Raw genomic sequence first — 72,089 nt, 5'->3', positions numbered from 1 at the left:
AATGCAGTCGTCAATGTAGCGAAGGAAAAGTGGGGGACGGATATTAGTATAGGCTTGGAACATGGATTGTTCCACAAAGCCAACAAAAAGGCAGGCATAGTTGGGACCCATACGGGTGCCCATGGCTACACCTTTAGTTTGGAGGAAGTGGGATGAGCCAAAGGAGAAATTATTAAGAGTAAGGACTAATTCCGCTAGACGGAGCAGAGTGGTGGTAGAGGGGAACTGGTTAGGTCTGAAATCCAAAAAAAAGTGGAGAGCGTTGAGACCTTCCTGGTGGGGGATGGAGGTATATAGGGACTGGACATCCATGGTGAAAATAAGGCGGTGGGGGCCAGGGAACTTAAAATCATTGAAAAAATTCAGAGCGTGAGAAGTGTCACGAACATAGGCGGGAAGTGATTGAACAAGGGGTATAAAACAGTGTCGAGGTATGCAGAATTGAGTTTGGTGGGGCAGGAGCAAGCTGAGACAATGGGTCTACCTGGACAGGCAGGTTTGTGTATCTTGGGTAGGAGATAGAAATGGGAAGTGCAGGGTGTGGGAACTATAAGGTTCGTAGCAGTGAATGGGAGATTTCAAGAGCTGATAAGGTTGGTGATGGTGTGGGAGACAATGGCCTGGTGCTCCTTAGTGGGGTCATGATCGAGGGGTAAATAAGAGGAGGTATCAGCAAATTGTCACTGTGCCTCGGCAAGGTAGAGGTCAGTATGCCAGACTACAACAGCACCCCTCTTATCAGCGGGTTTTATAGTAAGGTTAGGATTGGTGCAGAGGGAGTGGAGAGCAGAGCGTTCGGAAGGAGTGAGGTTGGAATTGGAACAAGGTGTGGTGAAGTGGAGACAGTTGATATCCCATCGGCAGTTAGCAATAAAGAGATCCAGCGCAGGCTGAAGACCAGAGTGGGATGTCCATGAAGAGGAGGAGGGTTGGAGATGGGAAAAGGGAGATGGGAGAACACTGAGATGTCGGTTTTGCCCCTCCTACAACCAGCTCTCACTAATGGCTGCAATATCAACATTTCAGTTGCTGATTCATGCCCTAAGCTCATCTGCTTTTCCTACAATACTCAGAATGTTAGTTCCACCACGCTCATCCTTTCAACTCCTGACTTCTAACAACACCTTTCCACAAAACCACTCCACTATCTGGTCGGGTTCCCATCCCCCTGCAAGTTTAACTTCCCCATGAAGCATGAGCAAACCTTCCCACAAGGATATTAGTCCCCATTCAGTTTGGATGCAAAGTTTATCACCCAATCAGGGCCCACTTTCCCTGGAAGGGAGTCCAATGGTACCAAAATCTGAAGCCTTCCCTCCTGCACCAACTCCTTAGCCCCATGTTAAACTGTATGATCTTCCTATTTCTGGCTTAACTAGTACATCACATGGGAAGCAATCCTGAAATCACAACCCTGGATGTTCTGTTCTTCAACTTAGAACTATCTCCCTGAGCTTGCTTTGCAGGACCTCATCATCCTCCCACACATGTCATTGGTATCGATGGAGCAAGACTTCTGACTGCTCATCTTCCCACTAAAGAACGCTGTGGACACAATACGAGATGTCACCCAAGAGGCAACATGCCATCCAGGCATCTCCTTCTCATCCTCAGAACCTTCTGTCTGTTTTAACCAAAGAATTTCCTATTACTACAGCATGCCTCTTCCTCCCCCTTCCCTTCTGAGTCACAGTGCCAAGGGCTTGACTGCATAGCTTTCCTCTGCTCGGTCATCCCCCCAACATATCCAAAAGCAGTATACCTTTTACTGAGTGGTATAGACACCTGGGTACTCTTTTTCCCACTTCCTCCTCCTGATGTTCACCCAGTTACCTATGTCCTGTAGCTTGGCTGTAACTATCTCCCAGTATTGCCTTTTGACCAACCCCTCAGCCTCCTGAATGATCTGGAGTTCATCCAGTTTCCAGCTGCAGCCGGATGCACTTTTTGCAAGTGAGATTGTCAGGACACTATAAGTCTCCCTGCCTTCCCACATCCTGGAAGAGGAACATTCCATTATCCTGGACATTCCCACTGCTCTAAATGTGCAATAAAAAAGAAAAATTAAATGAAAATCTCTACCTACAGCCTCCGCCTCTCCTCGCCAATTTCTCAATGAGTCAAAGCCTGAACTCCCCACTCTAACACAGACCCACTCACACTATGATTAGCCAGAGAAAGTGGCTCACCTGAGGACTGGGAGAAATTCAGAGTTCAGCAGAGGAGGACAAAGGGCTTAATTAGGAAGGGGAAAAAAGATTATGAGAGAAAATTGGCAGGCAACATAAAAACGGACTGTAAAAGCTTTTATAGATATGTAAAAAGGAAAAGACTGGTAAAAACAAATGTAGGTCCCCTTCAGACAGAAACAGGTGAATTGATTATGGGGAGCAAGGACATGGCAGACCAATTGAATAATTACTTTGGTTCTGTCTTCACTAAGGAGGACATAAATAATCTTCCAGAAATAGTAGGGGACAGAGGGTCCAGTGAGATGGAGGAACTGAGCGAAATACATGATAGTAGGGAAGTGGTGTTAGGTAAATTGAAGGGATTGAAGGCAGATAAATCCCCAGGGCCAGATGATCTGCATCCCAGGGTGCTTAAGGAAGTAGCCCAAGAAATAGTGGATGCATTAGTGATAATTTTTCAAAACTCGTTAGATTCTGGACTAGTTCCTGAGGATTGGAGGGTGGCTAATGTAACTCCACTTTTTAAAAAAGGAGGGAGAGAGAAACCGGGGAATTATAGACCGGTTAGCCTAACGTCGGTGGTGGGGAAACTGCTGGAGTCAGTTATCAAGGATGTGATAACAGCACATTTGGAAAGCGGTGAAATGATCGGACAAAGTCAGCATGGATTTGTGAAAGGAAAATCATGTCTGACGAATCTCATAGAATTTTTTGAGGATGTAACTAGTAGAGTGGATAGGGGAGAACCAGTGGATGTGGTATATTTGGATTTTCAAAAGGCTTTTGACAAGGTCCCACACAGGAGATTAGTGTGCAAACTTAAAGCACACGGTATTGGGGGTAAGGTATTGGTGTGGGTGGAGAGTTGGTTAGCAGACAGGAAGCAAAGAGTGGGAATAAACGGGACCTTTTCAGAATGGCAGGCGGTGACTAGTGGGGTACCGCAAGGCTCAGTGCTGGGACCCCAGTTGTTTACAATATATATTAATGACTTGGATGAGGAAATTAGATGCAGCATCTCCAAGTTTGCGGATGACACGAAGCTGGGTGGCAGTGTTAGCTGTGAGGAGGATGCTAAGAGGATGCAGGGTGACTTGGATAGGTTAGGTGAGTGGGCAAATTCATGGCAGATGCAATTTAATGTGGATAAATGTGAAGTTATCCACTTTGGTGGCAAAAATAGGAAAACAGATTATTGTCTGAATGGTGGCCGATTAGGAAAAGAGGAGGTGCAACGAGACCTGGGTGTCATTATACACCAGTCATTGAAAGTGGGCATGCAGGTACAGCAGGCGGTGAAAAAGGCGAATGGTATGCTGGCATTTATAGCGAGAGGATTTGAGTACAGGAGCAGGGAGGTACTACTGCAGTTGTACAAGGCCTTGGTGAGACCACACCTGGAGTATTGTGTGCAGTTTTGGTCCCCTAATCTGAGGAAAGACATCCTTGCCATAGAGGGAGTACAGAGAAGGTTCACCAGATTGATTCCTGGGATGGCAGGACTTTCATATGAAGAAAGACTGGATGAACTGGGCTTGTACTCGTTGGAATTTAGAAGATTGAGGGGGGATCTGATTGAAACGTATAAGATCCTAAAGGGATTGGACAGGCTAGATGCAGGAAGATTGTTCCTGATGTTGGGGAAGTCCAGAATGAGGGGTCACAGTTTGAGGATAAAGGGGAAGCCTTTTAGGACCGAGATTAGGAAAAACTTCTTCACACAGAGAGTGGTGAATCTGTGGAATTCTCTGCCACGGGAAACAGTTGAGGCCAGTTCATTGGGTATATTTAAGAGGGAGTTAGATATGGCCCTTGTGGCTACGGGGGTCAGGGGGTATGGAGGGAAGGCTGGGGCGGTGTTCTGAGTTGGATGATCAGCCATGATCATAATAAATGGCCGTGCAGGCTCGAAGGGCCAAATGGCCTACTCCTGCACCTATTTTCTATGTTTCCTATTTTCTATGACCACTCCACTTCTTTTTATTGGCCTTGCCAAGTGCCTAATAATGCACAATCCAACATCTCTAAGGGAACTGTGGTGCGCAAAATGTCCCGAATATCCCTGCTCATTTCTTTTGAAATCTGTTCTGCTATGCAATTCGATATGCAAGATGGTGCCAGTGACCAACGAGATTAATGGCAACAGCCTGCAGACAATAGCATTGGAGAGGGATAGGAACAGACAAGTTACAAAAGCGTTTAATTGGAGTCAGGGGAATTATGAGGCTATCAGGCAGGAAATTGGAATCTTAAATTGGAAACAGATATTCTCAGGGAAAAGTACGGAAGAAATGTGGCAAATGTTCAGAGGATATTTGTGTGGAGTTCTGCATAGGTACATTCCAATGAGACAGGGAAGTTATGGTAGGGTACAGGAACTGTGGTGTACAAAGGCTGTAATAAATCTAGTCAAGAAGAAAAGAAAAGCTTACAAAAGGTTCAGAGAGCTAGGTAATGTTAGAGATCTAGAAGATTATAAGGTTAATAGGAAGGTGATTAAGAAGGAAATTAGGAGAGCCAGAAGGGCCCATGAGAAGGCCTTAGCGAGCAGGATTAAGGAAAATCCCAAGGCAATCTACAAGTATGTGAAGAGCAAGAGGATAAGACGTAAAAGAATAGGACCTATCAAGTGTGACATTGGGAAAGTGTGTACGGAACCAGAGGAAATAGCAGAGGTATGTAGCGGTGTGCCTCAGGGATCTGTACTGGTTCCAATGTTGTTTGTCATATATATTAATGATCTGGATGATGGGGTGGTAAATTGGATTAGTAAGTATGCAGATGATACTAAGATAGGTGGCATTGTGGATAATGAAGTAGGTTTTCAAAGCCTGCAGAGAGATTTAGGACAGTTTGAAGAGTGGGCTGAAAGATGGCAGATGGAATTTAATGCTGAAAAATGTGAGCTGCTACATTTTGGTAGGACTAATCAAAATAGAACATACATGGTAAATGGTAGGGCATTGAAGAATGCTGTAGAACAGAGAGATCTAGGAATAATGGTGCATAGTTCCCTGAAGGTGGAATCTCATGTGGATAGGGTGGTGAAGAAAGCTTTTGGTATGCTGGCCTTTATTAATCAGAGCATTGAGTATAGGAGTTGGGATGTAATGCTGAAATTGTATAAGGCATTGATAAGGCCAAATTTGGAGTATTGTGTACAGTTCTGGTCACCAAATTATAGGAAAGATGTCAATAAAATTGAGAGAGTACAGAGAAGATTTACTAAAATGTTGCCTGGGTTTCTTCTCCTAAGTTACAGAGAAAGGTTGAACAAGTTAGGTCTTTATCTTTTGGAGCATAAAAGGTTGAGGGGGGACTTGATAGAGGTGTTTAAAATTATGAGGGGGATTGATAGAGTTGACGTGGATAGGCTTTTTCCATTGAGAATGGGGGAGATTCAAACAAGAGGACATGAGTTGAGAGTTAAAGGGCAAAAGTTTAGGGGTAACATGAGAGGGAACTTCTTTACTTAGAGAGTGGTAGCTGTGTGGAATGAGCTTCCAGCAGAAGTGGTTGAGGCTGGTTCAATGTTGTCGTTTAAAGTTAAGTTGGATAGATATATGGACAGGAAAGGAATGGAGGGTTATGAGCTGAGTGCAGGTCGGTGGGACTAGGTGAGAGTAAGAGTTTGGCACGGACTAGAAGGGCTGAGATAGCCTGTTTCCATGCTGTAATTGTTATATAGTTATACAGGTACTTAATGAATACTTTACTTCAGTATTCACTATGGAAAAGGATCTTGGTGATTGTAGTGATGACTTGCAGCAGACTGAAATGCTTGAGCATGTAGATATTAAGAAAGAGGATGTGCTGGAGCTTTTGGAAAGCATCAAGTTGGATAAGCCACTGGGACCAGATGAGATGTACCCCAGGCTACTGTGGGAGGTGAGGGAGGAGATTGCTGGGCCTCTGGGTGATGATCTTTGCATCATCAATGGGGACGGGAGAGGTTCCAGAGGATTGGAGGGTTGCGGATGTTGTCCCTCTATTCAAGAAAGGGAGTAGAGATAGCCCAGGAAATTATAGACCACTGAGTCTTACCTCAGTGGTTGGTAAGCGGATAGAGAAGATCCTGAGAGGCAGGATTTATGAACAGTTGGAGAGGCATAATATGATTAGGAATAATCGGCATGGCTTTGTCAAGAGCAGGTCATGCCTTACGAGCCTGATTGAATTTATTGAGGATGTGACTAAACACATTGATGAAGGAAGAGAAGTAGATGTAGTGTGTATGGATTTCAGCAAGGCATTTGATATGGTACCCCATGCAAGGTTTATTGAGAAAGTAAGGAGGCATGGGATCCAAGGGGACATTGCTTTGTGGACCCAGAACTGGCTTGCCCAGAGAAGGCAAATAGTGGTTGTAGACGGGTTATATTCTGCATGGAGGTCGGTGACCAGTGGAGAGCCTCAGGGATCTGTTCTGGGACCCTTACTTTTTGTGATTTTCATAAATGACCTGGATGAGGAAGTGGAGGGATGGGTTGGTAAGTTTGCTGATGACACAAAGGTCAGAGGTATTGTGGGTAGTGTGGAGAGCTGTCAGAGGTTACAGCGGGACATTGATAGGATGCAAAACTGGGCTGAGAAGTGACAGATGGAGTTCAACCCAGATAAGTGTGAAGTGATTCATTTTGGTAGGTCAAATATGATGGCAGAATATAGTATTAATGGTAAGACTCTTGGCAGTGTGGAGGATCAGAGGGATCTTGGGGTCCGAGTCTATAGGACGCTCAAAGGAGCTGCGCAGGTTGACTCTGTGGTTAAGAAGGCGTATGGTGTATCGGCCTTCATCAATCGTGGAATTGAATTTAGGAGCCAAGAGGTAATGTTGCAGCTATATAGGACCCTGTTCAGATCCCACTTGGAGTACTGTGATCAGTTCTGGTCGTCTCACTACAGGAAGGAAGTGGAAGCCATAGAAAGGGTACAGAGGAGATTTACAAGGATGTTGCTTGGATTGGGGAGCATGCCTTATGAGCATAGGTTGAGTGAACTTGGCCTTTTCTCCTTGGAGCGACGGAGGATGAGAGGTGACCTGATGGAGATGTATAAGATGATGAGATGCATTGATCATGTAGATAGTCAAAGGCTTTTTTCCCAGGGCTGAAATGGTTGCCACAAGAGGACACAGGTTTAAGGTGCTGGGGAGTAGGTAAGAAGATGTTAGGGTTAAGTTTTTTACTCAAGAGAGTGGTGAGTGCGTGGAATGAGCTGATGGCAATGGTGGTGGAGGCGGATGCGATAGGGTCTTTTAAGAGACATTTGGATAAGTACATGGAGCTTAGAAAAATAGAGGGCTATGGGTAAGCCTAGTTATTTCTAAGGTAGGGATGTGTTCGGCACAGCTTTGTGAGCTGAAAGGCCTGTATTGTGCAGTAAGTTTTTCTATGTTTCTATGTTTCTATCTCACATTCTTCATTTACTACAGTTCAACATTCAAAACTATCCTCTTGAAACTAATACACGTGAAGTGCTGGAGGAAACCAACTAGACTGGTAGCATCTGTGGAAAAGAGTAAGCAGTTGAAGTTTCAGGCCGAGACCCTTCGTCAGGACTAGAAAAAAGAGATGAGAAGTCAGAATAACCAGGTTGGGGGAGATGAGGAGTAAATACAAGGTGGTAGGTGATAGGCGAAACCAAGAAGGGTTGAAGTAAAGAGCTGGGCAGTCAATTGGTGAAAGAAATACAGGGCTGGAGAAGGGCGAATCTGATAGGACAGGACAGAAGGCCATGGAAGAAAGAGAACGGGCAGGAGCACCAGAGGGCAGTGATGGGCAGGGAAGAAGACAAGGTTCAAGAGGGAAATGGGAATGGAGAATGGAGTAGGACTGGGATGTGCGATTACCTGAAGGTCAAGAAATCGATGTTCATGCCATCAGGTTGGAGGCTTCCAAGATGGAATGTAATGTGTTGCTCCTCCAACCTGAGTGTGGCCTTATCATGGCAGTAGTGGTTTCATAGTTCCTCTTTCCTCCTCTACCATCCAACTAGCCTCCATGTCCATCACATTCTCCTCCCCCTTATCTTTCTGTCCTCTCCTATCAAATTACTCCTCGTCCAGCCCTTTATCTCTTTCACCAATCAACTATGCAGCTCTTTACTTCACCCCTCCCCTCCCCCACTTTCACCTATCACCTACTACCTTGTACTTCTTCCTCCTGTCCTTCCATCTTTTTACTCTGACTTCTCATCCCTTTTTTCCAGTCTTCATGAAGGGTCTTGGCTTGAAACGTCGACTGTGTTCTTTTCCATAGATGCTGCCTAGCCTGTTGAAGTCCTCCAATATTTTGTGTGTGTTAGTTTGATTTTCTCTTGTTTGTGATTCTCTTGAAACTTATTCATTAGCTCCAAGATCTAGGCCTCAATATCTCCTTATGCAATTGAATCCTCAATCTCCCAGTCATTTCAGATTTGCAACAGAATCTCCACAATTGCCATCAGCACAGTGCACCACAAGGCTGTGTGCTTAGCCCCCTGTTCTCCTTGCTCTAACATGTCTGTGGGACTAAGTACAGCTCCAATTCCTTATTTGCTGATGACACCACTGTTGTTCACCAAATCAAAGATGGTGATGAATCAACATAAAGGAGGGAGATTGAAAATCTGGTTGAATGGTGCCACAACAACAACCTCTCACTCAGTATCAGTAAAGCCAAAGAGTTGATTATTTACTACAGGAAGAAGAAGCTGGAGGTCCACGAGCCAGTCCTCATGAGGGGATCAGAGGTAGATACGGATAGTAACTTTAATTTCTTTGGCATTATCATACCAGAGGGTTCTGGGAGCAGCACATCAGTGCCACTACAAAAAAGGGCACAGCAGTGCTTCTACTTTCTTAGAAGTTTGTGAAGGTTTGGTATGTCATCCAAATCTTTGAAAACTTCTATATGCTAGATACACAGTACCTGAATGGTTGCATCCCATATCTTGTATGGAAACATCTATGCTGAAGAACAGAAAAGTCTATAAAAAGTAGTGACTACAGCATCACTGGAAAAACCTCCACAGCACTGAGCATCATTTACAAGGAGTGCTGCCATAAGAAAGCAGCAACAATCAACAAGGACGCCACCACCCAGACTATTTCATTGAACCCATGAACAATGCCTCACTACTTTCTTTTTATTTCTGTTTTTTTGCACTACTTACTTTAACTTAACTATTTAATAGACACTTATATACTTGCTGTAATTCAGTTTTTTCACTATATTTATTTATTATGTACTATATTTCATTGTACTGCTGTCATAAAGTTAACAAATTTCATGGCATATGCCAGTGATATTAAACCTTATTCTGATGCTCTCTTCTCACTGCTACCATCAGAAAGGAGAAAGAGGGGCCTTTAGTCCCACACCATTAAGTTCAAGAACAGTTATTACCCTTCAGTCATCAGGCTCCTGAACCAGTATAGAGGAAAACTTCACTCACCTCAACGCTGAACTGATTCCACAACCTCTGGACTTGCTTTCAAGGACTCTGCAACTCATGTTCTCAGTATTATTTATTTATTTAAGATTTTTTTTTTTGTATTTGCTCTTTATCTTCTTTTGCACATTGGTTGTCCGTCAGTCCTTTTGTGCAGCTTTTCATTAATTCTATTGTATTTCTATGTTCTACTCTGAATGCCTGCAAGAAAATGAATCTTGGGATTGTATATGGTGATATTTACAAACTTTGGCAATAAATGTACTTTGAACTTTTGAGATTTAAAATGACAAAACAGACTCATTTTAAAATGCATCAAGTGGGAGCACTGGGAAAACAAAAAAAAGGTCTGTGATAGGGCGCAGATGAAATGTGTTGCTAACACCTACCTTAGAGAACATCAATCAGAGTGAGTAATGAAAAGAAACTCCCTGTAATTTCAACAAATCCAGTTGGGAGATAAAGTAGCATTCATTAAGCTTTTGTTGGTGATGGTTGAAGGACATGCTTCCTGATAGTCTAACTATGATTGTAAATGGATGAGTGACGGAAGGCAAATGGAGGGAGATCAGGAGGTGTGTGTGCAGGAGGGATGAGGAAGATTATTAAGCATCAGAAGAGAAGTGAGATGGGGCTGGAGAATTATTGCTGATTGTAGGAGGTGGGGAAAGAAGAAGGAAGCATGGAGAGAGGAGATTGATAGGGGACCATCGAAACTTCCAGAAACTTTACAATCCTGCTGACCCTTGCTCCACACCTTCTTCAATCACCTATTTGAACAGAATATGAGGGCAGAGAAGATGAATGAGGATTTTTTGGCAAATCAACCAGTGGATCACCACAGGAGAGCTTAAGACATCTTTTATATTTAACTTAACGTGCACTTTAAAAGGGTGCATCGTGTATGTTTTTAAATGTTATTTTACGATTTAATGGCTAATAATACATTTTGTCTTATATTGTTGTATTTGTAGGTGCTTATCTTGTGGGGCTGCTATCTCCACGATGCTAAGGCTGCGAGACTGCGCCCGACTGCTGTGAACTTTGTGAAGATTTGCCTCACTGATATGACAGATAAATAGATACTTTATTGATCCCAAAGGAAATTTCAGTGTCACAGCATTACAGCATTACAAGTGCACAGGTATATTAATATAAATATTAGAAGGGAAGTAGAAAGAATAAAAAAAAGTAATCTCAAACAGCCTAACAGGAGGGAGTCATCACTTCCCCAGCTACAGGTTGACTCATTATAGAGCCTAATGGACGAGGGTAAGAATGACTTCATAGGGCTCTTTGGAGCAGCGCAGTTGTCTTAGTCTATTACTAAAAGTGCTCTTCTGTGCAAGTTTGCATGCAGAGAGTGAGAAACATTGTCCAGAATTGCCAGGAATTTCTGTAGGGTCTTTTGTTTTACCACAGCCTCCAGTTTGAATCCTATAACAGAGCCAGTCTTTCTAATAAGTTGTTATTAAGCCTGTTAGCACCATTCATGTTGATGCCATAGCCCCAGCACATCACTGTATAGAAGATTGTAATGCAGGCTTGGTTTTCCTAAAGTCCATCACCATCTCCTTTGTCTTACTAATGTTGAGCTGCAGATGATTCAGCTTGCACCATTTGACACAGTCCTCCACCAGGTCCCTGTATTCATCCTCCCATTCTTCCTTTATACACCCAACTATTGCTGAGTCATCAGAGAATTTCTGCAGATGACATGACTCAGTGTTGTATCTAAAGTCTGAGGTATACAGGGTAAACAGGAAGGGAGCCAATACAGTCCCTGTAGGGACCCAGTGCTGCTTATAGTCATGTCTGACACACAGCTCCAAAGCTGCACAAACTGTGCTCTACCAGTCAAGTAGTCCATTATCCGGGATACAATGGAAGTGCATTGAACAGAGCTTTTCCCCCAGCAATGAGGGCTGTATGGTATTGAAGGCACTTGGAAATAAAAAAAAACACAATCCTCACAGTGCTGCCCTGCTTATCCAAATGGGAGTAGGCTCTGTCAGCATTGTTGACTCCAATGTGCTCTTGATAGGTAAACTGCATGGGGTTGAGGGGTCAGAATACTGAGATGAACTGAATACCCAGGCATTGGGCCTACTCCAGGCTGCTCTGGGGATTTGGCTCCAAGGACTCCATTTGGTTCAGAATGCTGTTGTTGCTCGCTTCTGTTGTTTGCGTGACTTTTGTATTTTTCTCTCTTTCTCTGTGCTTATTGGGGATTAGTCTTTATATTTTTTATTGGGTTCTTTCAGGATCCTTGTTTTGCAACTGTCTGTAAGCAAATAAATCTCAAGGTTGTATAATTTATTTATTCTTTGATAATAAATGTACTTTGAATTCTTGAGGTCTGAAATGCAGCCAGAGTTTTCACATTGACATTGATGGGAAATGTACAAATCTTTACACAATACAATGTTTTCTTTAAAAGAGACTTGTCTATAAGATGATCTGAACACCTATTATGGAAAGCCCTGTTGAACGGATGTGACTGCATGATAAGATAAAACAAAGTTAATACTCATGATAATCCTGTAGTTCACTTCCTGTGCCGGGCTGGTAGACTCACGCAAAATTGAAGATCTGATATGGCTGAACAAGCAAAACATAGCTATACTCCAATTTGGATCTTTGCCTTGATAAATCTTGTCCAAGGTAAGTGCTTCTATTTCCATTTAATTATTTTTCTTTGAAAATGAAAATGAAGTGACAATTTGTATATTTTGTATGTACCTTCTCTGATAGTCTTAACCACAGGAACTCAAGCAGTCTGGTTACACATATATTCTGCATCAGGTCTGATTTTACTTCCTGGGAGGAAGTTACTAATCATGCTAGAGTCGCCGACTCACAGCACTTGAGACCCAGGCTTGATCCTGGTCTCGGCTTCCCTTTGTGTTGTGTTTGCATGTGGCCATGTGTATTGTGAGTTGCCCACAGTTTGTGGGTGAGTGGTGAAAATAGGACAGAGTGGAAGTTGCTGAGAAAGTGGGGAGAATGAAAGATGGGATTGATGGGTGGTGGATGGTCAGTAGGACTCAGAGCTGAAGTGCCTGTTTGTGTACTGTTCCCTGTGTGCCTGTGCCTTATGGTGTAATTGCTATCAAACCAATATTGTCAACATCACATTCATGGTATGAGGAGAGAAGGTAGGATAATACAGAAGTATGGTTCATTTTCTTTGTCAATCATGAATCATGGTTCTGTGTTAATTATATTTCAATCCAATCATGTTATCTTATATCAGATAAGCATTTGTTTACGCAATATGAATAAGTTTAAACAAAAAAAGAATTGCTTTTAGTGATTTGGAATTTGCTTTGAAGGTAGAGCCCTCTCCATACTTTTTTTGGGAATCTTTGCATGTATGATACTCATAAACATGGAGACTTAAAGGCATAGCATTGAAAGCCAACCATTTGTCACCATTTGTGCAAATTCTTCTGTGCATGTGAAAGTACCCACATCTGTGATGTTGTACATGAAACTTTATAACTCATCTAACTTATATTTTTCTTTCTATTTAGTGTAATATAGATACAATTCAAAATGAGGTCTCTTCTAATATTTTAAATCCAATCTAAAGATGACTCTGTATCCTAAAAGTCCCACATTGTTTCAAAAACCCAAATAAGTTTCAGGAACAGCACCTTGACAAGGTATCTATTCCATATTTAAATTGGGAAAGGCATTAATTTGGTGATCCCTGGCTGGCCAGTTCACGTTCACTTCATTGCAAAATTCCACTGAACACAAGGCCAAGAGCAATAAAACATTCCTGTGGGTTTAATTCCTGTAGACAAGCAGTTTACAGTATGTGTGATAGTTTGAATTATTATAGCAGAGAAGCTCATAAAGGGATTGTAGTATGTAAGTCTGCCAGGTAGATTTAAGACCCACACGTCAGTCTGCTGGGTAGATTTAAGACTTGTACATCAGTCTGCCGGGTAGATTTAAGACCCGTACGTTAGTCTGCTGGGTAGATTTAAGACCTGCACGTCAGTCTGCCGGGTAGACTTAAGACCCGCACATTAGTCTGCCGGGTAGATTTAAGGAGCGAGGCAGACCCTTACTGTGATCCAGTGGTATGAGTTAATTTTACAGCTTGGCATGAGCATGGTTAGCCTTGAATATAATAAGGGAAATCAGGAGCAAAGAGTATGTGTTTTTATTTTAACACTCATTTATTTACAATTCCTTGCAAGGGCTATATTCCCTGAACTGAGCTTTACTGAGGGTGGGCCCCTTCACCAACTCAGATCTCATATTAAACAGAATAGTACAGCACAGAAACAGGGCCTTTGGCCCACAATATTGTGCTGACCCAATTGTTAGTAGTCAAATGGCCAACACTATGTCTACAGTATATCCTTACATTTCTCTCACATTCACTGCCTATCTAAATATCCCTTCAAAATTCCTAATGTTTCTGCCTCTACCACCACCCAAGACAGTGCATTCCAGGCACCTGCCACTCTGTGAAAAAAAGCTTTCCCTCGCACCTCCTTTGATTTTACCCATCTCACCTTAAATACATGCCTTCTGGTTTTAGACATTTCAACCCTGGGAAAAAGATACTGTTTGTGTATCTATGCCTCCCATAATCTTATAAATCTCCATCAGATCTTCCATCAGCTTCCCTGCTCCAGAGAAATCAACCAAGTTTGTCCACCCTCTCGGTGCAGCACATGTCCTTAATCCAGCCAGCATCCTGGTAAACCTCTTCTGCAGCTTCTCCAAAGCTTCAACATCTTTCCTATAAATTGACAACCAGAACTCTATGCAATACTCCAGACACACCCAGGTAGAGTTTTATAAAATTGCACCATAACGTCCTAACTTTTGGACTCAATACCTTGACTAATAAAGGCAAACATGTCATATGCCTTCATAACCACCCTTAGTAATAGGCAGCCTTTGATCCCAGGGGATCATGGGTTTGCGCCTCTGGTGGACAGTGTCCTCTCCAGGGCACAAGCCTGGGTGGGAAGATTTGGAGAACTGGCTGTTGCCCATGTAGTGGGTTCCCCCTCTCCACGTCACTGATGTAGGGCAAAGGAAGGGCAAGCGCCGATACCGCTTGACACCAGTGTCGTTGCAGAGGCTGCTAGAGTGAAGTTGTAAACAACATCAAACAGCCTTAGGGGCCCCGGCTCCGGATTTCTTCCTTGGGGTTTACTTTTGAAGCCCTTCTCATGGGTGGGTATGGCAGCAAGGCAGCAGAGGTTTAAAATTAGTGTTTTTTTTTTCTGAGGTGGGCTGCCGCCCAAGGCTGAAAAGACCCACCTACCTGAAGCAACTGGTTTAGAGGCACCAGTGGTCTGCCTTTGCCCCTTCTCCTGTCAGTAGAAACAGTTCCGCTGGGCCTAGTAACTAAGTCACACGTGAAGGTCAAGAGCTGGACTTGGTTGTCAGAGGCTGTTAGAGTCGCACAGCATTTGGAGCACTTTATAGGTAGTGGGAACTTATCCCCACTATCACCCCAGCTATGACAACCTTAGGAACCCATGACCACCTATGAACCTGTGTAGACACTTTCAAAGAGCTAAGAACTTGGACCCCAGGATCTCTCTGCTGATCAACATTGTTAAAGGTCTTGCATGTAACACAGTACTGCCTCTCTACATTTGGCCTACCAATGTGCAACACTTCACATTTGGCCAGATTAATCTCTATCTGCCATTTCTCCGCCAATATCTGCAACTGATCTACATCCCACTGTATTCTTTGCCACAGCAGCTGTGATGGCCAAGTTGTCATGTATATTTAAGGCAGAGGTTGATAGATTCTTGATTGGTCAGGGCTTGAAGGGATATGAGGAGAAAGCAGGAGATCGGGTCTGAGAGAAAAATTGGATTAGCCATGATGAATCAGACTTGATGAGCCAAATTCTGTTCCTGTCTGTTATGGTCTTAATTCACATGGAAGCTTTATGCTGAGCACCCATGCTACATGACAGACAGTCTTGTTTTTGCCGATACATTGCTGCATTCATACTGTGATCATCATTAAATCAGGATGTGGTCAAAATGCTAATGTCCTGAAGATGTGCAACAGCCACCACAAATGTTTTAACAGGTAACTGTGGTCTCCAGTTCAAAATGTGTAGGTTCCTAAAAGAAGGTCAAATGTATCCTTTATAATTTATCTTATCTTTTGCAACGGTTGCTTTGTCTGTAAACGAATCACTGTATGATTAGTTTATTGACTTAAATAACCAATGAAATTCAAGATATTCATGGCTATACTTACAGATTTTCTTTCTGCACTAGTTAAAACTAAACCTTTAACATGTCAGAGAAAACGTCTTCCTGACAGTTGGCGGAATAACAAATTAAACTCCTTCTTGGTAATGTGTTAATGACAAAATAAAGAATGGAAATTTCACATGTGGTAGTCCCAGCTTGCACCTGTCATCCTGTAGCCAGTTAACACCACTGTGCACCAGTTCTTTGCATACACCTTCAACATGTTTTTCAGTTTAACAGCTGTCTTCTAAAACTTTACTTGCCAAAATTTGAGCTCATCCAAAATTGCCAATAGCATAATATGAGGAAGTCAATTTTTACTGTTTTTCTTGTGCTCCATTCTGTTCCACCAAGGAAAATGACATAAAAGATAGCAAGGTCAGGGAGGGGAGTGCTTGATATTCTAGGATATATTGACATCGAAAAGGTGGCAGAATTGGGACTCCAGAAGAACATTAAGATGAATGCATTGCCAAAGCCTTATGGAATCTATTCTATTAAGAGGGGAAAGAGCGGAGATTGCTGGAATTTTGAAAGGCATATTATTTTTAGACACAGTCAAGGTCCTAAAGGACTGAAGAAGAGTCAATGTTGTTCTTCAGTTTAAGAAGAGTAATACAGGCCAATTCTCATTCCACATATATCTTCCTCTTCATGAAGAACATGCTGCTCAGGCCCCTTTTGTATTTTTGACCTCTCACCTTTTTTGGATTCTCTTTCCCTAGAGAAAAAGTTTGAGTGCATTCACCCCATCTACTGTATATCACACATTAAGGTCACTTAAGAGCTCCAAGGAATAAAGATTTACACTGCCCAAGCTCTCTCTTTAACTTGACCTTTGAGTCCCGGCAACATTCTCATAAAGCTTCTTTGCACTCTTTTCAGCTTAATAATGTCATTCCTAAACACAATAAACGAAACTGTACACAATATTCCAAGTGAAGTCTCAGCCAAGTCTTGTACAACTACAACACAACACCCAGCAATTGTCAATCCATGGAATCAAGTTTGGTTTAATGTCAAGTGCACCAAGCATATCCAAGAATTATGATGTTCTAGCCTAGTGACTCTGCAATACAAGAATATGTGCAATCTGCACAAGAAAAAAATACACACGAGTTAAGCAATCACACAATCAGTAGATCAGATCAAAGCAATGCAGTAATATCTTAGCTATGAATGGCGATGGATCCCTAAACAGCTAATGAGAGCAGGATGCTCCAAAACATCTTCATTGTCAGTGATGTCAGAGCCAGAATGCACTCAGAAGAAAAGGGTGAACATTTGCAAAGTTGTTTATCCTGAAGAATATCTTGTCTTTCCGAAATGCATCACCCACTCAAAGGTATTGAACTCTATTTCCTTCTCCTCAGCCCATTTCCCTAACCAATCAAGATCCCTCTGCATTCTACAATAATATTCATCACTATCACCTTCTAATTTCAACTGTCACCACAAACTTACCGATCAACAAATTTCATGACATATGCCAGTGAGATTAAACTTAGTTCTGATTAAACCTGATTCTGATCAAGCCTTGTGCACTTGCATTCAAAAATATCCCACATTGACGGCCGTGACACAACACTAATCACCGCCTCCATTCCCAGAAGCAACCTTCAACCCCCACTATTTGCTTCCTACCCTTGGAGGCAACTTTGAATCCGCCTAATTAGTTCTCCCTGGCTTCCATTGGACCTAAGCTTCCAGGCCAGGCTGCCATATAGGACCTTGAAGATCACGCTGAAATCCACTACTCTACCCTTATTCACCTTTTTGGCTAAATCTCTAAAAATGCAAATTTCTAAGTAAATGTATTATTGAAGTACACATATGTCACCATAGACTACCCTGGAATTCATTTTCTTAGAAGCATTTACAGCAGAATAAAGAAATGCAATAAAATCAGTAAAATACTAGACACAAAGAAACCATAGTGCAAAAGAAAACCAAGTATCCACGCTGGTTCAGGAGCCGGATGGTTGAAGGGTAATAAAAGTTCCTGAACCTGGTGGTAAGGGACCTAAGGTTCTTGTACATCCTTCCCAATAGCAGTAGCAAGGAGAAGCATAACTTGGATGTTGGGGTCCTTGATAATGGATGTTGCTTTCTTGTGGCAGAGCTGCTTATAAATGTGTTCAATGGTGGGGAATACTTTTTCTATGACAGCCTAGGTTTTATCCAACACTTTTTGTAGGCTTTTTCGTTCTCAGTCATTGGTGTCTCCATACCATGCCAACGTATAACCAGTCAGGATACTCTCCTTTGCGCATCTACAAGGGGTGATTGATAAGTTCATGGCCTAAGGTAGAGTGCCCCAAAGAATGAATGAAAATTAAATGTTAGAACCCCAAAGCCCCCCAACTCCCCCCACCCACGCACAAGCAGCAGCAAGGCAATGACTCCCCCCACCCCCAAGAAAGCATCAGCGCCCCCCACCAAGCACTCAAGCGTGCAGCAAAGCATCAATAAAGACACAGACTTGCAGTACCCCAAAGACTTCACCCGGTATTCGACATAGTTGTATCCTCAGAACGGACTGCACAGACCCTTTTTTTTTTCTTTTTAGGCAAGAGGAGAATTAGCTGTCTTCTTTTTTTATTATATACTACATACTAGCTTAACACTATGTATGTTTTTGATAATGTCTATTTCACTTGCTGTTTGTATTGTTGTTGATATATATATTTGAGATAATTCTCCTCTTGTTTGTATTTATGCTCATTTTAAATCAATAAAAAGTTTGATAAAGAAAGAGCAAAAGGATAGTAAGGGATAAAATTGGTTCTGTTGAAGATCAGAGTGGTTGGCTATGTACGGAACCAAAAGAAATGGGGGAGATCTTAAATGGTTTTTTTGCGTCTGTATTTACTAAGGAAGCTGGCATGGAGTCAATGGATAAGGCAAACAAGTAGTGAGGTCATGGAACCTATACAGATTGAAGAGGAGGAGATGCTTGCTATCTTCAGGCAAATCAGAGTAGATAAATCCCCAGGACCTAACAGGGTATTTCCTCAGACCTTGAAGGAGACTAGTGTTGAAATTGCAGGGGCCCTGGCAGATATATTTAAAATGTCGGTATCTATGGGTGAGGTGCTAAAGGATTGGAGGATAGTTCATGTTCCGTTGTTCAAAAAAGGCTCTAAAAGTAGTCCAGGAGATTATAGACCGGTAAGTTTGACGTTGGTAGTAGGTAAATTATTGGAAGGAGTGCTAAGAGATAGGATATACAAGTATTTGGATAGACAGGGACTTATTAGGGAGAGTCAACATGGCTTTCTGCGTGGGAAGTCATTTTTAACCAATCTATTACAGTTTTTCGAGGAGGTTACCAGGAAAGTGGATGAAGGGAAGGCAGTGGATGTTGTCTGCATGGACTTCAGTAAGGCCTTTGACAAGGTCCCGCATGCAAGGTTAGTTAGGAAGATTCAATCACTAGGTATACATGGAGAGATAGTAAATTGGATTAGACATTGGCTCAATGGAAGATGCCAGAGAGTGGTAGTGGGGGATTGCTTCTCTGAGTGGAGGCCTGTGACTAGTGGTGTGCCACAGGGATCAGTGCTGGGTCCATTGTTATTTGTCATCTATATCAATGATCTGATAAGATAATGTGGTAAGTTGGATCAGCAAATTTGCTGATGATACAAAGATTGGAGGTGTAGTGGACAGTGAGGAAGGTTTTCAAAGCTTGCAGAGGGATTTGAACCAGCTGGAAAAATGGGCTGAAAAATGGCAGATGGAGTTTAATACAGACAAGTGTGAGGTATTGCACTTTGGAAGGACAAATCAAGGTAGAATATACAAGGTAAATGGTAGGGCACTGAGGAGTGAAGTAGAACGGAGGGATCTGGGAATACAGATAGAAAATTCCCTAAAAGTAGCGTCACAGGTAGATAGGGTCATAAAGAGAGCTTTTGGTACATTGGCCTTTATAAATCAAAGTATTGAGTATAAGAGTTGGAATGCTATGATGAGGTTGTATAAGGCATTGGTGAGGCTGAATCTGGAGTATTGTGTTCAGTTTTGGTCACCAAATTACGGGAAGGATATAAATAAGGCTGAAAGAGTGCAGAGAAGGTTTACAAGGATGTTGCTGGGACTTGTGAAACTGAGTTACAGAGAAAGGTTGAATAGGTTAGGACTTTATTCCCTGGAGCATAGAAGAATGAGGGGAGATTTGATAGAGGTATATAAAAATTATGATGGGTATAGATAGAGTGAAGCAAGCAGGCTTTTTCCACTGAGGCTAGGGGAGAAAAAAAACCAGAGGACATGGGTTAAGGGTGAGGGGGGAAAAGTTTAAAAGGAACATTGGGAGGGGGGCTTCTTCACACAAAGAGTGGTGAGAGTGTGGAATGAGCTGCCAGATGAAGTGGTAAATGCGGGCTCACTTTTAACATTTAAGGGAAACTTGGACAGGTACATGGATGAGCGGTTCTATGATAATGTCATAGCCTCAGCCTCCACTCCATCCTGTTCCACTTAGAAAATGATTCCTTATACACCAGGTTGTTGTTCATTGACTTCAGCTCAGCTGTCATCGAGACTGGTGGGTAAACTGCCTTGTTGGCACTCAACACCCTTCTCCGTAACTGGATCTTTGACTTCTTCACAGAAAGGCCACAGTCTGTGTGTATTTTAAAGCTGGGAGTACTATAGGTTATGGTGATGAACTTCAGACATGGATCAGTACTATTAATGGCTGTGGCTTGCTTGAGAGGGACAGGAATGGGTTCTCAATATTCCAAAGTTTTGATGTTTCAGAAAAGATAGAGGGAGGTAAAAGAATGGGATGAGTTGCACTGCTGATCAGTGACAATATCATAGCTGAAATCGGAGGGGACATAATGGAAAGCTTGTCCACAGAGTCTATATGGGTAGAACTCAATTAGGAAGGGTACATTCACTCTGGGATGGTTATGGACCACCCCCCCCCAATGGCTACCAGACCATTGAGGAACAGATGTGCAGGCAAAGGTGTAAAAACAATAGGGTGGGGAACTTCAACTTCCCAATATAAACTGGGTCATTTTTAGTGCAAGTGGATTAGGAGGGGCAATGTTTGTTGGGTGCAACCAGGAGGGTTTCTGAAATCAATATGTAAATAGTCCAGCAATAGAGGGGCTGTACAGAATATGGCTGGGTAATGAGCCTGGCCAGGTGATGGACCTTTGAATGAGTGGGTAGTTGGGGAACAGTGACCACAACTCCTTCAAGTTTTGAGATGGCTATAGATGAGGATAAGAATGGATCTTGTGGAGAGTATTAAATTGGCACAAGACAAATTCTGAGAGAATTAGGCAGTAACTAGGGAGGATTAATTGGGAAAAGCTGTTTTTTGCATGTGGAGGGTGTTTAAAGACTAACTGCATAGAATATAGGAGTTACGTTCCAATCAGAAGGTAAGAGAACCTTGGCTGTTGAGAGAGGTGATGCATTTAGTCAAGAAAAAGGAAAAGTACGTAAAACTTGGAAGGCTAGAATCAAAGAGAGCCCTTGAGGTTTATAAAGAAGCCAGAAAAGAACTCGAGAAGGGAATTGGGAAAGCCAGGAGGGATCATGAATAGTCTGTGGCAAGTAGGATTAAGGTGAATCCCAAGACATTCTATACATACAGCAGTGGCAAGAGGGTAGGGCCGCTCAAAGATAAAGGGAAAACATTTGCTTGGGCATGAAGGATGTGGGTGAGGCCATGAGTGTTTGACATCAGTATTTTCCAAGGGTAATAACATGGAAGAAAGGAAGATCAGTGCCTAGAGTATTAATATGCTAGGCCAATTCAAGGTAAAGGAGGCAGTGTTGGGTATCTTAAAGAGCATTGTGGATAAGTCCCTGGGACCTGATGGGATATATCCCAGGTTATTGAGAGAGGTCTTGACCAATATCTTTGTGTCCTCTAGCCACAGGTGAGGTCCTGGAGGACTAGTAAGTAGCTAATATTGTTCCATTGTTCAAGATGGGAACCAGGAAAATCCTGGAAGCTATAGACTGGTTGTCTCAGTTAACGGTAGGGAAGTTACTGGAGAGAATTGTTAGGGATAGTGTTTATGAGCATTTGAAAAACCATGGCCTAATTAAGGGGATCTGGCATAAGTGGCAAGACGTCTCTTACTAACTTGATAGTTCTTTGACGCGGTGACGGCTGTGATTGATGAAAGTAGAGTTATGGATATTGCCTACATGAATTTTAGTAAGATGTTTGACATGATCCCTCCTGGGAGGCTCATCCAGAAGATTAAGATGCATGGAATCAATAGTGAATTGGCCACTTAAATTCAGAATTGACTGGTTCATATTGTGGTAGTTAATGGGTTAATTCTATCCCACTCCCATATAGGAGTTCACTTTGTACAGGCAGTATTATCAATAAAGTTTAGTTGAATATCCTCCAGGTCTTTCTGCATTCTTACTCAATATCGAACACAGCATGATGTCAGAAGTGGTTGTTCATTGATGATGAATTCACGCTACTGACCAAGCGAGACTCCCAATTTGAGAGAATTAGCAGCGAGTCTGTCCCTGTTTGCATATATCTGTGGCAGCGGCCCGGGAGCTGGCCTGGACTGCTCATGCTTGTTGCTAATTGTACGCACCAGCAGCTGAGGCCCGGCCAGGGTTGCTAGGCAACGCCTTTGTGCTGCACCCAATGGTGGGGTATACTGTGATAATCTGTGGGTCACTAGTCTGGGGTTGGCAGTAATACACCATTAAGCTAGATGCCAACCGCCGTGAAACAAGATACAGACAGACAGTCACTAGTCTGGGACAGCAGAGAAGTCAGTCAAACTCTCAGGGAGAGAAAAGCTTTTGTAGTCTAAATAAATACACGAAAAAAATAATCTAATAGGAAAATTGAGCATATACCTGCAGTACCTACATCTGCTTACCTGATAAAGACATTGGTTTCTAAAAGCCAGGGGACTTTGAGAGATATTCAGATACCTTGAGAGATCTAGGGTTGCAAGCAATCTAATTCGGGTTTCAGGAGAGGACCAAGTAAGCATGATAACATCATGGGTGGATCAGGACTGACATTCTTAGAAAAATCAATACAAAACAGTGCAGGAAAAATTCAACTAATATTTCTCAGGACAGCAATGTGATAGAGGGAAAAATTAACTCCAGAAAACAGGAGCTAGATGAAAATGTAAATGCCTTCATCACAGCATTGTATGCCCAGACATCCCACCTCTCCTGGAAGTTCCGGGAATCTCCCGCATATTAACAGTGGCTCCCTGATGCCCGCAAATTATATACAATATCACGGAAATCAATTTTTTTGAGAGCGAGAGAGAGAGAGAGAGCAAGTGCAAGAGTGAGAAAGCAAGCGCGAGAGAGCGAGCGCGAGTGAGAACGACCACGAGAGAGAGAGCGCGAGAGAGAAAGAGCAAGAAAGCAAGCGCGAGAGAGTGAGCAAGAACGAGAAAGCAAGCGCGAGAGAGTGAGTGTGAGAGAGGGAGCGAGCGCAAATGAGAGCAACCACGAGAGACAGCGCGAGAGAGAGAGAGCGAGAAAGCAAGCACGAGACAGTGAGCGCGAGTGAGAGAGAGAGCGAGAAAGCAAGCGCGAGAGAGCGAGCGCAAGTGAGAGCGACCACGAGAGAGAGCAAGTAAGTGCGAGAGAGAGAGAAAGCAAAAGCGAGAAAGCAAGCGCGAGACAGACTACGAGCAAGAGAGTGCGTGTGCGAGAGAGAGCAAGCGAGAGCAAGAGCAAGAGCGAGAAAGTTCCAAAAAAAGTCAATGGCAGAGTGTTCCAAAAAAAGAAAATATAAAACGTACATCACCCCAGACTACAGTAAAGTGTACCCATGCCTAATAGGGGTCAAATTAATAACAGTGTTGCTCGCTGCACTGTTTGCAACAGTGACTTTTCTATAACCCATGGTGGGTTAAGACTGTAAAAGACGTGTTGAGGTGAGTTTAACAGGTGTCATTCGTTCATTAGCATAGCTAACGTTATTTAAACTAGCTGGCGAGCTGCTAAGGAGCTACTTTATTGCAGACATCCCACCTCTCCGGGAAGTCTCCCGCAAATTGATGGTGCTACCTCCCTGAAATGAGTTTTTGCAGGGTGGGATGTCTGTATGCCCTGTCACAGACAACTGTGCATATGGAAATCTGAGAGGTGAGCTCATAGGAGACAGGACTGTTGTCCGGGTACTAGATGCCAAATGGACAGAGAGACTTCAGTTGCAGGCAAATCTCTCACTGGAAAGCTATTACTATGGTCAGGCAGAAAGCAGAACTCAGGCACAAAAACAATAAACACACACCAAAGTTGCTGGTGAACGCAGCAGGCCAGGCAGCATCTCTAGGAAGAGGTACAGTCGACATTTCAGGCCGGGACCCTTCGTCAGGACTAACTGAAGGAAGAGTTAGTAAGAGATTTGAAAGTGGGAGGTGGAGGGCGAGATACAAAATGATAGGAGAAGACAGGAGGGGGTGGGATGGAGCCAAGAGCTGGACAGGTGATTGCCAAAAGGGATATGAGAGGATCATGGGACAGGAGGTCCGGGGAGAAAGACAAGGGGTGGGGGAAACCCAGAGGATGGGCAAGGGGTATAGTCAGAGGGACAGAGGGAGAAAAAGGAGAGTGAGAGAAAGAATGTGTGTATAAAAATAAATAACGGATGGGGTACGAGGGGGAGGTGGGGCATTAGCGGAAGTTAGAGAAGTCAATGTTCATGCCATCAGGTTGGAGGCTACCCAGATGGAATATAAGGTGTTATTCCTCCAACCTGAGTGTGGCTTCATCTTTACAGTAGAGGAGGCCGTGGATAGACATGTCAGAATGGGAATGGGATGTGGAATTAAAATGTGTGGCCACTGGGAGATCCTGCTTTCTCTGGCGGACAGAGCGTAGGTGTTCAGCAAAGCGGTCTCCTAGTCTGCGTCGGGTCTCGCCAATATATAGAGGGCCACATCGGGAGCACTGGACTCAGTATATCACCCCAGCTGACTCACAGGTGAAGTGTCGCCTCACCTGGAAGGACTGTCTGGGGCCCTGAATGGTGGTAAGGGAGGAAGTGTAAGGGCATGTATAGCACTTGTTCCGCTTACAAAGATAAGTGCCAGGAGGGAGATCAGTGGGGAGGGATGGGTGGGACGAACGGACAAGGGAGTCGCGTAGGGAGCGATCCCTGCGGAAAGCAGAGAGGGGGGAGGGAAAGATGTGCTTAGTGGTGGGATCCCGTTGGAGGTGGTGAGAGTTACGGAGAATAATATGTTGGACCCGGAGGCTGGTGGGGTGGTAGGTGAGGACCAGGGGAACCCTATTCCTAGTGGGGTGGCGGGAGGATGGAGTGAGAGCAGATGTGCGTGAAATGGGGGAGATGCGTTTGAGAGCAGAGTTGATGGTCGAGGAATGGAAGCCCCTTTCTTTAAAAAAGGAGGACATCTCCCTCGTCCTGGAATGAAAAGCCTCATCCTGAGAGCTATGTGTGTGTCTGAATGGAGGGAAATTCCAAAAATCTGAGAAGCAAAGGGACTTGTCAGTCCTTGAGCAGAACACCCTAAAAGTTAACTTGCAGGTACAGTCAGTGGTGAGGAAGGCAAATGCCATGTTAGCATTCATTTCAGGATGTCTAAAATACAAGAGCAAGGATGTGATGCTGAGGCTTTATAAGGCACCGGTGAGGCCTCACCTTGAGTATTGTGAACAGTTTTGGGCCCCTCATCCAAGAAACAATGTGCTGGCATTGGAGAGGGTCCAGAGGAGGTTCACAAGGATGACTCCAGGAATGAAAGGGTTATCATATGAGGAAAGTTTGATGGCTCTGGGCCTGTACTCGCTGGGATTTAGAAGGATGAGGTGGGATCTCATTGGAACTTTTGAGTTTTGAAAGGCCTAGGCAGAGTAGATGCAGAAAGGATATTTCCCATGGTGGGGGAGTTTAGGACAAAAGGCACAGCTTCAGGATAGAGTGGTGTCCATTTAAAACATTTAAAACATGCAGAGAAATTTCTTTAGCCAGGTCATTGGGTGTATTTAAGCGGATTGATAGATACTTACCACTGCATCAAACGTTACGGGGAGAAGGCCAGGGAATGGGGCTGAGGAGGGAACAAAAGGATTCAGCCATAATAGAATGGCAGAGCAGACTCGATGGGCCATATGGCCTATTTCTGTTCCTGTTGTCTTATGGTCTTCGATTGTCCCAAAGAAGCACTGCCTTAATTAACTGATGGCCAAAATAACAGGAATCTACTGCAAACCACTTTATCCTTGCACCTCTGGGAATACTATTGTCTTCTCAAATGGTGGGAACTATGGTTGTGGAAACTATTTGGGGCCACGTATATATTGAATAGCCTATACTGCATACTTGATTTTCTTGTAATGGCCATTAAAGTGAAGTGAAGTGAAGTTGAGAGAGGCTTTTTTCACATCAATGGTTGTCCCATTTAATGAAGCAAGTAGCTGAGGTCTGTTGCCAGTTGGATAAGTTGGGGTGGGTGGGATGTGGGGGAGGTATTTTTCATCAAGTAGGGGAGATCTGAGAGGAGAACCTGGAATGGCAGCATAAGCATTCCTTGAAGTCAAATCAAGTAAAGTTAAATTTGTCTTTACTCCATAATCCCTACTTCTGCTGTGGCTACTAAGTGACTCTCCAAAGCTGTTCGAAGGTAACAAAATATCTTTGAAATCCTACCTAAGAGCTATCTGTTTGAGAGATTATTGTATGCACTAGGTGGTCACTTCAAAATGTCCAGAAAAACAAGTGTAGGCAAACCAAAAAATATACTCCTGCTTTTATTTATTCACATAGGCAGAGGTGTTAGTATTTGATATCATGCACCACTTCACCAGTACACTTTGTACTTTTTCTGTCTCTATTTTAGAGAAATGATTTTTGTGTTGGGTAAGTGCTTGGTAATTACATTCTGTGTTACAAACTCTGTCAATTTGCAATCAGTGAATACATTTCTGTCTTTAACTTTGTAATTGCAAACTGACTTCATTAGCTAACTTTGCATCTCCCTTTATTTCAAACATTTCAAAAAAGGTATACTCTAAATATTTACTTATACTTTCTACCTGTCATATCATAGGATTACTTTTGTTTTGCAGCTATGCAAGGACTTAAAATTGAGTATGTTCCGAAGGTGACTGCATCAGTTGGCGAGAACGTCACTTTAAAATGCATACTATCAGGGCAGGAAACCGCAAGAGTTCTACAGGTCCAATGGAGTGGTGAGACTATTGATCATTCACTCAATCATTCATTGATCATAATTGCCAATAAGGATCATGGCATTCATCACCTTCTGGATTCAGTTAAATTTGAGTCCCAATCACCAACTGAAGGAATGGCAAGTATTTGTATCACAAACGTACAAGAGTCTGCTGCTGGAACATACACATGTTCAGTAGTCACCTTTCCAGAAGGAAGTTTCAAGGTGTCAATCATTCTCACTGTTATCAAAAAAGGTAAGTTATCAAATTTCAGCTTCCTGGTATAGACTTATTCTTCAAGCAAGTGATTGTTAAGTAGTATGTATAAAACTTGCGTTTCAAGAGTAGAGACGTTTTGAACATAGTTTGATCATAGTGCAGTTTTTGACTGCGAATTGAAAAACTGAAGCTGATTCTGCTGATTACAGAATAGAATTCTACAACGGCATCAGCTGATCTTGTACATATATTGACAGTTATGTAAGCATGGTTGCTCACGTTTCTAGGCATGTTAGTGCTCACTGGTCGACAACAATATGTTTATTAGCACATTTTTTCCCCAAGTAAAGCTCTCTTAAACGGTGGAAACAGTAGCACTATGCCAAAGCAGTAAGATTTTCAATTACAATAAGACTTAGGAGCAGAAGTAGGCCATTCACCCCATCGAGTCTGCTCTGTCATTCCATCATGGTTGACCGCAGATCCCACTCAACTCAACCCCATATACCTGCCTTCTTTACAAGCCTAAGCTTCCTCCTATTTACCTTGTAACTCTCCTGAACCCAGCGTAATCCTTGCTTTTATAATCATAAATATGCTTCTTTATTCCTTTTGACTAATTGTTCTGCAACTCCTGTCAACCTTGGTACCTTCCTCCTATTGTCATTTCTTTTGTCGATGGGAAAAACCTATATAGAACCCTGTGCAGATGCTGCCGAAGGAATCTCCACAGTTCTGTTGTGCACATCTATTTCCAATTTACCCTCCCAAGTTCCTACCTAATAGAATCATAATTTGCTCTCCCCCAATTAAATAAATTTCCATACTGTCTGCTCTTGTCCATGGTTATGGTAAAGGTCAGGGAGCTGTGGTCACGGTTTCTGAAATACTCACCCTGAAAGAAATCTGCCACATGACCAGGCTCAATGCCTAGTTCCAGATTTAGTATGGCCTATTTATAAACTGTGTCTAGAACTCTGGAAGTCAGGAGAATGAATACCAGTCCTCATTGACCCCTCAATGTTAGAAAGAGAGAGCAGCTTTCAGTTCCACGACATCAGTATCTTAGGATTTTGGGCCCAACACATTGATATGATCACCAAGAAGGAATGCCATTGGCTCTACTTTATTAGGAGTTTGAGGAGATTTCATATGCAACTAGAGTGGAGAATACTCTAACAGGTTATATCATAGAGCCTCCTATCACAGGATCGCAAGGTGCTGTAGTGGATTATAGACTCAGCCATTTCCATCAGGGGTACAACTCCCCCCATCATCATAGACATCCTTAGGACAGGAGCATCCATTGTTGTGTAAGCTCATCATCTGGGACATTCCCTATGTGCGTTATTATCATTGAGGAGGATGTACAGGAACCTGAAAATCCTCATTCAACATTTTAGCAACTGCTTATTCCCATCTGCCTTCAGATTTTTGAACAATTCATGAGCCCATTACCACCCCTATTTTATGTGATTTATTTACTTTTGTAATTTTTATGTCTTGCCCCTACAAAACTACAAATTTTATGACACGTGTCAGTAATAATAAACCTGATTCTAATTCTGACTTGTCTGTTTCTGAAATGTAACTCCACCTCTCCTCCTTTCCTACCTCACACCATCTGCCCACTATCCTCTCCCACCGCTTGTTCAACTCTCACCAGCTGGCCTCTGTCTTAAATCTCATCTTTACACTGGCTAAATTCCTTCTTCACTTTCAGTTCTGAGGCCGGGTCTCAACCTGAAATGTTGATTATTCCTGTCCCCCACCTCCCCATCGATGTTTGTGACTTGCTGATTTCCTCCAGCAGATGTTTAATTTTTGGTCCAGATTCCAGAATCTTCTGGCTTTCACAAACTTTTATTTTGTGTGGTTAACATGCATTATCTTAGACAATTTTCTAAACCATAGAATGCAATGTTATGCTTTATGGTTGAAGAGTGTCTATTATAACTTAAGTAGCATCAGGAACATGGAATCAAAATGCTGAGACCATTACAGGGACTAGGCTGTCACAAGGGCTGCTGGATGTTTCAGGGTTTATATGTTTCAAAAGAAATGGGGAGGGAGGTTTAACAAAGAGGTGAGGGAGTGGCCTTGCTAATCAGCAATCGTGTCAAAGCTGCAGAAAGAGAGGACATCATGGAGGGATTGTCTACTGAATCACTATGGGTGAAAGGCAGATAGAAAGTAGAAGTGTAAAACCAGAGGGTATAGGGTTAAGATTGTCACTGGGGAACTAAAAGTAAAATTTTTCGTCCAGAGGGTGAGTGAAATGCACTGCAATAGTAGGTGGTGGAGATGCACACTTCTACATCATTTAAAAGATCTCTGAGTGATCACTTGATCACTTTAAAGGCAGAAGACTGTAGACCAAGTGCTGGTAAATGAAATTAGGTTGGCTGAAATTTTGACTTGACTTGGAGCACCTACATCCCAGGGAATATCCCATATCATGATCGGCGTTGCTAATCCAACAACATTCAAATTAATGTAATACCCATTTGTAAATTTCAATGTCCTTAACATGCCATTCATTGAATGAAAACCATTCAAAAGCTTACAGACTTTCAAACTAAATTTAGAATTTTAGATTTAGTTAAACTAAGAATGCTGTGCAGTCATAATTAAGACTATGATACTACTTTAAAGAAATTTGGTTTTAAATTTTATTCTGCTGTTCTGTTTTGGTTAGATTTATCCAAAGCATCAATAAAACTGAGCACGTTCACCTCTCAACACACAAGTTGGCTAGGTAGGAATACATATTTTGTAAGTAATGTGAGGGAGGAGAAGATGGCAGCGTGATGCAACTGGCAGCGGCCACTCCGGTGAAGGTATCTGTTATCTGTCAAGTAGGGTGCCGTGCGCAATCCTGATTTGATGGAGACAGACATGAGAGCACGGAGGAATATCTGGTGAAACCTCTGAAATGCTTGCTTCGCTGCCGCTGCTACTGTGTGATCCAGAATCTCCGGAGGGGAAGGCCCCGACTCCTCGGCGGCCGGGGCGAGGTCGAAAGCGCTTAGCAGGGGATGATGCTCGGTGCTCGGTGTCGGAGGCTTGAAGTTTGCGGACGGACTCAGAGTCGGCTGCGGTCGGGTGCTTCCAATGCATCAGCAAGTTTGTGGCGCTTGGAGGTTCATGCAGGGAGAGTTTCTCCCTTCTACCGTCTGCATGAGATGATGGGGCTATCGGGACTTGAGACTTTTTTTTTACCGTGCCCATGGTCTGCTCTTTATCAAATTACAGTATTGCTTTGCACTGTTGTAATTATATGTTATAATTATGTGGTTTTGTCAGTTTTAGTCTTGGTTTGTCCTGTGTTTCTGTGATATCTTTCTGGAGGAACATTGTATCATTTTTTAATGCATGCATATGACAATAAACAAGAACTGAGTGTCCTCATAATCTAAGTACAGTATGTAAAACAAAAGTTGAAAGAAATCTTATTAATATTTAGTTGCCTGTTTGACTCGTATTGTCATCTTCAGGTTATTGAAATCCTTCTAGATATCTCGTCACCTTAAAATGATCACTTTTTCTCCTACCTATTCTGAGCCAGCTTGGTTTAGTGTATAGGAATTATGAACTTTAATTTGAAATAAAAGCTTTGTAATTGGTATATGAGCTAAGAACAGAACTAAGGTTGCAAGCTTAAAGTAAGATTCAATGGTAATAACTCCTTTTACTTGGACACTTTTAACAAGAATTGATTTAATTCAATAATTTCAATTCTTTTGTTTTGGTTAGATTTATCCACGTCATCAATAAAACTGATTACATTCACCTCTCAACACACAAGTTGGCAAGGTAGGAATACATATTTTGTTAACTTTAAATTTTCGCCCTTTGAAAGTAAAGTATTTCAGTTATGTGTTGATCAAGACAATTTTAGATGCTGCTGCGTTCACCAGCATTTTTTGTGTGTGTTGGTTGATAACGTTTGTGACAGTTTTAAGAACGTGCAAATGCTGGGATCGCTACACTGTGTTTTCCTCTTCCACTTCTGTTACTAAGCAGATGCATGGCAGATGCAGTTTAATGTGGATAAATGTGAGGTTATCCACTTGGGTGGCAAGAACAGGAAGACAGATTACTATCTGAATAGTGTCAAGTTAGGAAAAAGGGAAGTACCACAGTACGTGTGCTTGCAACACTGTGTGTCCGACAGAGTGATCAGCAGCACTGGGGCTCCACAGGGGACTGTCTTGTCTCCCTTTCTCTTCACCACATACACCTCGGACTTCAACTACTGCACAGAGTCTTGTCATCTTCAGAAGTTTTCTGATGACTCTACCATAGTTGGATGTATCAGCAAGGGAGATGAGGCTGAGTACAGGGCTACGGTGGGAAACCTTGTCACATGGTATGAGCAGAATTATCTGCAGCTTAATGTGAAAAAGACTAAGGAGCTGGGGGTAGACCTGAGGAGGGCTAAGGCACCGGTGACCCCTGTTTCCATCCAGGGGGTCAGTGTGGACATGGTGGAGGATTAGCATCTGTTGGACGATGCTGAGGATGTTCTACGAGTCTGTGGTGGCCAGTGCTATAATGTTTGCTGTTGTGTGCTGGGGCAGCAGGCTGAGGGAGCAGACACCAACAGAATCAACAAACTCATTCGTAAGGCCAGTGATGTTGCGGGGATGGAAGTGGACGCTCTGACTGTGGTGTCTGACAAGAGGAAGCTGTCCAAGTTGCATGCCATCTTGGACAATGTCTCCCATCCACTACATAATGTATTGGTTGGGCACAGGAGTACATTCAGCCAGAGATTCATTCCACCGAGATGCAACACTGAGTGTCATAGGAAGCCATTCCTGCCTGTGGCCATCAAACTTTACAACTCCTCCCTTGGAGGGTCAGACACCCTGAGTCAATAGGCTGGTCCTGGACTTATTTCCTGGCATAATTTACATATTACTATTTAATTATTTATGGTTTTATTACTGTTTAATTATTTATGGTGCAACTGTAACGAAAACCAATTTCTCTCGGGATCAATAAAGTATGACTATGACTATGACTATGACTATCTGGATGTCCTTGTTCATCAGTCACTGAAAGTAAGCATACAGGTACAGCAGGCAGTGAAGAAAGCTGATGGCATGTTGGCCTTCATAACAAGGGGAGTTGAGTATAGGAGCAAAGAGGTCCTTCTGCAATTGTACAAGGCCCCACCTGGAGTATTGTGAGACCCTACCTGGAGTATTGTGTGCAGTTTTGGTCTCCAAATTTGAGGAAGGACCTTCTTGCTATAGAGGAAGTGCAGCGTAGGTTCACTGGGTTAATTCCAGAGATGGCGGGAATGTCATATGTTGAAAGATTGGAGCGACTGGGCTTGTATACACTGGAATTTAGAAGGATGAGAGGGGATCTGATTGAAACATATAAGATTATTAAGGGATTAGACACACTAGGCAGGAAACATGTTCCCGATGTTGGGGGTGTCCAGAACCAGAGGCCACAGTTTAAGAATAAGGGATAGACCATTTAGAACGGAGTTGAGGAAAAACTTTTTCACACAGAGGGTTGTGGATCTGTGGAATGCTCTGCCTCAGAAGGCAGTGGAGGCCAGTTCTCTGGATTCTTTCAAGAAAGAGTTAGATAGAGCTCTTAAAGATAGTGGGGTCAAGGGATATGGGGAGAAGACAGGAACAGGGTACTGATCGTGGATGATCAGCTATGATCACAGTGAGTGGCGGTGCTGGCTCAAAGGGCTGAATGGCCTACTCCTGCGACTATTGTCTATAAGCAAGAGTATTTAATTTACAATGAAAAGTAATGGAACTTTGTCATAGAAATTCATTCATATAGTGCGATATGCTATTGGGTGAACTCTGTGTTTATTCATAAATCACAAATCATTCAATGAAAATAGCTTGCTTCTACAATTTCACCTTCATGTTTTGGGCACGCTAAGTGGAATATTTGAAAGATGATTTACTTACTACAAAACAGAAAGAGATTGCTTATTGCATCCATGCCAGCTCACTGCAGATTAATAGCATAGATAGCTTTCATTCCCCTTTCTAATTCTACAACTTACTCTCACACATTTCCACACATGCCCTACGATTCTTTTGTCATTTTATCTACAATAACCTATTATGCAATTATTACTACTTTGGGTGTGGGAGGCAACCTAAGCATCTTGTGAAAACCAGGGTGACAACAAGAGAAGGTGCAAACTCCACAGAGGCAACACAAATATGAATTAAACTCATCACTAGAGTTGAAGCATCAGCTCTACCATCTGTGTAACTGTGCCATCCTCTTATTCTGTTGCCCAAGCTGCTTTGAAAAAAATCTGCAATCTGCAGCTGAGTCTCAAGATCCAGTGCATTCTTCTGCATGATCACCAACTTCATCATGAGGAAAGTCCTCATCAAAGGTGAAAATGAGGCAAAGGAAGAGAGGATGCAAACTACATTGTGCCTTATAAAGGTGTCACTTACTCCTGTGAGAATAGATATAAACATAGTTCCATTTCTATTGGTTTGAGCCTTAGTGAGACACAGCTTGAGCTTTAGCATTCCCAGTAATATCAAACACCATTTTTTCAACTTCCTCTTCCAGTTATTCACCATGCTTTCCTCTAGGAATAATATGTAATTGTACAACATGCCGTGATTGTAACCGGCAGAGATGACAGCATGTGAATTTTGAGTAGAGAATTTCAAAATGCTAAACGTGTGCAGGTGAAGTGAGGCCTGGATCGGTAGAAAAATTTGGCAGAGTTGAGAATTTGAGTGTAACTCTGATCATGCAGTTATTAGGATAGGGAAAGGATTTTTGTTTTGCATACATACATTGAAGATAAATCATTCTGTTAGACAAATTGAAAGCCATTGTTCTGAATGTACCTTACATGTCTATCTGATTTTTGCAGGATAAGTACTTAATGATATGTCTCCAACAAGACAAAGTAGAAGGTATCAGTGGAAGGATGTTTTTTCAATTGTAAGTTTGTTTTGTTACTGTACAGCCTACAAGGGAGGAGCAGCAGAGATTATTTAAAAAGTGTGTATCAGATGAGGAGCTCTGTTCTGTTGCTGTGAACCCAGCTGCAAATGAAAGAGAGGTAAAACCTAGTGGTGTGGCCACTTTGAGTATAGCTGCCTTAAGATGGAAGTGCTGCTGTTGTTACAAGATGTGAGCTTTGGTGAAAATGACAAATGAGCAACATAAGAATTTTTATTGCCCTTGAGTTTTTAAAAGGGGCCAAAGACAGTCGGGATGCTTCTCCTGTGAGATATGGGAGATTAGGGACCTGGCAGTTGCCCCCGTTCACTTGGACTGCAGGAAGACTCCAAGGTGGAAGGTGTGCAAAAAAGGTCCACACCGATGTTGCAGGTATTGGACAGCCTGTGCTATAAGGAGAGATTGGATAGGCTAGGGCTTTTTCCCGAGAGTATAGGAAGCTGAAGGGTGACCTGAGAGAGGTATATACAATCATTAGGGACATTGACAAGTTGAATGGTTACAATTATTAAAGGGAATAAATTTAAGATGAGAGGGGATAATTTTAAGGGGATTCAAGGGACATCTTTTTCACAAAGATGATTTGGAGTAAGCCCTCAGAGGAAGTGAGAGGGTTTATAAAACTGTTTGGACAGGTACATGGTTTGGAAAGCTTTAGAAGGTTATGGGCCAAATGCAGGAAAATGGGACTAGCTCAGATAGGCGTCCCGTTTCTCATGGAAGATTTGGGATGAAGGGTCCGTAACACTATGACGCTAAATGTCATACACTAGAGGGCATAGTTTAAGGTGAACAACGGAAATTTTAAACAAGATAAACAAGCTTTACAAAGAGTGGTAAGTACCTGAAACGCACTGGCTGATGTGGAAACAGATAGAATAGCAGTAGTTAAGAGGAACAGGCAGGAATTGGAGAGATATAGACCATGTGCAGGTAGATTTGCAGTTTAAATGAGCATGAATGACACAGACAACACGGGCTGAATGATCTCTCCCTGCTGGACTGTCCTGTGCTGTATGCTGTGTGTGCACTGCAGGATCAGAGCTCTCATTGTGATTTGTATTAATAATGTATTAGTTTTGTGGGAGAAGCCAGAGAGTAGTAGCAGTAGAGGATTGCCTCTGTGACTGGAGGCCTGTGCCTAGTGGTGTGCTGCAGGGTCCGTTGTTTGTCATCTATATCAGTGATCTGGATGACAGTGTGGTTAACTGGAGCAGCAAATTTGTGGATGACACCAAGATTGTGGGTGTAGTGGACAGCAAGGAAGGTTATTGTGGCTTGCAGAGGAATCTGCATCAGCTGGAAAAATGGGCTGAAAAATGGCAGATGATATTTAATGTGGAGAAGTGCAAAGTTTCACACTTCGGTAGGACTAACCAGGGTAGGTCTTACACAGAGAACGGTCGGGCACTGATGAGTGTGGTAGAAGAGAGGGAGCTTAGTATACAGGTTCATTGAAAGTGCTGTTACAAGTAGATAGAGTCATAAAGAAAGCTTTTGGCACATTCATCTTCATAAATCAATGTTTTGAGTACAGGAGATGGGATGTTATGTTGAAGTTGTATAAGACGATGGTGAGGCCTAATTTGGAGTATTGTGTGCAGTTTTATCACCCACCGACAGGAAAGATCTAAACAAGGTTGAAAGAGTACAGAGAAAATTTACAAGGATGTTGCTGTGTCTGTAGGACCTGAGTTATCCGGAACGATTGAATCTTCAGGTTTTCTTTAGAACACAGAATATTAAAAGTAGATTTGACAAAGGTATACAAAATTATGAGTGGTATAGATAGGGTAAATGCAAGCGGGCTTTTTCCACCGAGGTTGGTTGGGACTATAACCAGAAATCATGGGTTAAGGGTGAAAGGTGACAAGTTTAAGGGAAACATAAGGGGAAACTTCTTCATTCAGAGGGTTGTGAGAGTGTGGAATGAGCTGTCAGCACAAGTGGTCCATGCAAGCTCAATTTCAACGTTTAAGACAAGTTTGGATAGATAAACAGATAGTAGAAATAGGGTCCCAGTGCCGGTCAATGAGCGTCACAGCTTAAATGGTTTTGGCATGGACTAGATGGGTCGTTTCTGTGCTGCACTTCTCTGTGAGTCTATGAGAAAAAAAGTAAGCAAATACCATTTAGAATGAATGTCAGTCCTCAGACATGAATCCTGAAGGAGCCAGAGCAGGCACAGCCTCAGCTTTAGTGCAGTGAAGAGCAGAGTAACGTCAAAGAGCAGCAAGCAGAACCGGCTCGACCCTCGCCTCTAGTCCCGAACCCTGTACAATCCATCTGGCCTGGTGCTTAAATTGTCCAAACATCAGATGGTTTTTAGTCAGAGGGTGGTGAATCTATAGAATTTGTTGCCATGGGCAGCAGTGGAGGCCAAGTCATTGGGTGTATTTAAGGCAGAGATTGATAGGTATCTGAGTAGCCAGGCCATCAAAGGTTATGGTAAGAAGGTGGGGGAGTGGGACTAAATAGGATAAAATGGATCAGCTCATGATAAAATGGTGGAGCAGACTCGATGGGCCGAATGGCCTACTTCTGCTCCTTTGTCTTATGGTCTTATGGTCTTATGGATTCCTCGCTCTAAGACCCTTTCGCATCAATGCACTCTGTGCCCGGACCCTGCCACCATGTTTCGTCCTGTCCTTGACCTTTTCAAATCGGCCTGACGCTTACATTGATCAAACCTTACTCTCAGTTTGGGTGGACGGGCCACGAATCTGCCTCACTCCGCTCAGACTTGCTCCACTCTGCTTGCCCCAACTGCCTCAATTATGCCTCGACCCTTGCCTCTAGTCCCGAACCCTGTACAATCCATCTGGCCTGGTGCTTAAATTGTCCAAACATCAGATGATTTTGACTTCTCCTCTAACATGCCTCGACGTTGCTCCAATTTTGCCTTATACCCTGACGCTTTGACCCTGGATTTAGTCTCGTCTTCACTCACCTCTTCATCAACAATATTAATCAGTGATCATGCAAGGTTTCCTAAACCCTTATTCAACAGGACTCAGGGACTGCTCAGAAAATTGTGCCCGCACTTACTTGTGCTTTGCTATGGCTGAGAAATGTCTTCCTCCAGACAAGTAATATCTCCTCTTTTAAGATGCTCAGCTGTTGCTTCTATTAATGCCTGTGTTGCTAGTATCTTCTGCAATTTTCTCTCTCGAATGTGTGCTCCTGCAAAAAATGTAGTTGGTGCTGCTGAGTGAACTAAATGAGCATTAACTTGCACTTCAATGCCATATTTAAGTTTATTAATGACACACTATTGTTGGCTAAATCAAAGGTGGTGATGAGTCAGCCTAGAGGAGGGAGATTAGAAATCTGCTTGCATGGTGCCATAATAACAACCTGTCACTCAACAGCAACAAAACCAAATACATGATTATAGACTACAGGAGGCATTACTCAAAGTTCAAAGTAAATTTATTATTGAAGTAGATATATGCAGTCCTGAAATATAATATATTCAGTCCTGAGATACAATATACACTCCTGAGATTTGTTTTCTTGTGGGCATACACAGTAAGTCCACAAAACACAATAGAACCATTGAAAGGCAACAGCCAATGTGCAAGTGAAAACTATGATGCAAATACGCAAGAGAAAGAAGTAATAATAATAATAAGTAAGCAATAAGTATCGAGAACATGAGATGTAATGAGTAAAGTCGACTCTTTTCCAAGATGCTGCCTGGCCTGCTGCGTTCCTCCAGCATTTTGTGTGTGTTGCCATAGGTTGTGGGAACAGGTTAGTGATGGGGTGAGTGAAGATGAGTGAAGTTACTGCCTCTGATTCATGGAACTGATGATTGAGGGCTAATAACTGTTCCTGAACCTGCTGGTGTAGGTCCTGAGGTTCCTGTACCTTCTTCCTGAAGGTAGCTGTGAGGAGAGAGCATGATCTGAGTGGTGGGGTCTTTAATGATGGATGCTGCTTTCCTGCAACAGCGCTCGGTGTAGATATGCTCAATGATGGGGAGGGCTTTACCCATGATATTACCCATGACTATTATTTAAATGGGGGAGAGAATTCAAAGTTCTGAGATGCAACGGGACTTGGGAGTCCTCGTGCAGGATACACTTAAGGTTAACCTCCAGGTTGAGTCGGTGGAGAAGAAGGCGAATGCAATGTTGGCATTCATTTCTAGAGGAATGGAGTATAGGAGCAGGGATGTGATGTTGAGGCTCTATAAGGCACTGGTGAGACCTCACTTGGAGTACTGTGGGCAGTTTTGGTCTCCTTATTTAAGAAAGGATGTGCTGACGTTGGAGAAGGTACAGAGAAGATTCACTAGAATGATTCCGGGAATGAGAGGGTTAACATATGAGGAACGTTTGTCCGCTCTTGGACTGCATTCCTTGGAGTTTAGAAGAATGAGGGGGGACCTCATAGAAACATTTTGAATGTAGAAAGGCATGGACAGAGTGGATGTGGCAAAGTTGTTTCCTATGATGGGGGAATCTAGTATGAGAGGGCATGACTTAAGGATTGAAGGGTGCCCATTCAGAACAGAGATGTGAAGGAAATTTTTTAGCCAGAGGGTGGTGAATCTATGGAATTTGTTGCCACGGGCGGCAGTGGAGGCCAAGTCATTGGGTGTATTTAAGGCAGAGATTGATAGGTATCTGAGTAACCAGGGCATCAAAGGTTATGGTGAGAAGGCGGGGGAGTGGGACTAAATAGGAGAATGGATCAGCTCATGATAAAATGGTGGATCAGACTCGATGGGCCGAATGGCCGATTTCTGCTCCTTTGTCTTATGGTCTTATGATAGATTGGGCCATATGCACTACCTGTTGTAGGATTTTCTGATCAATGATCATACCAGACCTTGATGCAACCAGTGAATATACTCTCCACCATAGCCTATCAAAGTTTGTCAAAGTTTTAGATGTCGTGCTGAATTTTTACTAACTTCTAAGGAACTAGAGGCGCTGTTGTGTTTTCTTCAAAATTGCACTTAGTGCTTGGCCTACACTGAAATGATAACACTGAGGAATTTCAAGTTGCTGACCCTCTGCACTTTTGATCCCCTGATGAGTACTGGCTCACAAACCTACTGGTTTTCTCCTCCTGAAGTCAAAAATCAGCTCCTTGGTCTTGTTGACATTGAATAAGAGTTTGTTTTATGACACCATTCAGCCAGATTTTCAATCTCCCTCCTATATGCTGATATGTCACCACCTTTGATTTGGCCAGTGACAGTGGTGTTGTCAGCAAACTGAAATATGGTATTGGAGCTGTGCTGAATTTCATGGTCATAAGTATAAAGTGAGTAGGGCAGGGGGCTAAGCACACAGCCTGGTGGTGCACCTGTGCTGATGGAGATTGCACAGGAGATGCTGTTGCCAATACAAACTGAAATGAAGAAATCTAGGATCCATATGTACAAGGCGGTACTGAGGCCAAGATTATGGAGCTTACTAAATAGTTTTGAGGGGATGATGGTATTGAACACTGAGCTGTAGTTGATAAAGATCTTCCTGATGTATATATCTTTACTGTTCAGATGTTCTAGGGTTGAGTAAAGAGCCAATGAGATAGCACTTGCTGTGGACCTATTGTATTGGTAAGCAAACTGGAGCAGGTTTATGTCGCTTCTCAGGCAGGGGTTGATATATTTCATCACCAACCTCTCGAAGCACTTCAACACTGTGGATGTAAGTGCAACTGGACAATAGTCACTGAGGCAGGTTTCCACATTTTTCTTAGGCACTGGTATAATTGAAGCCTGCTTGATGCAGGTGGGTACCTTAGACTGTCAAATTAAGTGATTAAGGCTATCACTGAACATTCCAGCCAGTTGATCAGCACAGATCTTTAGTACTCCGCCAGGTACTGCATCTGGACTGAATGTTTTCTGTGGGTTCACCCTCCTGAAGGATGTGATTTCAATCTCTGAGGATGATGTGACAGCAAAGTCATTGGGGGCTGTGGAAGTTCGGGAAAGTACCTCCATGTTTTGACAGTCAAAGCAAGCATAGAAGGCATTGAGCTCACATGGGAACAAAGCCTTGTTATCACCTATGTTGCTTGGTTTCACTTTGTAAGAGGTGATAGCATTCAAGCCCTGCTACAACTGTTGAATTCCTCAGTAATTCAAGTTTGGTTTTGAATTGCCACTCTGCATGTGAGATGGCTTTTTGGAGATCTTACTTGTTCCTCTTGTACCTTACCTGATCTGGCCCTTAGCAGGTTACAGGTCTCATGGTTCATCCAGCGCTTCTAGTTGGGGAAGACTTGGAATAATTTTGTGGGGACACACTTGTCTGCAACTGTTTTTATAAAGTCCATGGCAACTGTGATTCTTTAGGTGATCAGAGGTGGAGGAGGTCAGAAACTTTAAATAGCACTAGGTTCAGGAACAGTTAATATCCTACAACCATCAGGCTCCTGAACCTTTACTCACCTCAGTGCTGAACCAACTCCACAATTTATATATTGACTTTCAAGGACTCTACAACTCATGTTCTCGGTATAATTACTTATTTTTTATTACTTACATGTAGTAGTTGTTTGTCAGACTTTATTTATACATAGTTTTTCATACATTATATTGTATCTCTTTATTTTCTTGTAAATGTCTGCAAGAAATTAATCTCAAGGTGGTACATGGTGACGTGTACTTTGATGATAAATTTACTTTGAACAATTAATGCTTTATACCCCAACATGCCACTCTGCATCACTCCCAGCCTCAGTTCTGGATATGGTTTGATTAATGATGCAAGATTTAGAAAACCGATATCCTGTTGACCGATCTTTCATTGAATCACACACAGATTATTGAAAAGGATAGAATGGCAACATTACTTTGCAGCTCCAATAATCTGGACTTGATCCTGACCTCATTCGTTGTCTATCTGGAAACTCCATGTCCTCAATGTGTGTATTTTTTCCCAGGTGCTCCAGGTTTCTCCCATATCCCAAAGATTAATTAGCCACAGTAATGGTGATAATTGTGAAAGAAAATCAAAAGGGAGGGGATGAGCAAGTAACAAAGAATAAGATTCAGGGCTGAAGGAAAACTGAAAGGGCAGTGGGATTGATGGGATTATGTGCCTGGAGCTGGCATGCATCTGATGTACTGTAGTAAGAAGTTAATTTGCCCATTGAATTGCTTCAGGCTCTAAGCAAGAGCTATTTATTTAGTCCCCTATCCCTCCCTTCTCTATTGGTATGGCTATAGTTTTCTCTTCAAATCCTTATTTCACCTTACTTTTTCCAAACCTCATTAATATATTGTATTTCTTGATTCAATCATTATATATCAATTGTTTATTAATATGTAATTATTTGCTAATGTTAATAATTAATCTCTTTTTTAGACACTGAATCTTATTCAAGCACAGAATTGACTACAAGCCCCAAGTTACCATTTGTTACTGATTCATCAACTACACCAGCAGCTGCTTCTAACGCCAGCTCATTCACCAGTGCTGGATTGTCTACTATCTTTCAACAATCTCAGTCTTCATATACTGTTGTACCGTCCATCAATACTGAAATTTCAAACAGTCCTGGACCATCATTTACCAATGAGCTATCAAACACAGAAGGACAGATGAGCACTCTTCAGCCATTAATTAGTTTGGGGTCATCTACAGGATTTGTGAAAAGTTCAAATGTACCAATTGATGAAACTAGTTTGTATACAACAATGAGCTGGAACAGAACAATTGCCACAGACATCACCAAAGATGGTAAGTATTTCTTTGTCATTTTGTGACTTTTCACTTTGTGACATTTGCTTGACTATACTTAGTCCAATAGTCAGCTATGGAGGCCAAGACCGTGGGTAGATGTAAAGTGAAAATTGATAGTTTCCTGATTTGTCAAGGCATCAAAGGTTATGGTGAGAAGGCAGGTTGAATGGGATTTGGGATCAGCCATGATGGAGCAGACGATGGATTGAATGGCCTAATTCTGCTTCTATGCCCTATGGTTTTATTAAGTGCATTTACTTTGTTGTAAAAGATGCTTCCCTTAGATTTACACTACTTGCCAATAGTTCCAAATTGAATAATTCAAAGACAGCAGAATCACACTGAAGATAAGTATACAGAATCTTAGCCCAGGGTAGAAATATCAAATGTCTAAGGACATGGTTTTAAGGTTGGGGGTCAGGTTTAAAGTTGAAGCCAGGGGCAAGTTTTTAAGCAGAGAACGGCAGGTGCTTGCAGTAAGTTTTTGGGGTGAAAGCAGGCTTTTAGATAGACAAAAGAACATGAAGGGAATAGAGAGATACAGATGAAACCCATGAGGACATTTATATAAATTAGTATCAAGATAGGCAGAACATTGTGTGCTCAAAGACTTACCCATTGCTGACTGTTCTGAATTCTGTTTTAGATAATGCAGAAGAAATTTATTCAGCAGAGTTAATAATTTTCTTTGACTTGATTAACAGAAGCATGTGTTAAAATAATTGGTAAAATATTGCCTTTCTAAGTTTTCAACAAATAAATTATTTTTGTGCAACAGACTAACTTCTGTTTCTCAACAACCCTTGGAGCTCATTTTCCTCATATTCATTTCTACAGCTGAAATTTACTGCTTCCTTACATGAGAAGAATAATTTTAAAGTCATGTAACTTTTACTTACCCAAGTAATTACTTACCCAAGTAAAACTCAGTTAACATAACCCACTCTAACGTACTTAGACCATATGACCAGAAGACATAGAAGCAGAATTAGGCCGTTCATCCCATCGAGTCTGCTCTGCCATTCCAGCCTGGCTGATCCTGGATCCCACTCAACCCCATACATCTCCCTTCTCACCATATCCTTTGATGCCCTGACCAATCACGAACTATCAACTTCTGCTTTAAATATACCCAAGGACGTGGCCTCCACTGCAGTCTGTAGCAGATTCACTACTGTCAGGGTAAAAAAAATTCCTCCCTACCTCTGTTCCATAAGACCATAAGACCATAAGACAAAGGAGCAGAAGTAGGCCATTCGGCCCATCGAGTCTGCTCCGCCATTTTATCATGAGCTGATCCATTTTATCCTATTTAGTCCCACTGCGCCGCCTTCTCACCATAACCTTTGATGCCCTGACTACTCAGATACCTATCAAACTCTGCCTTAAATACACCCAATGACTTGGCCTCCACTGCTGCCCGTGGCAACAAATTCCATAGATTCATCACCCTCTGACTAAAAAAATTTTTTCGCATTTCTGTTCTGAAAGGGCACCCTTCAATCCTGAAGTCATGCCCTCTCGTACTAGACTCCCCCATCATGGGAAACAACTTTGCCACATCCACTCTGTCCATGCCTTTCAACATGCGAAATGTTTCTATGAGGTCTCTTCTCATTCTTCTAAACTCCAAGGAATACAGTCTAAGAGCGGACAAACGTTCCTCATATGTTAACCCTCTCATTCCCGGAATCATTCTAGTGAATCTTCTCTGTACCCTCTCCAACGTCAGCTCATCCTTTCTTAAATAAGGAGACCAAAACTGCCCACAGTACTCCAAGTGAGGTCTGACCAGCGCCTTATAGAGCCTCAACATCACATCCCTGCCCCTATACTCTATTCCTCTAGAAATGAATGCCAACATTGCATTCGCCTTCTTCACTACTGACTCAACCTGGAGGTTAACTTTAAGGGAATCTTGTATGAGGACTCCCAAGTTCTAAAAGGTCATCCCTCAATTTTCAGGCTGTGCCCTCCAGTTTTGGATACACTCACCATAGGAAACATCCTCTCCACATCCACATTATCTAGTCCTTTCAACATTCAATAGGTTTCAGTGGGATCCCTCCCATTCTTCTAAATTCCAGTTTAGAATATAATCCTCATATGTTGACCCCTTCATTCCTGGAATCATTCAAGAGCCTCCACTGGACTCTCTCCAATGACAACACATCCTTTCTGAGATCTGAGATATGGGGCCCAAAACTGTTGACAAAGTGTGGCCTGTCCTATAAAGAGTCAGCATTATCTCCTTGCTTTTATATTCTATTCCTCTTGAAATAAATGCCAACATTGTATTTGCCTACTTTACCATAGACTCAACCTATAAATTAATCTTCTGGGAGTCTTGCATGAGGACACCCAAGTCCCTTTGCACCTCTGATATTTGAACTTTCTCCCCATTTAGATAATAGTCTACACTATCATTCCTTTTACCAAAATGCATGATCATATATTTCCCAACACTGTATTCTATCTGTCAGTTTTTTGCCCATTCTTCCAATTTGTCTAAGTCCTACTGCAATCACATTGTTTCCTCAGCAGTACTAACCCCTCCACCTATCTTTGTATGATCCACAAACCTTGCCACAAAGCCATGAATTCCATTATCTAAATCATTTACAAACAATGTGAAAAATAGCGGTCCCAATACTGACCCCTGAGGAACACCACTAGTCACTGGCAGCCAACCAGAGAAGGCCCCCTTTATTCCTGCTCTCTGTCTCCTGCCTGTCAGGCATTTACAAACACCACAATGTGATGAGGGAGTCAAATTGCAATCAATTTTTTTTAGATTATGAAGACATGCAGTCGTCTTTTATTGTCATTTAGTAATGCATGCATTAAGAAATGATACAATATTTCCTCCGGTGTGATATCACAAAACACAGGACAGTCCAAGACTGAAAAAAACTAACAAAACCACATAATTATAACATATAGTTACAACAGTGCAAGAATACCATAACTTGATGAAGAAGTCCATGAGTACAGTAAAAGTTCAAAGTCTGTCAAATGTCCCACATTTCATGCAGACGGGAGAAGGAAGAAAAACTCTCCCTGCCATACCCGACCACGGTCCGACTCTGAGTCATCCGAAAACATTGAGCTCTGATCAGCTCCCTGACACCAAGTACTGAGCGCCATCTTTATCCGAGCAATTCGAGCTTCATCTCAGTCACCAACAGCAGGCAAAGCTGGGGATTTTGAGGCCTTCCCTCTGAAAGATTCCCAACCACGCAGTAACGACAGCAGCAAACGAGCGTTTCAGAAATTTTTTCCAGATGTTCCTCTGTGCTTTCACGTCCATCTCCATCAAATCAGAATTGTCCACGGCCCCTATTTAACGGATACCATGTCATTTTTCACCGGAGGGCTGTGCACGCGCGGCGCGCTGCTTTCTCTCCTCCTGCTGTTTGGCATTTGATTCACAACAAAAAGTGGTATGACACCAGTCACTCTGAGTTTACAACATTACTTCACACCTATGGGCCCCCAATAAGCACAAATCACATAATGTGCATTTTTTCCAAAACAGTAATATCATTTTCACAAATCACAAGGTCTCGACAGAAGTCCGACATGCAACGAAACACAAGACAAGCATTGGAACAGAGCAAAGCAACATTCCAGCAAGAACCTTTAAAAACAAATGTTTTCATTCCCTCTTAGTCAATTTACCCTTATCCACTCAGACAGGATATCCTTGTTTCACCAGCCAGTATGTAATTCCTTGTCCATCAGCAATAATCTCACCAGTACTGGAGGGGAAGATAGGCATGCCACAAATGCATACCCCCCCCCCTTGCAGAACTGAATTGACTCTTTATGAAGTGGATTCAGTTGTGCCTTCAAGAACAAAAGGAATAGATTGTCCTGTCATTAACAAAAAGAGAGCACCTTCTTTCAAGGAGCGATTGTTTAAATTTTACAAAGCATGGGGAAGAACAAATAATCATCCAGACAAGGCATGGGCAGGAGTAAGTAAACAAATTTGCATTTTAATATGCCGTTTATTTCTTCTGAAACACTGGCCTGAGGTTAGTAGGGATATGGAACACCATGTTACAGACAGCCCACTCTTGTACCCTACAACCCAAAAAGTGCAAATTATTATCAGATTGAATTTCAAAGGGACCTGAAGGATAACATCCTCATTAGCTTCAACAGTAGGGATTGCCATCCAAGGATCAGAATAATTCTCTACCATATTGAGGAGTTACTGGAATCACTCTTTAAAGGAAGGAGACCAACGTAATGTGTTTAATTTAATGCGAAGAGTATCATGAATAAAGCAGGTGAGCTTAGAGCGTGGATCAGCACTTGGAGCTACGATGTTTTGGCCATTACAGAGACTTGGATGGTGCAGGGGCAGGAATGGCTACTTCAAGTGCCAGATTTTAGATATTTCAGAAAGGATAGGGAGGGAGGCAAAAGAGGTGGGGGTGTGGCACTGTTGATCAGAGATAGTGTCATGGCTGCAGAAAAGGAGGAAGTCATGGAAGGGTTGCCTACGGAGTCTCTGTGGGTGGAAGTTAGGAACAGGAAGGGGTCAATAAATCTACTGGGTGTTTTTTATAAACCACCGAATAGTAACAGGGACATTGAGGAGCAGATAGGGAGACAGATCCTGGGAAAGGGTAGTAATAACAGGATTGTTGTGGTGGGAGATCTTAATTTCCCAAATATTGATTAGCATGACTCTAGAGCTAGGGGTTTAGATGGGGTGGAGTTTATTAGGTGTGTTCAGGAAGGTTTCTTAACACAATATGTAGATACGCCTATAAGAGGAGAGGCTGTACTTGATCTGGTATTGTCGAAATGAACCTGGTCAGGTGTCAGGTCTCTCAGTAGGAGAGCATTATGGAGATAGTGATCACAATTCTATCTCCTTTACCATAGCATTGGAGAGGGATAGGAACAGACAAGTTAGGGAAACGTTTAATTGGAGTAAAGGGAACTATGAGGCTATCAGGCAGGAAATTGAAAGCATAAATTGCAAACAGATGTTCTCAGGAAAATGTACAAGACAACCTACAGGGATGAGGTCCAGCACCTGGCCGCGTGGTGTGCCAACAACAACCTGGCCCTTAACACCCAGAAGATCAAGGAGATCATTGTGGACTTCAGGCATGCAGGAGCCAGACTCACATCCCCATCTACATCAACGGAGCTGTAGTGGAGTGTGTATCAAGCTTCAAATTCCTTGGTGTCTACATTTCCGAGGATCTCGCCTGGTCCCTGAACTCCTCCATCCTGATCAGAAAGGTGCAATAGCGCCTTTATTTCCTACAGAGCATCAAGAAAGCTTATCTCTGTCCCAGGATACTAATGGACTTTTACCGCTGTACCATTGAGAGCATACTCACCAACTGCAGCTCAGTTTGGTATGGCAATTGTCCCGTATCAGACAGCAAAGCACTCCAGTGTGTGGTGAAAATTGTCCAGCGGATTATCGGCACCCAATTGCCCACCATTGAGAACATCTACCATAAATGCTGCCTGGACAGGGTGAAAAGCATTATCAAGAATGTATCTCACTCTAACCATGGACTTTTTACTCTCCTTCCATCCAGTGGGCACTACAGGAGCCTCTGCTCCCGCACTAGCAGGCACAGGAAGAGCTTCTTTCCTGAGGCTGTGACATTGCTGAACCTCCCATCACAGCGCTAAACACCCATATTGTACGGTCTCAGTACCTTTATAGTTGTGTGCTGTAGCACTTACTTTTTATTCGCAGTTATTTTGTAAATAACACTATTCTTTGCATTTCTGGTCAGATGCTAACTGCATTTCATTGGCTTTGTATCTGTACTTGGCACAATGACAATAAACTTGAATCTAATCTAATCTAATCTAATCAATGTCAAGGATCATATTTCTGACCTTATTGGATATTATCCTATCGCCCTAGTCGATTGTATTCCCAAAATATGAAGTTATAGCTGGGCCCTGTACTTTGTTAGGGTTTATTTCCTGTCCCCTCGATTACATGTGATCAAACAAGGTATTAGGCACTTCGGAGACCACCTCTTCAGAGGATACCCACAATTGCACGTCACCTATATAGTGAGATACTTTAATGCTGGGGATAGGATACACTCATGCAAATCTCGTGCCATTGTTGTTGCGTGAATGAAGTCACCAGAGCAAAGTACTGGTAGGTACACAGCCCCTTTATTTAACAAAAGATGATACAGCAGACACCATATACAGACACTTTCAGTGGAAGGTCTGCCTGTGCCCAGCACTACACACATTTTATGTGTTAAAGATCAAAGAACTATCAGGATGATTCAAACAAAACCATATTTACAATCTTCTTACCATCACACCCAAAACGTGTTAATCACTGCTGCATCCATGCAATGAAATATTGATTAGACTCATGCATATGTAGACAATCAGCTAAGTGCCTCTTTCCTGGTCTGTGAACCCATTGTTCAAAGCTGCAATAAAATCGTCCACAATCCATATTCAGATCTGGTGTCTGAAATCAGTTAATTCAGCACATGCCTTCTCTCAATATCTGGGAGAACCTATTTACTCAGAACATTAGCCAGCAATCCAAAGCCCTCAGAGTTATCCATCCTGGAGACCTGCTATCGCTCATCTTGCTTGGCCTCCTCCATACTTTCCTGGACCCTGCTCGTAGTACCAAAGTGTAATGGACTGGGTTGATCAGATCCAAACTATTCGAGTGTCTAGGAGATGTGGTAATAAGTGTACAAGCACAAATATTTCCACAAAGATTCCAATGCTTACTGTTTTAAGTCACCACTTGATTGTCGCTGTTCTCAACTATTGTTGAAACCACCCTGGATCTCAGGCATTGTTCACAATTCTTGGTCTGAGCGAACTCCAAAGAACCTAGAGAAAGGTACCCCAATAAACACGAGTTCCATAAGCCTAGAGAGACACACAGAGACGACAAAATCTTTGATCTTTTGTTCTCACGCCATTAACTCAGCCTGGGTTCTTTCATTCTAACAGTGCATGTGATTAAGCAACACACATCAAAGTTGCTGGTGAACGCAGCAGGCCAGGCAGCATCTCTAGGAAGAGGTACAGTCGACGTTTCAGGCCAAGACCCTTCGTCAGGACTAACTGAAGGAAGAGTTAGTAAGAGATTTGAAAGTGGGAGGGGGAGGGGGAGATCCAAAATGATAGAAGACAGGAGGGGGAGGGATGGAGCCAAGAGCTGGACAGGTGATTGGCAAAAGGGATATGAGAGGATCATGGGACGGGAGGCCCAGGAAGAAGGAAAAGGGCGGGGGGAACCCAGAGGATGGGCAAGGGGTATAGTCAGAGGGACAGAGGGAGAAAAAGGAGAGAGAGAGAAAGAATGTGTGTATATAAATAAATAACAGATGGGGTACGAGGGGGAGGTGGGGCATTAGCGGAAGTTAGAGAAGTCAATGTTCATGCCATCAGGTTGGAGGCTATCTCCCCCCCGGCACTTATCCTTGCAAGCGGAACAAGTGCCACACATGCCCTTACACTTCCTCCCTTCCAGGTGAGGCGACACTTAACCTGTGAGTCGGCTGGGGTGATATACTGCGTCCGGTGCTCCGGATGTGGCTTTCTATATATTGGCGAGACCCGACGCAGACTGGGAGACCGCTTTGCTGAACACCTACGCTCTGTCCGCCAGAGAAAGCGGGATCTCCCAGTGGCCACACATTTTAATTCCACATCCCATTCCCATTCTAATATGTCTATCCACGGCCTCCTCTACTGTAAAGATGAAGCCACACTCAGGTTGGAGGAACAACACCTTATATTCCATCTGGGTAGCCTCCAACCTGGTGGCACGAACACTGACTTCTCTAACTTCCGCTAATGCCCCACCTCCCCCTCGTACCCCATCCGTTATTTATTTATATACACACATTCTTTCTCTGTCTCTCCTTTTTCTCCCTCTGTCCCTCTGACTATACCCCTTGCCCATCCTCTAGGTTTTTCCCCCCTCCCCCTTTTCCTTCTCCCTGGGCCTCCTGTCCCATGATCTTCTCATATCCCTTTTGCCAATCACCTGTCCAGCTCTTGGCTCCATCCCTCCCCCTCCTGTCTTCCCCTATCATTTTGTATCTCCCCCTCCCCCTCCCACTTTCAAATCTCTTACTAGCTCTTCCTTCAGTTAGTCCTGACGAAGGGTCTTGGCCCGAAACGTCGACTGTACCTCTTCCTAGATATGCTGCCTGGCCTGCTGATTTCCTGGATATAACATGGATTCTTTCCCCAAACACCTCTATTTTGTCTTACTCTACTTGTAAAATGTTCTTTATCATACATCTATTAGATAAAATTTTTATTCACCGGACTTAGTATTTCCTTGTGGCTCAGTTTAAATATTATTAACAGCTTGGAATATTTTACTTTGTTAAATGTACTTTATAAACGTCAAGCTCTGGCAATGCGTGAGTCTAATTGATTAAAATATACTTGTCTCACATGAAGTACTATACAGCAAGGAAAGCATCATATAATGTACTGCATAGTGGAAAGATAATAAGACCATAATACCATAATATATAGGAGCAGAATTAGACCACTTAGCCCATTGAGTCTGATCCCAGGTCCCACTTAATCGCATACACCTGCCTTTTCGCCATATCCTTTGATGGCCTGACCAATCAGGAAACTGTCACCTCCACTGCAGTCTGTGGCAGAGTATTCCACAGATTTCTTTAGCTAAAAATTCCTCCTTACCTCTGTTTCTAAAGGTCGCCCCTCAATTTTGAGGCTAGTTCTGGATACCCCCACCATAGGAAATATCCTCTCCACATCCACCTTATTCTGTCCTTTCAACATTTGGTAGGTTTTAATGAGATTCCCTCTTGCCACTGCATTCTTCTAAATTTCAATGAGTACAGTCCCAAAGCTGCCAAACACTCCTCATATGTTAACCCCTTCATTCCCAGAACCTCATTCTTCTAATTTGTCATGATCCTTCCCTGGACTCTCCAATGACAACACATCCTTTCTGAGATGTAAGGCCCAAAACTGTCGCCAATACTCCAAGTGTGGCCTGACCATTGTCTTACAAAGGTTAGGCATTATCTTCTCATCTTTATAGTCTATTCCCCTTGAAATGAATACCAATATTGCATTTGCCTTCTTTACCATAGACTCAAGTTAATCTTTTGGGAGTCCTGCATGAAGACCCCGAAGTCCCTTTGCACCTCTGATGTTTGAATTTTCTCCCCATTCAGATAATATTCTGCATCATTGTTCCTTTCACCAAAGTGCATTCTCATACATTTCCCAACACTATTCCATCTGCCACAGTTTGCACATTCTTCCAAATTTCCTAAGTCCTGCTTCCTCAGCAATACCTATGCCTAAATCTATCTTTCTATCATCTGCAAACTTTGCTACAAAGCCATCAATTCCATTATCTAAATCATTGACAAACAGTGTAAATAGTAGTGGTCCCAATACTGATTCCTGAAGAATACCACTAGTTACAGGCAGTCAACCAGAAAAGGCCCCTTTTTCTCCCTACTCGCTGCCTCCTGCCTATCAACCATTCCTCTATTCATGCCAGTATCTTTCCTGTAACACCATAGGATAGCAGCCTAATGTGTGGCACCTTATCAAATTCCTTCTGAGTAAATTATATCCACTACCTCTCCTTTGTCCACCCTGCTTGTTACTTCCTCGACAAACTCCAACAGATTTTTCAGGTAAGAGTTCCCTTTACAGAAACTATGCTGACTTTGACTTATTTTATCATTAGTCTCCAAGTACCCTGAAACCTCATCCATAATAATGGACTCCAACACTTTCCCAGTCACTGAGGTTAAGCTAACATGCCTATATTTCCTTTCTTTTGCCTTCCTCCCTTCCTAAAGACTGGAGTGACATTTGCAATCTTCCAATCCTCCAGGACCATGCCAGAATCAAGTGATTCACTTTTTCCATTGTAATAGCAATGGCACTCACTTCTACAGACCTCTGGCACACTTCCAGTGTTTTCCACAATGAAGACTGATGCAAAGTACCCATTAAATTCAGCTGCTACTTTTTTGCCCCCATTACTACCTCACCAGTATCATTTTCCAGTGGTCCAATATCAACTCTCACCTCCCTTTTACTCTTTATATAACCGTTTTTTCTTTGAATATCCTTCTTTATATTATTGGCTAGTTTGCCGTCATATTTCATCTTTTCCATTCTTAAGACCATAAGACCATAAGACAAAGGAGCAGAAGTAGGCCATTCGGCCCATTGAGTCTGCTCCACCATTTTATCATGAGCTGATCCATTTTATCCTATTTAGTCCCACTGCCCCGCCTTCTCACCATAACCTTTGATGCCCTGGCTACTCAGATACCTATCAATCTCTGCCTTAAATATGACTTGGCCTCCACTGCTGCCCGTGGCAACAAATTCCATAGATTCACCACCCTATGACTGAAAACATTTTTTTGCATTTCTGTTCTGAAAGGGCGCCCTTCAATCCTGAAGTCATGCCCTCTCGTACTAGACTCCCCCATCATGGGAAACAACTTTGCCACATCCACTCTGTCCATGCCTTTTAACATTCGAAATGTTTCTATGAGGTCTCCCCTCATTCTTCTAAACTCCAAGGAATACAGTCCAAGAGCTGAAAAACGTTCCTCATATGTTAACCCTCTCATTCCCGGAATCATTCTAGTGAATCTTCTCTGTACCCTCTCCAACGTCAGCACATCCTTTCCTAAATAAGGAGACCAAAACTGCCCACAGTACTCCAAGTGAGGTCTGACCAGCGCCTTATAGAGCCTCAACATCACATCCCTGCTCCTATACTCTATTCCTCTAGAAATGAATGCCAACATTGCATTCGCCTTCTTCACTACCGACTCAACCTGGAGGTTAACTTTAAGGGAATCCTGTACGAGGACTCCCAAGTCCCGTTGCATCTCAGAACTTTGGATTTTTTCCCCATTTGAATAATAGTCTGCCCGTTTATTTTTTCTGCCGAAGTGCATAACCATACACTTTCCAACATTGTACTTCATTTGCCATTCTTCCAATCTATCCAAGTCTCTCTGCAGACTCTCTGTTTCCTCAGCACTACCGGCCCCTCCACCTATCTTCGTATCGTCAGCAAACTTAGCCACAAAGCCATCTTTTCCATAATCCAAATCGATGATGTACAATCTAAAAAGAAGCGGCCCAACACTGATCCTTGTGGAACACCACTGGTAACCGGCAGCCAACCAGAATAGGATCCCTTTATTCCCACTCTCTGTTTCCTGCCAATCAGCCAACGCTCTATCTGCGTATGTAACTTTCCTGTAATTCCATGGGCTGTTATCTTGTTAAGCAGCCTCATGTGTGGCACCTTGTCAAAGGCCTTCTGAAAATCCAAATATACAACATTCACTGCATCTCCCTTGTCTAGCCTACTGGTAATTTCCTCAATATAGCTTATGTAGTTGCCTTTCGTTGGATTTTAAAAGCTTCCCAAGCACCCAACTTCCACTCACTTTTGCTACCTTATATGACCTTTCCTTGGCTTTTATGCAGTCCTTAATTTCCCTCATCAGCCATGGTTGCCTGGCCCTGCCGTTTGAGAACTTCTTCATTGGGACATATCTATCCTGCATCTTGTGAACTATTCCCAGAAACTTCAGCCACCTCTGCTCTGTGGTCATCCCTGCCAGAATTCTCCTCCAATTCACCTGGGCAAGCTCCTCTCTGATGCCTCTGTAATTCCCTTTATTCCTCTGCGATACTGATACATGTGAGTTATGTTTCTCCATCTCAAATTGCAGTATGAATTCAATCATATTATGATCACTGCTTCGTAAGGATTCCTTTACATTAAGCTCCCTAAGAAGATCTGGGTTATTACACAACACCTAATCTAAGATAGCCCTTCTCCAAGTAGGCTCAAGCACAGGTTGCTCTAGGCATTCAACAAATTCCCTCTCTTGCGATCCAGCACCAACCTGATTTTCCCAATCCCTTTGTATATTGAAGTCCCCCATGACAATTGTGTCATTATCCTTATTTACATGCCTTTTCCAGCTCTCCTTACAAACTCAATGCCACACCTTGGCTACTATTTGGAGGCCTACATATGATTCCTATAATGTTTTTTGTATCCTTACAGTTTCTTAACTCCACCCACAAAGATTCATCATTCTCTGACCCCCATGTCACCTCTTTCTAAAGATGTAGTTCCATCTGTTACCAACAGAGCCACATCACCACCTATGCCTTCCTGCTTGACCTTTCGATACAAATTACATCCTTTAAGCTCCCAACTCTGGCCGCCTTTCAGCCATCACTCAGTGACGCCCACAGTGTCGTACCAACCAATCTCTAATTGTGTCATAAGTTTGTCCACCTTATTCCGAATGCTATATGAATTTAAAATACAGCACCTTTAGTCTTCACCCTTTTGAATTTTGCATCTGTGGTACAATTTAACTCTTTCCTCTGTCTACATTTGTACCCAGTCATTGGCTTGTCCTTCCTTACACCCATCATCTACTTGTAAACCTGCTGGCTCACCCTCAGCTCTAACACCCTGGTTCCCATCCCCCTGCCATATTAGTTTAAACCACCCCCAACAGCTCTAATAAATCTGCCCACAAGAATATTGGTCCCTTTGGATTCAATTGCAACCTGTCCCTTTTGTACAGCTCCCACCTGCCCCAGAAGAGGTTCCAATTAACCAGAAATCTGAATCCCTGCCCCTGCTCCAAATGAAGGTGAAAATACTGAAAAACTACAGACTATGGGAGAAATTACCATTTATGGATTATTTCCCTACAATTAAATCCCTTTTCTGTACTTACCAGAGGTTCACAAGAGACACCAGGTTTTGCATTTCAGCCTATTTGTGACTCTGAAGTTCACCACTGTTTGATTTGATATCAAAAGATCTATTGTCGCTGATTAAGTAGACTCTGAACACAAGCACTCCTTCCTCAATCATACTTTATTTTACTTGTGCACAGGGAGAACAGCATAGCTCCTGCCACCACACTGTTCTGAATTCTGAACTGTGAAATGCAACTTTTATGCGGAATTGACTTAACAGTTATGGATATTGACCAGGTGATAACTGTGCACAGTTTGAATTCCTTACTTGCAAGATCAATCAGTATTCATAATAGATAATAGTTAAAATCAATAGAAACTAAAATATACCTTCGATAGTACTTTGAAGTTAGTAAAGCAATTGTGTGTGTTTTGCATCCTTTCATTACATTCTTATCTCATCTTCAATACGAGTAACTTCTTCAAAGATACTTCTTGCCTGGGCTGTAATTGACCTTTGCCTGGATATTATGTCTACCCTTACCTTGCTGTAATTTTTCAAATTTCGACAGAACATGCATGATTTTTCAACCTCTGCTCCTATTAATGAAATTTTATTTCAGATTGTGGGTTGTAAAATATCCTATGTCTGAGACTTATAATTTTGTTACATGTTTTGTAGATGCTGAAGATTCAGTTTCACTGGCAGTGGTGGTAACTGTGATCCTTATCTTGGTGATCTGTACTGCTTTGTTATCTTGTCTTATCAGACACTGGCAAGTCAGGAGGAAGCTGTAAGTATTGCTTTGTCCATCTCATACAATCACAATTTCAAATTTAATCAAAGTACTTGTGATCCATTTGCAGCAGGCAGAAACACCATGAACTTGAATTATAGACCAAAATACTGAAAACACTAAACAGTTCAGGTGGTATTTGAGCGAAAAGCAGGGCTAGTTTTACAGGCTGCTAGGTTGTAACAACCCATCACACATGGAAATTGGAAGGATTGCAGTTGGCATTTGGCAAATCCTGGAGATAAAGTCAAATAAGACAAGTTATCAAACCACCGTTTAATGATAAAGGAAGGTTTGAGGTTAGAAGAATGATTAATTTTATTCTCCAGCTCAGGATATGCACAGGAAGAAAGGAGTCAAATTAAAATGCAAAACATTTTCTACAACAAAAGGAAACCTGAACTTCATGCCTACCTTACCTGGATATTCCATTTTTATTCTGGACTATGGAACTGGTCACTTGCCATGAATGTCGATATTGTCTTTGGCCAAGCCTCAACAGAATGTGCATTACTTTGATAAATTATATTAATTGCAATTTAGTATGTTTTCCTATAATTGCAAAGAGTTAATTATTTGTATTTTTGTGCTAAAACAATAAAGAATTTCTCATTAAATTTTCAGCTATGAAATTGGTATATGACAGCAAAATAAGCTCTTGATATATGAAATACACATTCATGTGTTCAAGAAGTAAAAATAGCCTTGACGGATTTTTGAAATACAGTTTCTTGAAAATGTGGGTAAATTTTGCAGGCATTCTGTATACAGGCAATTGATCAACTAAACATGTCAGTGTCGAATTGTTTGATAGGTTTTGCAATAGATACACAGTACAGGTAACTCAACCAGAAATTAAAAATCTATTTTATAACTTATGGGCTCAGCTTTCATGCTTGTATGGTGTAACATGGCTAATATGCTAATAACCTGACTAATGTGGCTAATATTGCTAATAACCTGACTAAAATGGCTTATCAAAGACATCTTATAACATGGCTCACTAAAAATCTAAAAAACCTAACAAGTTATATATTACTGACAGTAAGAACAAGCTCTTGATAATAACATACCACAAGATGGTCAAAATATCACTTGAGCATGATATATCAACTTAAGTATTTGCTGAAAATCATTTGAAACCTTTTGGAATAAGAGAGTAGAAGTGAAGCCTGATGGAGACAGATTTCAGGTTTACCTATTGTTACGTACCCCGTAACTGGGTTGCCAAACCAGCAGAAATGGATCACTCAGTTGGAGTCTGGATTACTAGAACTAAGAAAGTTTTATTAAAGAAACAAGCAACACAGTAATCGAAAGGATAATAAATGCAACAGTTCAGCAATGATAAACACACATGTGAACAGAATTAAGATAACAGCATCAATCAAGCTCTATCGTTGTCTAGGGGTAAATGACCAATTTCAAAGTGACGCAAAGTTCAGTCCAATTTAGTTCAGTTCGCAGTAATCGTTGCCTTGGCGATGGACAATGTGGAGGAAGGAGAGAGAAAACAAGAACGAATGATCATTCAAAACGGCTTCCACACACAGACCTGTGATATTGCTCACAAGCAGCTTTCAGGCGAGTCCTTTGTGATGTCACCTGAGGTCACCGACTGTGACCCCTCCTCCAGATGTGGTCGATCCTCTGCAGTGAACCTGGCACCTGGGGGAACCAATCTTGACAATACCCAGACTGATGACTCCTTCATTAACATCTCCAAATGCTGCCTCATTGTGTTCCTTATCTCTCCTTCTCCTGAGGACAGGTGGCAGACCAACTGCTGATGCCACTGGTGCTAGCCCAGGCCAGCTAACATCTTAATTTATGTGTATTCTCGTCACACTTCCCCCCTTTAAGGATTTTTACCGGGGTAAAAATTACAAACATGAGTACATTATTTGATACACACAAATATACATCTTTATCAGCTGTTTGGCTAATACAGAGAATTTGAAGTTGTCAACACCTGACAGACAGTCAGCCATCACATTTTCTGTTCTTTTTATATGTGTTATTAATAATCCCTTAGACCAGGCTCCAACTTAGCAAACTTCATAGTGGCCAAAAACACTGATGAATTGCGATCAATGTAACCTCTCATTTGGTTTTGTCCCAGACCACAATAACAAGGGTTGTCCCATTCCGACTCAGTTTTCTCTCGCAAGGGCTTAGTAGGAGGGGGAGGGGTAGTGACCGCAGAGTTATTGCAAAACTTCCTACAGTACCCCACCATCTCCAAGAGCCTTCTGAGGGCCCTCTTGTCTGTCAGGGTTGGGAGGTCAGCGATAGCCTGCACTGTAGCTTGCATCGCTGCCAGCTGCCCCTGTGTCACCACAATTCCCAGGTAAGTGACCCTCGTGTGGCCGAACTCATTTTTTTCAAGGTTCACTATCAAGCTGGCTTCAGACAGCCGTATTAAATTGCCAATACACACCTCTGTGTTCGTCAGCCCTTTAGTCACTGAATTACTCATTCTATATGGCTGTTGCTTAGTAGGCTAACCTATTATAACAGACACCACCCAACGTCCCAGTTCTTTGCATCGCCTCGGGACAATCAATCACACGGGTGCGAGTCATTTAATTACTTCTCCTAAAGAGTCGCTTTGTTTGGGGATTAAGGGAGAGACCTTATCAGCAGACCTGGCCAAAACAATAGCCTTCTCCCATCTGATCGATACCATACTCATCTTTACAAAATGTTTTTTTTCTCTTATCGGGGGGACCCTAGCTTCATCGATTTCCACGCTAATATCGACTAGGTTTGTTAGTGTATCAAAAGCCTGTGACCGTCTCAGTTCGCATCGATCATAATCAATAACATCCTTCCCACTGGGCAGCCGGTAAACCTCTTTCATGATTCCACCAACTGTTTCCTCCAGCACCGCAAAATGTCCACCGTGGGGTACCTTGTGAGCCAGGTTAAAAACCTCATCCCCATAACTCTTTTGCACCACCCCCCATTCCTCATCTGCGGGCACGGCACTTGGTCTCCCTTGCTTCCTTAGCACTTCCTCCTCCACACAATAGCCTACTAGTTCCCTTGTCAAGTCTGTGTCAGAGAGAGCTGTCTCTGCCAAAACCATCAGCCCCTCGTCTCGCTCCTGCGTCTGCACAAATTCTTTCCTGGCTACTGCTAAGTCTGTCTCAGCTCCACTCACTACCTCTTGTCTCACTACACTCCTTCTTTTCATTTTCTACCCCCTTCTCGTACAAGGTTGGCAGAAACGTTTCAGCTAAATTCACTACCGCAGCCCCATGATGAACCTGTGAGTCCATGGGCGGGGCCTCACTGCTGGCAGGCTGACCTGTCAATCTCACGGCTGGGAACACGATTCCCCCAGCGACGTCATTACCGAGCAAGACTTCCACGCCTTTCATCGGTAATTCGGACCTCACCCCGATCGTGACTAGTCCAGAGACCAGGTTGCTTTGTAAGTGTACCTGGTGCAAAGGGACTGTCTCTGTCCCTTCTCCAATACCTTTGACCTTGACTTCCCCAGTCTGGGTCTCTGAGCTAAACTCTAATACACTCTTCAGTATTAGTGACTGATACGCTCCCGTGTCTCTCCAGATCCGCACTGGAACTGGTTTTAACCCCTCCTTCGCTGACACCAATCCGGCTGAGATAAACTTCTCGCGCCCTTCCTGAACTTTGGCAGACCTGTCCTTCCCTAGCGGTTCGTTTACCAGCTCAATACAGCCAGTCAAAATCGCTGTTTTCCCTTTTCCCGTCTCCTTCTTTGGGACAAAGCACCTGGACGCAAAGTGTCCGACTTTCCCGCAATTATAACAGACGACCCTAGGAGACTTCCTACCAGACTGCTCCCGGTCTACCTTATCCTTCTCACTAGTCCCCGGCTTACTTTCTGACTTTTCCGGCGGACTCTCCCCGCCGTCCTGACTACCCTTCTGTTAGCCTTTACTCGGGGCAAACTTCATTTTATGCGTCAACGCATACTCATCCGCTAACTTAGCAGTTGCGGCTAACGTGGCTGCCTCTTTCTCATCTAGGTAGGGTCTCATACCCTCAGGGGCACAACCTTTAAACTGCTCAATCAGGATCAGCTGCAGCAGTCTGTCATAATCCCCCTCTACCCCCTTCGAGGCGCACCAACGCTCACAATATGTCTGCATCTCACGGGAAAACTCCAAATACGTGCGGTCCCACTGCTTCCTCGCATTCCGGAACCTCTGCCGGTATGCCTCCGGGACCAACTCATAAATCCTGAGGATGGCCTCTTTCACCACCTCATACCTTTGGGCATCTTCCGTGGACAAAGCTGAGTAAGCTTGTTGGGCTTTCCCTTTCAGTACACTCTGAAGCAAAACAACCCACTTATCCCTCGGCCAGTCCTGACTTATAGCCACTTTTTCGAAATGGAGAAAGTACCAATCCACATCGGTATCGTCAAATGGGGGAACCAGCCTAACCTCCTGGGTCGCCCTGAACCCCCCACCTTGGTTCGGCATGGGCCCCTGCGCTGCCGCCATCTTTAACTTCTCCAGCTCAAATTCCCTTTCCCTCTGCCTCTCTCTCTCTTCTCGCTCCCACTGTCCCTCTCTCTCCCACCTTTCTAACTCTCTCTCCTGTCTTTCTAACTCTTTCTCCTCTCGCTCCAACTGTCGTACCCGGAACTCGTGCTCGAGTCTCAGTTTTTCAAGCTGCACCTGTACCGCGTCTCCAGCAGGTTTTTCAATAGACACCACCTCCAGCTCACCTTGGGGAAACACACCTTTAGATAGATAGCTCTGTGTATCTCCTCTCTCCTCATTGTCGACTTCCCCTTAGCAAGATTCAACCGTTTGGCCACAGCTACCAATTCCGATTTCCTGGCATCCTCTAATGCCTCCAAGGTCGGCTCCTTTATAAATTCCTCAGTCTCCATTTCTGCTGTTTGTCTTTTCTTTCTTTCGGGAATTTTGACCCAATCAATTTACTCCGTCCCAAATTTAGCGTTCAAAATCGCGGACTAGAACCCCACTTATGTTACGTACCCCATAACTGGGTTGCCAAACCAGCAGAAATGGATCACTCAGTTGGAGTCTGGATTACTAGAACTAAGAAAGTTTTATTAAAGAAACAAGCAACACAGTAATTGAAAGGATAATAAATGCAATAGTTCAGCAATGATCAACACACATGTGCACAGAATTAAGATAACAGGATCAATCAAGCTCTATCGTTGTCTAGGGGTAAATGACCAACTTCAAAGTGATGCAAAGTTCAGTCCAATTTAGTTCAGTTCGCAGTAATCGTTGCCGTGGCGATGGACAATGTGGGGGAAGGAGAGAGAGAACAAGAACGAATGATCATTCAAAATGGCTTCCACTCACAGACCGGCGATATTGCTCACAAGCAGCTTTCGGGCGAGTCCATTGTGATGTCACCTGAGGTCACCGACTGTGACCCCTCCTCCAGATGCGGTCGATCCTCTGCAGTGAACCTGGCACCCAAGCAAGGGCAGACGCACACCGGGTTCCCGCTGATCGTACTTTTCCACCCTGTGCGTCTATGGCTTGGTTCCGCAACCAGCCTTCCAAACGACTCCCGCCGACTTGCGGGGGGGCACCGCTTCCAGGGTCTCGTTACCTCGTGGTGTCGTGTGTCCTTGCCTTAGCGAACCTGTCCCTTTTTATCCCCCTGCTGGGGTATCGCCTGTCCATCACACTTCAAACAGTTCAGGGTTCAAAGGGGGAGCCGATCTTGACAATACCCAGACTGATGGCTCCTTCATTAACATCTCCAAATGCTGCCTCATTGTGTTCCTTATCTCTCCTTCTCCTGAGGACAGGTGGCAGACCAACTGCTGATGCCACTGGTGCTAGCCCAGGCCAGCTAACATCTTAATTTATGTGTATTCTCGTCACACTATGTAAATAGTGTAAGGAAATGGCATTCAGGTATCACACTGTAATGTGTGGCTAAATGACTGAAAACACCAGTTTTAGGATGGTACAGAGACTGGACGGTTTGAGTTATAAGGAGAGTCTATCTTTGAGCAAGGGAGGCTAAGAGGTGACCTTATAAAGATTTATAAAATCTTGATGGCTTAAATAGGGTGATTGGCACAGTCTTTTACCTATGGTAAGGGAGCCCAAGGCTAGGGGCATAGGTTCAAAGTAAGAGTGGAATTATTTAAAGGGGACCTGTGGGACAGGTTTTTCACAGAGAAGGTGGTGATTATATGTCTGAAGAAGTGTAATTACAAACAAGAGAAAATATGCAGATGCTGGAAATCCAAGCAACACACACAAAATGCTGGAGGAACTCAGCAGGCCGGGCAGCATCTATGGAAAAAAGTGCAGTCAACATTTCAGTATCAGACCCTTTGGTAGAACTGGAGAAAAAGAGCTGAGGAGTAAATTTAAAAGGTGAGAGGAGGGAGAAACACAAGATATGTGAAACGAGGAGGGGAGGGTAAAGTGAAGAACTGGGAAATTGATTGGTGAAAGAGATACAGGGCTGGAAAAGGGAGAGTCTAATAGGAGAGGACAGAGGCCATGGAAGAAAGAAAAGGGGGAAGGAGCACCAGAGGGAGGTGATGGACAGACATGGAGATAAGGTAAGAGAAGGAAAAGGGGATGTGGAATGGTGAAGGAGAGAGGGATATTGTTGCAAGTTCAAGAAATCGATGTTCAGAAGCTTAGTGATAGGTACAATTACAGAGTATAAATGACATTTGGACATGACTGGTTATGAAACACCTTAAATATTAAGATAGCTAATAAACTGTTGTTCTGGCTTCCAGCTGGGTACAGGTATCGATTATAACTGATGTTTTGATGACAAATTCTGCCATCTTCATAAGGGATGATGTCCGAGCATGTCTAGTCTGCTGCTTTTTATACCCCTGACTGGTTAGTGCTCATCCAGTCAGGTTTCTGCTCTCCCACCTTGTTTACAATCGAATTCCAGTTCTTACCTAGTGCTTGTACCTGTACCCGGCTGGAAGCCCGAGAGGAGTTTATTCATCATATACACTGGGAAAGCTCTGAACCCTTTTTCATTAAGAAAGTTATAGATAAGGATGTGTATGGATCTTGTGAGAGAGTATTAAATTGGAACAGGACAAATTACAAGAGCATGAGGCAGGAACCAGGGAAAGTTAACTGGAAACAGCTGTTTTTGGGCAAGTTCACATCTGACATGTGGTGGGGTTTAAAGACCAACTGTACAGAGTACAGGATGGGTATGATCCAGTAAGAAGGAAGGACAAGGGTGGCAAGGTAACAGAACATTGGATGTTGTGAGAGGTGATGAATTTAGACAGGAATTAAAAGGAGATTTTATGTAACCCTCTCACCAGGCTCATAACCAACTCGGTTCGTTAGCTAACTCTGGCTAATGGACACATGACTCAGCATCGCCAGGAGTAACAGTGTGAAAGTCACCCTCAATAAGCAACACACATCTAGGGTTGGAATGATTTGGGCTCAACCAAACAGGAAAGTTGTAATGTTCTGATGAGGGAATGTTAATTGTGGTGAATGCTGTGTAAATACTGTCCCATGCAGAGATTGTTCACCAGGAAATAACAGATTGAACACTGGAATAAAATCACAATGGAAGTATATTTACCAACATTTCAACTTGAACAAACAGTTAACAGAAAAAGAAAATAAAAAGGGCTGATCACTATTAAACTAATCTGAATGTGAAAATAAACGTTGGTCTTATTTCTATAGTGGTTGGGGATATCTTTTTACTCACAGCACTGAACTCCCATCACCAGACAAAGGTTGAACTTACCTGAAGAACGTCATGAACAAACTGGCACTTCCTCCTTGGAACCATTTGCCTGCACAAAGTGCTCCTTGCAAAAGGGTCTCCTTTGTGTCGGGTCAGTTTCTCCAAGCATATCCCCTTGTGCTCTTCTCCACACTTCCTAACAAAAGAACCCAAACCAGACTCTGTCCTTCAGAAATCTAATCCCATCCAGCTCTTTCGAATTGTCCATAGCATCCCATTGGGCAGAATGTTACAACATTACCAAGATAAACCCAATTGACCAATTCCTAAATTAGGCAAATGGCTTCTTATCTCAGCTGAAGTCAAAACACTGGTCTATGAAGCTTAACTAACAGAACACACTGCGTTTGCAGAAAACTGCTAAATAAAGTTCAAAGATCAAAGTAGAATTTATTATCAGAGTATATACATGTCACCACATACAACCTTGAGATTCTTTTTCTGCAGCTATACTTAGCAAATCTATAGAAAATAAAATGCCTGATAGCAGTAGAAATATAATTTTAACCAGGCCATTACATGTGTAAAGTTTAGAATCAAACAGAGCTCTTGAGGTTTATAAAGAATTCAGAAAAGAACTGAAGAAGGAAATTAGGAAAGCCAGGAGGGCCATGAAAGTCGGATTAAAGAGGCATTCTATAGAAGCATCAGGGGAGAGGTATGATCACTCAAGGATAAAGGGAGGATATTTGTTAGGATGCAGAGGATGTGGGTAAGTTATGTAATGAGTGCTTTACCAAGGAGAAGAACGTGCAGGATAGGGAGATCAGTGCTGAGAGTATTAATATGCTCGGTCATTTCAAAGTAAAGGAGGAGGTAGTGTTGGGTCTCTTAAAGAACATTAAGGTGGATAGGTTTCCAGGGTCTGATGGGATATACCCCAGGTTACTGAGAGAGGTAAGGGAAGAGATTGCTGAGGCCTTGACCAAAATCTTTGTGTCCTTCCTAGTCACAGACGAGGTTACGGGTGACTGGTGAGTAGTTAATGCTGTTTCATTATTCAAGAAGGGAATAAGGGATAATCGTGGAAACTATAGACCAGTGAGTCTCACATCACTGGCAGGGAAGTTACTGGAGAGAATTCTTAGGAATAGGATCTAAGAGCATTTGGAAAATCATGGCCTAAATAGGGAGGTTTTCATGAGGTGAAGAGGGTGATTGATGAAGTTCTCTACGTGGATTTGACAAGGTCTCTCTTGGGAGGCTCATTCAGAAGATTAAGATGTATGGGATCAACAGGAATTGGCCGTTTGGATTCAGAACTGGCTTGTTCATTGAAGACAGAAGGTGGCGGTCAAAGGGACTTATTCTAGCTTGGGGTTCGACATTAGAGTGTTCCGCACGGAGCTCTGCTGCTTGTCATGTACATAAACTGTATATGAAAATATAGATGGGTGAGTTAGTAAGTTTGCAGATGATATGGAGATTGGTGGTGTTGTGGATAGTGTAGAAGACTGGCAAAGATTACAATTGGATATAGATCAGTTGCAGATATGGAAGGAGAAATGGAAGGTGGAGGATAACCCTGCCAAATGTGAACTGTTGCACCTTGATAATTCTAATGTAAAGGGACAGTACACTGTTAAAAGCAAAATCCTTAACAGTGTTGATGAGCAGAGGAACCTTGGGGTCCAATTTCATAGCTTCCTGTAAGTGACTACACAGGTATATGGCATGCAAGCCTTTATTAGTCAAAGCATTGAAATCAAAAGTCAGGAAGTTATGTTGCAGATTTATAAAATTCTAGTTAGGTGCATCTGGAGTATTGCTTACAATTCTGGTCACCCCATTATAGGAAGGATGTCGAGGCTTTGGAGAAGGTGCAGAAGAGTCTTACCAGAATGCTGCCTGCATGTGCTATAACGAGAGCTTGGACAAGCTTGGGTTGTTTTCTCTGGAGTGGCAGAGGCAGAGGGAGATCTGATAGAGGGTTACAAGATTATAAGAGGCACAGACAGAGTAGACAGACAATATCTTCTCTAAGGGTTGAAATGTCTAATATCGGAGGGTAACTTAAGGTGAGGGGGTAATTTCAAAGGGGATGTGAGGAGCAAATTTTACACAGAGAGTGGTGGTTGTCTGGAATACGCTGCCTGGGGTGCTGGTAGAGACAGAAAAATTAAAGAGACATTTAGATAGGCACGTGAGTGTGAGGAAAATGGAAGGATATGGACATTGTGTAGGCAGAAGGGATTAGTTTAGTTAGCCATTTGATTACGAATTCTTTTTGCCAATCAACTGTCCAGCTCTTGGCTCCATCCCTCCCCCTCCTGTCTTCTCCTATCATTTTGGATCTCCCCCTTCCCCTCCCACTTTCAAATCGCTTACTAGCTCTTCCTTCAGTTAGTCCTGACGAAGGGTCTCGGCCCGAAACGCCGACTGTACCTCTTCCTAAAGATGCTGCCTGGCCTGCTGCGTTCACCAGCAACTGTGATGTGTGTTGGTTGAATTTCCAGCATCTGCAGGATTCCTCGTGTTTGTGTTGATTACGAATTCAATGGATTTGTCACAACATTGTATTTCTGTGGTGTAATGCTCTATGCTGTTTGTTCTATGAAAGATGTAGAGAGATATAGTCCAATGTAGGAAAATTGGTCAGTTAGGTAGGCAACTTGTTGGAATGAATGAGTTGTGCCAAAGGGTCTCTTTCTATTCTGTTTATCTCTATGACCATGAAAAAGTCACATCAAAAATACTGTATGCTGCTTGGCCCCACAATGTGACTGAGTGCTGGGGAGATTCATCAGCATTTTGCCTCGATGTGAGGGATTTCATTTATGAGCAGACAACTAGATGGGCTGGTTTATTTTCATCTGAGCAGAGAAGGTGGAGAGTGGACCTGATGTATTTAGTGGCATGGGTTAAATATTGAAAAAATATCTTTTAACAAAGATTTCTGTAACAAGAGGGAATACATTTATGATGAGGCCAGACAGTTGTAGGCAATTCTGAGGATTTGTTAAAATATTCCTCAGGCATGAAATGCATTTCTTTAGTCAGTAATCTCGTGGCTTTTTATTATTTAGATCAGTAGGACAAATAGTCGTGGGTTGAGTAGTGGAGGATGGGATTAGCTTGGATGGGTAGAGTGGATAAAGATCTTGTTTTGATGCTATATGATTACAACCTTTCATGAATGGATGTGGCAGAACTGCAGATTTAATCTGATTCTTTAGTTGTGGAATAGTTTAGTTTTGACAATGGTGTATATATACAATATAAAATAATGCAAATAAATCTGATTGTAAATAACCAAATTCTTTTACCTCAACAGAAATGCACCACCACCATTCAAGCCACCTCCTCCGCCAACAAAATACACAGCAATTCAAGTGTAATCACAGAGTGAAGTCAACTGTTCAACAGAATATTGTCGTATGAGCAAAGAATCATCATGTGGATGTGGATCAGTAGGAGACTATTTAACCCTGTTGAATTTGTGCAACACACGCAAAATGCCAGAGGAACTCAGCAGGCCAAGTTAGATAATATAAGGTTGGTGTGGGTGTGGGAGATGATGGCCTGGTGCTCCTTAGTGGGGTTCTGTTCAAGGGGTAAGTAAGAGGAAGTGTCTGACAGTTGTCGCTGGGCTTCAGCAAGGTAAAGTCAGTCTGCCAGACTACTACAGCAGCCCCTTATCTATAGGTTTGTTAGTGAGGTTAGGATTAGTGTAGAGAGAGTGCAGAGCAGTGTGTTCAGAAGGAGGAAAGTTGGAATTGTAGAGAGGACTGGTGAAGTTGAGACAGTTGATGTCCCATCAGCAATGAAAAGGTCCACAGCAGGCAGAAAACGAGGGTTGAAGATGGGAGAAGGCCTGCTGAGTTCCTCCAGCATTTTGTGTGTGTTGCTTGGGTTTACAGCATCTGCAGATTTTCTAATGTTTGCAATTGAGTTTATGTTGTCTCAATAATCCCCAGTAACATTCCCAGACACAGCCCTGCTCATTATCGTGCATCGTATCTATGTGCTTCTTTTTAGTTGTCCTTATCGAATGTTATTTCCACCCTCCGTGCAGGTGGTGAATTCCAGATCCTAACTACAGTCTAGATATGATTTTTGTTCACATGCTCCTTCTACATTCTGCTCTAAACTTTAATAATCTACTTCTTGTTCTTTGAACCATCCTTGGATCATGATCTTGTACAGCTCTAGTGAGTTTCGTGGAAATATTCCAGCTTCTCAGATCTAGCCTTACGATTAAAATCCCTCATCCTGAAAGCAATTTTATGAATTTCTGTTGCACCCTCCATCATTCCTTCACACTCACATTAAAGTATGGCAATCAGGATTACAGGCAATAGTCCAGTCACAATAAAGCCAATATTTTAAAAAATGCAACATGGTTTAAAAATTAAAATTTCCTCAATCACTGGAGGACTGAAAGATCTTTAGACTCAAATATTAATTCTGCTTTTCTTTTTCCATATGCTGCCTAACCTGTTGAGTGAATTCAGTATCCTGCAACATAATTTTTTCATTTTTGAATTATGGCCTCATAGGACTACTGGTAAATTGGATCGGACATTGGCTAGATGGAAGAAGCCAGAGAGTGGTGGTAGAAAATTGCTTCTCTGAGTGGAGGCCTGTGACTAGTGGTGTGCCACAGGGATCAGTGCTGGATCCATTGTTATTTGTCATCTATATCAATGATCTGGATGATAATGTGGTAAATTGGATCAGCAAGTTTGCTGATGATACAAAGATTGGAGGTGTAGTAGACAGTGAGGAAGGTTTTCAGAGCCTGCAGAGGGACTTGGACCAGCTGGAAAAATGGGTTGAAAAATGGCAGATGGAGTTTAATACTGACAAGTGTGAGGTATTGCACGTTGGAAGGACAAACCAAGGTAGAACATACAGGGTTAATGGTAAGGTACTGAGGAGTGCAGTGGAACAGAGGGATCTGGGAATACAGATACAAAATTCCCTAAAAGTGTCGTCACAGGTAGATAGGGTTGTAAAGAGAGCTTTTGGTACATTGGCCTTTATTAATTGAAGTATTGAGTATAAGAGCTGGAATGTTATGGTGAGGTTGTATAAGGCATTGGTGAGGCCGAATCTGGAGTATTGTGTTCAGTTTTGGTCACCAAATTACAGGAAGGATATAAATAAGGTTGAAAGAGTGCAGAGAAGGTTTACAAGGATGTTGCCAGGACTTGAGAAACTCAGTTACAGAGAAAGGTTGAATAGGTTAGGACTTTATTCCCTGGAGCGTAGAAGAATGAGGGGAGATTTGATAGAGGTATATAAAATTATGATGGGTATAGATAGAGTGAATGCAAGCAGGCTTTTTCCACTGAGGCAAGGGGAGAAAAAAACCAGAGGACATGGGTTTAGGGTGAGGGGGGAAAAGTTTAAAGAGAACATTAGGGGGGGCTTCTTCACACAGAGAGTGGTGGGAGTATGGAATGAGCTGCCAGATGAGGTGGTAAATGTGGGTTCTTTTTTAACATTTAAGAATAAATTGGACAGATACATGGATGGGAGGTGTATGGAGGGATATGGTCCGTGTGCAGGTCAGTGGGACTAGGCAGAAAATGGTTCCGCACAGCCAAGAAGGGCCAAAAGGCCTGTTTCTGTGCTGTAGTTTCTATGGTTCTATGGTTGAAGCATATGGCCTGTAATATTGCATGCCAAAAGAATGTTCTTAGATTTATTTTATGTTAAGAGTTATTCTCTTCTAACACTCTTCCTTTATGGAAAGAGTTATTCTTTTATGGAAGAGTAGCCCCATAGGACTGCTGAAAAATGACATTGGAGAGGTAGTAATGGGGAAACATGAAAATAGTGGCAAACTAAATGAGTATTTTGCATCAGTCTTCACTGTGCAAGACACTACCAGTATGCTGCCAATTTGAGAATATCAGGGGGCAGAAGTGAGTGCAGTTGCTATTACGAGGGAGATGGTGCTTGGGGAAACTGAAAGATCTGAAGGTAGATGAGACTCCTGTTCTTGATGAACTACACTCAAGGGTTCTGAAAGAGGTAGCCAAACGGATTGTGGAGGTATTAGTAATAATCTATTAAGGATCACTAGATTCTGAAATAGTTTTGGAGGACATGAAAATTACAAATGTTACTCCACTCTTCAAGGAGGCAGAAAAATGGTGGTCAATCAGCCGTTGGAGAGGTACAGTGCCTAATCAGTGAATGGGAGCACAAGAAGAAGTGGCAATTTCACTTAGGTACACGGCTGAAGATTTTAAAAAGCAGCACTTCATGACAGTTTTCGGAGTTGGACTGTCCCCAATCAATTCACTACAAAGGGCGAATAAAAATAAGGTGGGGCAAGTGGAGCAGCCATTGTGTGAGTGGGCTAGTGTTTGAGTGGTTTTGGTGAGATCAGGCTTGGGTGAGGTAAGTATCCAGTAATTTTCTTTTTCTTCTTTATTTTCATTCCTGGTCTGTTAGGGCACAATTAGTGCTGTGAGAATGGCTACAGGGCTGTGTTTTGTTCTGTGTGTGAGATGTGAGAACTCTGGGAGACCTCCAGCCTCCTGGATAACCACATTTGCACCAGGTGCACCAATCTGCATCTCCTCAGAGAACGTGTTAGGGAACTGGAGCTGCAGCTCAATGGCATTCAGCTCATACAGGAGACTGAGGAGGTGATAGAAAGGATCTACAAGGGATGTGGTCACCCCGGGTTGCAGGAGGAAGGTAACTGGGCATTGTCAGGAGAAGGAAGGGAAATGGGCAGCCAGTGAAGAGTTCCCCTGTGGCCGTTCCCCTCAATAATGAGTATATCACTTTGGATGCTGTTGACCAACCAGGGAGCCGCAGAGACCTGGTCTCTGGCACAGAGTCTGGTGCTGTAGCTCAAAAGAGAAGAGAGGTGAAGAGGACTGCAGTGTTGATAGGAGATTCCACAATTAAAGGAATAGAGAGGAGTTTCTGTGGATGCAGTTGAGACACCCGGATGGTATGTTACCTCCCAGGTGCCAGGGTCAGGGTCAGGGATGTGTCGGAATGGGATCACAACATTCTAAAGTGGGAGAGTGAGCAGCCAGCGGTCTTATTGGCACCAATGACATGGGTAGGAAAGGTGAGAAGGTCCTGAAGAGAGATTTTAGAGAGCTAGGTAGAAAGTTCAATAGGAGGACCTCCAAGGTAGTAATCTCTAGATTGATGCCTGTGCCACGCACCAGATAAATGGTTGGTTGAGGAATTGGTTCAGGGGGCAGGGTTTCAGATTTCTGGAACATTGGAATCTCTTCTGGGGAAAGTACGACCTGTACAAAAGAGACGGGTTACACCTGAACCCATATTGGTATATCCTTGCAGGCAGGTTGGTTAGAGTTGATTAGGAGGGTTTAAATTAATTTGGCATGGGGATGGAAATGATAGGGCTGAGGAAGGAGGTCATTGGGTTACAAACAGGCAGTGTGCAGTGAGACTGCTAGCAAGGGGAGGCTGATGATAGAGCAAATTTACAGTCAACAGGATGAATTGCAATGTAAAAGGCAGACAAAATCGAAAAGGGTGATGAATACAGGATTGAAGGTGTTATATTTGAATACGCAAAGTATACAGAATAACGTAGATGAACTTGTAGACTTGTAGCACAGTTACAGATTGACATGTTTGACATTGTGATTATCACTGAATTGTGGCTGAAAGAAGATTATAGCTGGGTGCTTAACTTCCAAGGATGCATATTGTATTGAAAGGACAGGCAGGAAAGCAGAGGGAGTGGCGTGGCTCTGATGGTAAAAAATGAAATCAAATCATTAGAAAGGTGTGACATCAGATTAGAAGGTGTAGATTTGTTATCGGTAGAGCTAAGAAATTGCAAGGGTAAATAGATCCTGATGTGAGTTATATACAGACTTCCGAACAGTAGCAAGGGTATGGGCTACAAATTTCAATGAGAGATAGAAAATGCATGCCAAAAGATCAATGTTACGACAGTCACATGGGACTTGACTTTGTAAGTAGATTGGGAAATCTGGTTGCTGCTGAATCTCAAGTAGGGGAATTTCTAGAATATCTATGAGATGGCTTTTTAGAGCAGCTTGTGGTAGGGCTCTCTAGGGATCAGCTATTCTGGGATGGATGTTGTGCAATGAACTGGAATTGATAAGAAAACTTAAGGTAAAGGAACCCTTAGGAAGCAGTAATCATAATTTGATAGAATTCACCCTTCAATTTGAGAAGGAGAAGCTAAAGTCAGATGTATCTGTATTACAGAGGAGTAAAGGGAATTACAGAGGCATAGGAGAGGAGCTGCCAAAATTTGATTGGAAGGGAAGCTAAAGTCAGATGTATCTGTATTACAGAGGAGTAAAGGGAATTACAGAGGCATAGGAGAGGAGCTGCCAAAATTTGATTGGCAGGGATGACGGCACAGCGTCAATGGCTGGAGTTTCTGGGAACAATTCAGAAGGTACAGGATAGATACATCCCAAAGAAAAAGAAGGCCTCTAAAGGCAGGACGATGCAACCATGTCTGACAAGAGAAGTCAAGCCGAAGAGAGGGCATAAAACAGAGCAAAAATTAATGTGAAGTAGGAGGTTTGGGAAGCTTTTCAAAACCAACAGAACACAACAAAAAACATTACAAAGAAGGAAAAGAATGGAATATGAAGGTAAGCAAGCCAATAATATCAAAGAGGATACCAAAAGTTTCTTCAGATATATAAAGTATAAATGAGAGGCAACAGTAAATATTGAAGCATTGGAAAATGATGCTGGAGAGGTATTAATGGGGACAAGTAAATGGTGGATGAGCTATATTTTGCATCAGTCTTCATTGTGGAAGACACTAGCAATATGCTGAAAGTTCGAGAG

General features: G+C 42.7%; 1 protein-coding gene across 2 annotated transcripts; it reads left to right on the top strand.

Moving 5' to 3' along the window:
• The first annotated feature begins 12,195 nt into the window (after window positions 1–12,195).
• On the top strand, window positions 12,196–67,915 carry LOC140193000 (uncharacterized). Of its 2 annotated transcripts, XM_072250462.1 has the most exons (7): window positions 12,196–12,290; window positions 26,957–27,316; window positions 29,979–30,038; window positions 31,037–31,096; window positions 41,605–41,979; window positions 55,430–55,541; window positions 66,577–67,915. In XM_072250462.1, exons 1-7 carry the CDS (start codon window positions 12,224–12,226, stop codon window positions 66,638–66,640), a joined length of 1,098 nt encoding a protein of 365 aa, XP_072106563.1. In that variant the 5' UTR covers window positions 12,196–12,223; the 3' UTR covers window positions 66,641–67,915. The 2 variants fall into 2 exon arrangements, with proteins under 2 accessions (XP_072106563.1, XP_072106561.1); XM_072250460.1 differs by lacking the exons at window positions 29,979–30,038; window positions 66,577–67,915 and adding an exon at window positions 55,874–56,072.
• The last annotated feature ends 4,174 nt before the right edge of the window (window positions 67,916–72,089 follow it).

Source organism: Mobula birostris, unplaced genomic scaffold (genome assembly GCF_030028105.1).
Source record: "Mobula birostris isolate sMobBir1 unplaced genomic scaffold, sMobBir1.hap1 scaffold_338, whole genome shotgun sequence".
In the NCBI taxonomy this organism is placed as follows: Eukaryota; Metazoa; Chordata; class Chondrichthyes; order Myliobatiformes; family Myliobatidae; genus Mobula; species Mobula birostris.
This window is presented reverse-complemented; position numbering and strand designations above follow the sequence as displayed.

Excerpts from the sequence above, each read along its gene's own strand:
- LOC140193000 (XM_072250460.1), top strand. The coding sequence starts at position 12,224 with ATGGCTGAACAAGCAAAACATAGCTATACTCCAATTTGGATCTTTGCC. Across the intron at positions 12,291-26,956 it reads CTTGATAAATCTTGTCCAAG|CTATGCAAGGACTTAAAATT; the intron begins GTAAGTGCTTCT and ends TTTGTTTTGCAG. Across the intron at positions 41,980-55,429 it reads CACAGACATCACCAAAGATG|ATGCTGAAGATTCAGTTTCA; the intron begins GTAAGTATTTCT and ends CATGTTTTGTAG.